Below are 72089 nucleotides of genomic sequence, written 5' to 3'. Positions count from 1 at the left end.
CTTCTCTGCTCCGTCTCATTACTCAGTAGGTCTCCAGATGCAACCCCCCCCCCCACACACACACACACACACACACACAAACACACACAGGTGGAATGTCACGCTAAATAAGATGTCACCAGAATAAGCAACAGGTCTTACCTTTTAAAAAAACGTCACCTTTGGTTTCATATCAGACTTTCGTGGATAAAATCAAAGGCTTGATGTGACGTCTGACTGCACTCGACAATGAACTTTGTCTTTTAAAGAGTATGGCCCACATCAAAACCACATTAAACCCTCGTCATCACCATATGCACCCACAGAAACATATACACATCTCTCTATATGTCAAATACCACTCCAGTTGTGCGTCATTGTTGTGTGAGAGGCCTGAACAATGTACAGTGAATTCAGCATAACTTGACATTACGTCTTACTGACTTAGTCAATGACTTACATCAGATTAGGCTACTACTAAGACCACTGGTGTTTGTTTGTGCTTGAGAGTGTGTGAGATTAAATCAGGAGGTGTTGCAGCCTGGTAAAAACAAAATCATCCCTGTGACGGTATAAGACTTATATAAGTGTGCCCGTGTGTGCCCATTGTGTATTTCTGTGTGCAATGGCTTATTCTGTTTTAAAGGGGTCATGTGATGCTTTTGGTGATTTACTGTTATTTTTATGCTGTTATGATATCAGATGTCTTGTTTAACACATGGTCAAAGTACTAAAACTTGAGGTGGATGGTGCCCTAAACGCTTTGTTTACTTCCTCATGATGACAACAGATTCATTCATGCATGCCCACAAATGGCCATTTATTGGTAGCCTTTGTTGCTAAGGTTGTTAGCGTTGTCCATTATTTTTGGTTTTTTATGTACAGATGTAGATAAGAAGTTTACTTTTTGAAAAAAGAACGAGAAAACGGGCGGGGGGGGGCTTAAAGAGACAGGAGCTCAAATGGCTGAACAGACATAGTCATGAACCATGGATTGTACACAATGGACAACATGAAATATCGCAATCACCCCCTGGTGGCTGGTTGCAGTACAGTATAAGTCATACCCCCTCCATATTAGCAGATGAGATATGAGCCAAACTAAGAAAATCAAAGTGCACATCAAACATGGTTTCTGTCATTTTAGGTAGTTATTATCACACTGATGTTTGTTCAGGTGCTCATTTTTCTGATGAGTTTTGAATTATTTATTAGACGATATAAAAAGAAGTAGTGATGTCATGACTGCCAGTTGTGACAAACACTTTCAAACCTCTGTCAGATGGCAGTTCGGCTGAGGGAGCGTGTCATGGGGGCTATCAACCCACTGCCCGACTCTACTGCAATGGCTCTGGTTCCAAATGACATCATACAAGCAAGATGGATGCTCCCAGAAACAAGCTATTTTGGCTTCATGTTTTCATAGATGTGCTATCAATCTTTATACAATCTAAGGACTGAACTGAGAGGCTGCATTAAGAGCCAGTATATGACAAATAAGGACTTTTTAAAAACCATAAAGTATGCAAAGATATAGCAGTAAAGCTCCAGAATATGATTATACTTGGAAATGTGCATGATACATCCTCTTTAACACAAACAAAAGCTATATGTCTTGACAACTTTGTACACTAAATTGTCATTAATCAGTAACACAACATCTAGATTGTCCCTTAATCAATCTTGCTACTGCACACTCCAAAATACAAATGGTTCCAGGCACCCATTATTCAAAAGATCAGGTGGATCATCACAAAAAGAACTGCTGTGTAAATGTGTAAAGAAGTGGAATTTTAGCATGGTAGGAGATAAAAAGGGACAAATGGATTGTACTCACAGTATCTGCACAGCACGTTCCTAAAGTACTTTCACATATAGACATGTCCCCAGTGTATTTGCATGTCCTAAAACAACCACGTATGTCCCCCCACCCCTGGATGTACAACTATTTGTGTGTGTGTGTGTGTTTGTGTGTTTGTAGGCAGCAGTGAGAGTGCCCCAGGATGCTAGCTGCCTCTCCAGGGACGAGAAGTGTCGTCAAAAATAGAGAGCTTTCATGGTCTAGTTCATTGCTTGTGTCTGCATCCACAACAGATTAAATTGTCTTTCTTAATTGCTTGCTCCAGTTCTTATTAATAAGAATAATTTTGAAATATTACATGATGCTGTCATCGTTATTGGGACGCTGCAGTGGTGATAATGTTGTATGACACTTCATGAGCATGCTGTTTATCTATCTATCTATCTATCTACCTACCTCCCTACCTACCCACCCACCCATCCATCCATCCATCCATCCATCCATCCATCGGTCTCTCCATCTATCCGTCTGTCTGTCTATCCATCCGTCAGAATGAGCGCAGAATGAGGGTGTGTGTGTGTGTGTGTTTGTGTGTGTGTGTGAACATGCGCCAAAGTGACACGTGGTCATAGTCCCAATGGAGTATACACTCTACAGATGCTGCTGCCAAGCAAGGTGTTTGCTATAGTTTGCTTTATCTCCCTCATTCTTTCTCATTTCCTCAAGATACCCAATATGTTATGTAATAATCATTGTCCTGAATAAGCTTTAATGGTCACTTCACCTAGGTTACAAAAACATATTTAGTTGTTTCTTGCATGCAGATATCTTCAGCTTTGTCTGGGTTCAAATATATAGTAATGTCGTGAGATTAAAACATCATAAAATAGTGTTAAAATATCGTCTTGTCTCGTTCTCGTGAACCCAATATAATGTATCGTCTTATCTTGTGAGCTAAGCGTATCGCCACACCCCTACTAATAACCTTTGAAACATAATGTCCCACGCATTTACTCATAATTAACAGACCTCACTGAGAACAGTTTTCATAGGGATTATTATTTTGTCAAACGAAATTGTAAGCCATAGATGCTAGTGTAGAAATGCAAAAGCCCACCACTAGTCCAAAGAATGAGACAGTTTTTTACAGACAGATTGGATGAAGTTCATTTAAAATCCACCCGTTATGCATACATTTTGTTGCCATGATTGCTTGGTCTGTGCTTATGGTATGTCATGTATTCAACATACATGCCTGATTTACAACAGTGATTCTACCAAAATGCCTCTCTGGATTCAGGTGCATCAGAGCTTTTAACCCTGAAGAAATCCCAGGGTTGAGATGTCAGTGTCAATTAGTGTCATGCAACTCACAGAACAGCATGTGGATTTTGATGGGTTTTTTTCCCCTACATGTCAGCCCTCATACCTTCCACATGCAGACCCATCGACATGTTCGTCTCCATCTGGCCCACCCATCCATGAACACTTAATATGCAGCTCAACTCTGCTGAGCAACAAGAATGCATCACTGAGACTTTCTCCTTTCTTCTTTCCCTCCATCTCATCCTAGCAGAACAGGTCTGACTTAATAGAATTCATAAAACAACGAAGGGATTGATTGGTAAATGAGGCATGTGAGGGGGGCCAGCGTAGAAATTAATTAGTAGAGCGGCACAGTCCCAGCTTGTGATCAACAAGCGTGGACCTGTGGAGCCTTCTGTCTGTGTGTGTGTGTGTGTGTGTGTGTGTGTGTGTGTGTGTGTGTGTGTGTGTGTGTGTGTGTGTGTGTGTGTGTGTTTCCAATTAAATGCAGTGAAATTGAGAGACTTGGCCTGTAGTAATATAATTACCAGAATCCTTGGGGGAAAGAGGACAGAGTGCCTCCAATGTGTCAGCACATCTTGCATGGAGGGAGTTTATATGCGTGTGTATGTGCATATATGAAGATGTATATTTTGCAGATGTGAGTGTGTATAAATTCTTGAAAACATTTCTGCATCAATGATTGTGTATTTATAAGTGTAGTTGCATTTTTAAAACCTCTGTAACTCACATCTGTGTATGTCTGTCTCTATGTTCTGTGTTTCCTTTTATGTCTGTGTGTATCTTTGTGATTCTATGTTTATACTGATGTGTGTTTGTGATTGGTAGCTTTATGAGTGGCCAGGGATAATGATTTGGGACAGCAGGCAGGTGCTCAAAGGAACCGCGGCGTCATCATCATCAACAACCACAATAGCTCCATATGTCTGTCAGCTCTCGTTCCGGTCCTTAAAATACACGGCTGGCATTAGAAAGCGAGATCAGACAGGTGGAGAAGGAGGAGAGTGAAAAATGGAGAGAGGAAAATCAAAACAAAGCACGCACACACAGACACACACAGACACAGACACACACACACACACACACACACACGTGATGTCATATAACACCACCACCATACAATGGGGAAATATATCTATTTACTGGAGAAATAATAAGATAATGACCTCACCAAAAGTTCTTGCTCAGCTACTACTGGCTTTAAAACATTTTCTTGCTTACAATCTCCTAATTAAAACATATTTAAGAAACTCACTTTTGTAAATTTCCATCAGAGACTGACCCAGCAGCACTAGTATTAAAAGACCTTATACTTTACTAAATAAAATATCAATAAATGAATGAGGACTGCACATAGTTATTGGCATTTACTTAATATTTTAATGAGGCTAAGAGTCTACAGCCATACTAGCAGCTCAGTGAGGCTGTAGGTGGTGGTGCTAGAGATAAATGCTGACACCAACAACATATGCGTATTGACAATCCTAACATGCTTATGTTTTGCAGGTATAACACTAATAAACAAATATTCTAGTGAGTGTTGGCTTGCAGACAACCAATTAAAATATATAATTATAATATAAATATATGTATAGGCCTATGTAAGTATAATGTTATAATGTCCACTATCTTAATATAGCATATTAGCATGCAAACATTAGCTAGTCAGCACTAAACACAAAATATTTATTTTGAAAAATGTGTCTGTATGCTAAATTTCAAAGCATTCCTCCAATGATTGTTGAAACTTTTCATTAAAAACCTAAAAAATGACATAAATAATTCCACTAAGTAATCTCAGGCTTAAAGAGACACACAGCCAATCCAACAGGAGAAAACAAAAATTTCTGGGGACATTTTATTACTTAACTTTTTATAGTAATTCTCTATGTCCTGAGTCTGTGCTGTCACTTATCTAATTCAACATCTTTTTTTTTTTTTTCCTTTGGCCTAAACATGTCATCACACAAACTTATATAACTCAGCCTTCCAGGTTTCTCCTTTCCAAAATCCATCAATACCCTCTTCAGCTGATGTATCATGTCATGTTGTATGACCGCAGCAATTACTCATACTCCATAACTCCTACTTCACATCATTATGAACCTTGACTAATGTATTGTAACATGTCAGCGACACATGGGAAGAAGCAGCGGAATTCAAATGTCTCAAGAGGGATGAAATCATTTCTGGTGTAACTAGCTACATGTGTGATTTGACAAGCTGTTAATCACCAAAATGATTGCACTATGATTGGTGACTGAGTCCATTGGTCTTGATACACACAGAGTGTGAAGTAATACACAAGCAGCCCAGCCAATATACAAAATACACCGAACCTGATGGATATTTCTGTTAGACTGAAAGACTTCTAAAGTCAGTCACTACAATTTAATGGTTCTATGTCTGTGTGTCTGGATTTCTTTGACAATTTCTGGCAGCTATAACACACCATCACCATGATCAATCAAATCTATCAACAAATAGACAGAGCGAGGGCTGACATTTACAGCCCTGCAGCTCCCAGTTTTGTGTGTTTGTGTTTTAGCGCGCGCGCGTGTGTGTGTGTGTGTGTGTGTGTGTGTGTGTGTGTGTGTGTGTGTGTGTGTGTGTGTGTGTGTGTGTGTGTGTGTGTGTGTGTGTGTGTGTGTGTGTGTGTGTTGTCTGCAGATATTGAGAAATTGGCCACAAAGTAAAGATTTTGCAGTGAGGAGGCGAGAAAGGTATATGTCAGAATGAGATATAAAACATAAATGATGGTTCATTACACTGTTTCTTAACACACCTCTCCTGTCAGTAAAATCACATTAAAGCGCCAACACGACTGGATTGTGTTGAAATGAAACAGCGAAAATTCCCATAAGTAATTTTGGATTTTGCTACTGGCTTGTATTCAAAGAGTAGGAGAGCGGATGAGCAAATGAGATGAGATGGTTTTGATCAGATTGATTTCATAATGACGGTAATGACAATTACAACGATGATCATCGCAGTAATGCTGGCAGCGACTGAGATGATGACAGCAATGACAAAAGTATTTGTGGTGATGATGTGGATGCTGATGATGGATATGTCTTCTCTGATCATGTCACTGTTTTAAATGGCAAAGAGTGATGACCTTGAAGGTGAAACAAATGATAATGTAAAAGAAGAAAGCACTGTGTGGTTTGAGAGTTGAGTGAGCCAACCAGTTACTGAAGAGTGAGAGTGAAGAGGACAGGAGCACTGTGGAGTGAAAGAGTAAAACAGGCTTCCAGCCAAAACCAAGTTTGCTTTGTACTACATTCCTCTTATATTGTATGTCTTTCTCATCTGCAAACACACACGCCACAAAGCCTTTGGCAACAGTCAATGTTAAGCCCCTTAATTTAAAAGCCACTGACAGAGAATGCTGGAGAAACAGTGAACATGGAGGGAGTGCGCGTATGTGTGTGTGAGTTGGTTAGTATGATCATATCTGACTCTAAAGCAGCCATATGCTCATTTCACTGCAAACTGTAGCATTCAGCACTTCAGTCTCTGCTGTTGATATGAATCTAATTCATCACTGATTAGAAATCATGTATGCTCATTTTAATGAACTACTTGTGCTGTGAATGGAAAACGTGTGGAATAGAATCTGTTCTACAGATTTATTAACATGAAACTATTTCTTTCAATCTGAGAATCATTGCGACCTGGTTAGGATGGGGAAAAGTATTTTTCTTTTTCTTTTCGCAGATCTACCTATTTTCTGTTTTAGATACAAACCTTGTCAAAATATATTTACTCTGCTATATTACTGCCGACACACACAGATGACTGGCAGACTTTCTAGGGGAGACCTGGTCTGATGAAGAGAGACGGTACACATCCTACTTTGGATGGAGCAGCTCTTAAAATATGGCTGATTTTTTTTAGTTAACCAAAACCATCACAGCCCACAATTGAAACCAGAAGGCAGAGCTGCAGTCCTACATGTTTCTCTGCATTTGCTTCCATTAGAGTAGTTACTCACCCAAAAAACCACATAGAAACTGTGTTTGTCCCCTGACCACATAAATCAATTAAATCTAAAGTAAACAGAAGAGAATTTACTCATTAAAATCTAATAAAAATCAACACCACTACTGCAATAGTACAACAAAATTAAATGCGGACACTTAAACATTAGATCTCTGCGTTTTAAAGCCAATCTCAAACTATCATAATGATTATTTTTTTCTTACTGAAAACTGGCTGTGTCATGAAGAATATGTTGCCCAAATGAATCCACTCCCTCTAGTCCTAATGATACTCACATTCACTGAGATATAGGCCTGAGGAGCTGGAGTTGCAGGCATTTCCATCTCAAGCCTAATAATCAACCCTATAGGGTTAGGGTTAGGGTTAGGGTTATATTTATTTAATTCTATAGAATTAAATAAATATAACTAATTCAAAAACCTTGTTCTTAGTCTTTCCAACCCCAAGTGGAAACTTTACAGCCAGTTATATTTGTTCTCCTCCTCCTGGCCCATACTATGAATTTTTAACAAACTTAGTCCTTAGTACTGATAAAGTAATTACAGTAGGTGACTTTAATATTCATGTGGATGTTGATAATGATAGCTTTAGCACTGTGTTTATCTCATTATTAGACTCAGTTGGCTTCTCTCAAAGTGTAAATAAACCCACTAACTGTCTTCTCCACACACTTGACCTTGTTCTCACGTTTAAAATTGAGCGTTTAATAGTTTTTCCACAAAATCCTATCATATCAGATCATTACATAATATCTTTTGAATTCCTGTTACTAGACTACACACCACTAGACAAAGAAAGAAGAAGATAGTAAATCAAAAAAGTTTAGCTACATGGTATAAATCCCAAACTTGCAAATTAAAGCAAACATTGTGAACATTTGAAATGACAGGCGTTCCACCAAACTGGAAGAATCTCGCTTAGTCTGACACGATATTCTTAAAACATACAGGGAAGCCCTCTGTAATGCCGTAGTCACAATTACTCATCATCAATAGAAGAGAATAAAAACAGCCCTAGATTCCTTTTCAGCACTTTGGCCAGGCTGACAAAGAGTCATAACTCTATTGATCCATGAACTTCCATTGTAATGACTTCATGAGCTTCTTTAATGATAAAATTCTAACTATTAGGGACTAAAGCCATCACTTCCTGCCTATCCCCTGACACAGGAACCATGGAAACAGCTGTAAAACCTGATATATGGTTTAGACTGTTTTTCTCCAATTGACCTTCCTAAACTAACTTCAATGATACCTTCAACTAGGCTGTTAAAGGACGTTTTTCCCTCAGTTAGCATTTCTTTACTAGATATGATCATTCTGTCTTTAGTAACAGGCCTTTAAAGTAGCTGTAATTAAACCTTTTCAGAAGAAACCTATTTTTGATTCAGGTGTTTTAGCCAAAACCAGTTCTATATCTCACCTTCCCTTTCTTTGTAAGATCCCAGAGATACATAACAATAGCTTATTCAGTAAGTTTCAACCAGGATTTAGAGTGCATCATAGCACAGAGAGAGTGCTAGTGAAAGTTAAAAACGACTTATTCTAATTACATCAGACAAATGACTTCTCTCCGTATTTGTCTTGTTAGAACTTAGTGCTGCATTTGAAACCACTGACCATCACATCCTATTACAGAGACTGGAAGATTTAATCGGCATTAAAGGAACTGCATTAAGCTGGTTAAGTCCTATATCACATCGATTTCAGTTTGCACATGTCAGTGATAAACCCCCCTATGCACACAAAGGACCAATACTATTCACCTTATACAGTATTTACTTCTTTTAGGTAATATTATTAATAAAACACTCCATAAATGTTCATTGTTATGGAAATTATACCCAATTATAATTAGCAATGAGGCCAGATGAAACGAATATGTTACCTAAACTACAAGCATGCCTTAAGGACATAAAGACTCATCTCACAGGTTTCTATGGATCATGGTCATGGACCCCCTGGTTATGATTTGAGGGCTTCTGTCAGTTGTGGTTGCAGACCCCTTGCTGGTGTGGTCTTGCTTGACACCCATACCTGCTATTATTATTGCCATTAGTCATATTTCTATTATTATTGTTATTGTTGGATTGATATTATTGTTGTTATTGTGCTTCTCTGTGTCTCTCTCTTTCCCTCCCTCTTCCTCTCTCAACCCAAATGGTCAAGGCAGCTGGTCACCCACCTACAGCCCAGTTCTACTCAAGGTTTCTTCCTGTTCCTGTTTTTCCTTGATACTGTTACCAAGTGCCTACTCACGTGGGAATGTTGGGTCTCTTTATAATAAGGAATACGGTCTAGACCTGCTCTATGTGAAAAGTGTCCTGAAATGACTTCCATTGTGATTTGACACTTTATAAATAAAATTGAATTGAATTGAGTTAAATGTTAATGAGTTGAGTTGGATTTAATTAAATTGAATTACTTACAGGTAATTCATTAAAGGCATATAAAATACTGCCAACTCTTCGCTTTCTGCTTCTTGGATCTGTGCAGTATTTGATTTTTGCTTGTAGGGAGAGAGAACAAGAGAAAGAGCAGTGATCTGTTTTCCACAGATAACTAGTATCATCCAGTCGAATGTCTCCCAGACTCCAGTCAAATGTGTCCCTGGGTCTCCAAACTGCTTACTCAAACCTTCTGCTGTTTTAACGGACTCTGTAAAAGTGTTTGGTGTGTGCCCTGGTGGCTGAGTGGGCTGAGGTGCATAAAATCATGCTGGGCTTTGTCAATGTTTCCCCTTTAGCACTTTCTAAGGTTCATTTCACTGGAATTGGGTTGAAAATTCTGAATTATTTATTGTTTAACATTTCACCAATGGAAATTTCAGAATGTTAAGTTCTAACTTTGTAACACTATCAAGATGTGTGCATTAAAAAAAAACCTCCTTACCTGCAGCCCATCATTTTGTATCTCATAACATACAAATGATCCAATTTTTAAGTGTAACTGTTTAGTCGACCAAGAACTTGAGTCATTTACTGTCCTGTAAAAATGACTGTAATTTGAGACTATTTCTGCTGTCAATCATGTGTGAGATTAAATCTTCTTTTTTTCAAATAACAAGTGAGTCATTTTTTGTCTGTAATGACTTAATAACAGTAATTTTTCCAGAAAAATTTCCCAAGCAAAAATTACTGTATTACTGTATAATGTATTTCTGCGTATCCTTCACAAGTGCTAAATGATCCATTAATCATATAGTCAACCATGCAGAACATCATACAACCACAATGCTAAGGAAGTGCCACTCTGACTCCGAAAGGTCACAAATCTTCATGGAGAGGAGGGGGGCGCCGTTTGTTCACATCACTGAACAGTGAACAGATTGGGGTTGAACGACGGGATGTGGTGTCCGTCAAAATGACTTAGTGATGGTGCAGCAGGCATGAGATGGCCTTCCTGACTGGTGTCAGCACTGACAGGTGACAAAACAGCTGTGGAATAGGCATGCCAAGGGACCGCATATGTGTCTGTGTGTGTCAGAGAGAGCAAGCAAGGAAGAATAGGTATGTATGAGGGTGTTTGTGTGTGTGAGAGACAGAAAGGAGTTGGAAGAGATAGTCTTGGATTCAGTATAGAAATGTCAGCTTAAGTATTGCCTAACAACCCTTTTTTTGAGTTGACACTTATAGTGCAACTATACGTTTGCACGTACTCCACCATAATGCCAGATTGTACAAACAGATTTAAGGGACAGCTGTTGAGATTAAAGGTCATTAGAAAACAAATAAAATAGTAAAGTGGAGTAAGAGTAAGGTTTCAGGGTAGTGTAGCTGATCATTAATGTTGAGAGCAGGTATGACTTTGGATGTTTCTGGGACAACAGAACATACTGAAGTGCCTTGTGCCTTGCCAAACACCTGGGAGCTCTCTCTAATACACACTCCTTTCATCTGTGTTTTTTTGAAGAGGCACCCACTATAAACACCTCAACAGTAGTGTACAGCTACATTAGCTCCTGTGATGTTTGCTCCTGTGTTATCTGCCTACATAAGAAGACACCTACAATAAAGTATATAATTCATAATTCTATAATTGCTGATGGCGGGAGTCTAAAAGAAAACACATTACAATTAAACAATCTGGATCTTTGTTACAGCTGATCTTAAGGTCAAAAAAATAAATAATTATTTGCAGGTGAGACAAGCAGGTTTGTGAGTGAAAGATTGCTCATACAAATGCCTCTGCCTTAGAAAAAAACTCCTCAATGTATTATGGTTACATCTTCACAATAGTGTACTGAACAATAACATCATGGATCAATTCAAACATTCTATTTGCTGCTCCAACAATGATGTAAGGTGTTAAAAAAAAACTTTAACCCTTGTTTCCTATTCCAACAGCACATTTTATTTACAGAACAAACCACCTTAACTGGCAACTATCACCTGTCATGAGCATTCAAAAGGCTGCACCATAATCCATGACATGACAGACACCTCATTTTGAATAGATACACACCCAGTCATCATAAATCCACACCCTCACACGCTGTGCAGCATACAATCATCTATAATTGGGATGTTGTGCGATGGGGCGACTGCTGCTTGTCAACAGAGATTAGCTGCAGACATGTGTATGTGTGGGTTTGTATCCATTGTTGCACCTGAGCACACTGAGTGAGAGCCCCTGGATTAAATGTGATACTGTAAGGACACACCACACACAAATGGAAGCCTGTCTATATGTAAACAACTGCAATAAACTGATACAAAACACACATGCCCACACATGCACACTATTTTTTTTTCCTCTGGCTTCAAGTTTTGTTGTTAGCATAATTTAGCCTGCTGATTGTTCTTCATGCAAGGGCAATTTAGAAAGCAGATGTCACATAAATACTGTATATTTCTGCTGATGCTACATTTAGGTTGAAGAGGAGGATACATTTTCACCTACATAAAACATAAGAGATGAATGCCAATGTGTCATTCTCATAACTTCAAAGAGTTATTTCTGTCAGAAAAGATAGCACCTTTTCTCATCTATGACAATAATAACTCTCCGCCTAAATCTTTAAGCCAGGGGGAGACAATCATCAAATCAGGTACTGTATGGTAAATATTTATTGTTTGTTTCAGGCTTATTGGACAAAGCCTAGCAAGCTGAAAACAATGTTGGCACAGCTAACAAAAGCAACCAAGCTGTGCCTGGAAGAACAGAACTTCTGATGAGACCAACCTTATGTTGTCATCTGCTGCTGTCGAAGTAAGGAGGATAAGGAAAAGGGCAGCTTCTGCTCTATAATAAGGCCAGGCCCATTAGAGTTGAGTGGGAACATCCTGCTTGGTTGAACACATACGTGTAACTTTTCATCAGGCAAATATGCAAAGATAAAGTAGTATGCCTTTAGATTCCCTTGAGAGGAATAATATGTTGTTTTATTCCTTTGTCACTGAACAGTGGGGGAAGTTCACAAGTGCATTTAACACAAACATGACAGGTGTTTGGAACCATGCTTGCACCACAGGGTACAGCTTTTCTTTTGACTGCAACCATTGCTGAGTTATCATCAGACCTAATTTCTCTCACAAAGAGAGTGATTTTACATGCCTTTACAGATCCAGTAAACAGTTTGCAAAAAAGACCCTTTGGATGTGGCAGAAGTATGACAGATCACAAATTATATCTCTGCAGTCACTCATTACTCATTGTTTTCATTCAACATGTCCGTTTTTATGAAGTGTTTTCTCAAATACAATGAGGCATTGGTTCAGTTTTGTAGTAATATTTGAGTTATACAATATACAACTGCAGCCCCTCTTTCCAAACATCTGGATTTTTGGACTGTCTGTCAAAAGAAGTTAATAGTTTTACTCCTTTCATAGCTGTTAGCTGCCATTCAAGTTATGAGCAGCTGTGTTTGTAATTGTGATTTAAGCTTACGTTACAAGAGAAATCTTTTTTTTCCCCAAGGTCTTTATACTTTTTTGTCAACCCCTGTATCTTTATCTGTGATCTCCCATATTTACTTGTCCCTCGCGTGCAATATGTCACACTCACTCCCACACATATACACAAACATCCCTTCGGTCACACACCTTCACGTTCTCTATGACACAATGGCAGAGCCAGTGGGTGAGTGTACATGAGTCAACAACCTGCCAGTGGCATTCATAGTGACTCACATTTCCAGGACGATAGAAAGCGAAAGAAAGGTTTGAAGCCAGGATCACCTTCAAAGTATTAATTGGGGTTAATTTTTGCAGGCCAGATGCAGTTAAATCCTGAGAATATGTGGAAATGAAATCTTTAACACTCAACAAAATTTTCATGATTTAGAAGCCATACACAGATCTTTATGCTTCTTTTTTGTATGTCTTGTCTGTGTCTTTTTCTCTCTGTCGGTGTCCGTCCCTCCCTCCTCCCATCATATTTCAACTTTCTTTGTTCTTCACCATATAATATTGACAGTCACAGCTACTGAACCTCTTGTCTGCTCTCTCTCTCCCTCCCTCAATCTGTCTCTCTCTCTCGCTTCCTCTGGCCTTCACAGGAGGCTCTCAAGGCGCAGTATGTGGCTGCCCTCACCACACAGTTGTCAAGCGTAAACCGATCGTTTCACCTAACTGAATAATACCAGCATTCGCTGCAGCCCAAACCTCACATCCACCTCACTGGCCCTCTCTCTGTGCTCCCTCCAGCCCTTTGTCATGTCCATCTCTACTCCTCTTTTCCTCCATCTCCCCTGACATCTGTCTTGATCTTTACACTTCTATACCTTCATTTCTTCATCTCTCTCTTTAGCCTTGTGTGTTCACTCCTCCTCCTCCACCTTTTTTATCTTGCTTGTCTACCTTCCCCCTTCCTCATCTTCTTTTCTTCCTCTATACTTCCTCCAATCTATGACTCTGCATCTCATTTTCTATACACACCGTTTCTATTTGTGCCACCCCCTGTTACTTTCAGTTCATTGTGAGCTGCTGCTACAAAAGAATTATGAATGCCCTCTCTCTCCCCCTACAGTGAACCACAATACATGATCTCACACAGGCCAGACCTGACGTACGTTTATGTGTGTGTGTGTTGTGTGTCTACACTCTTGTGTGGATGTGTGTGTTTGCACATGAGAAAGAAAGTATGCATGTGAAACATTTCTATCCTCCTCAGTGTCTAAGGAATGGAACAAACTGCAGTGTTTGCTTTTTTAACAGCGGCATAGAATTACTAACTACCCATCTGTGATTGCCAAAGATCCTGACCCAACAAAAGCAAGCAAGAAAAACTCATGGATGCATCAAACATTTGTCTGTCACTGTGGTCGCTTCTACCAGAAATGCTACATTTCTGAGATTTGATCCAACATCGAAGATTCAAACTGTACCATATTGAAATGGTGAGTCATTTTCAGAGTTAATAGAGAGTAGTGTCACTGGATCCTTTTTTGTATTTTGCAAGCCTGTATTTTGGGCTGAAATACTCAATGTAACCCTAACAGTGCTTTAAATAAAAGCATCAATCAACACGCTAGAGTCAGGCTCTTCTGAACAACAGCCTGAGGTTAGACACCACTGCAAAAGCTAACGTCAATAGCAAGGAAGGGGAGAAGGCAGATATGAATGATTGGGCTTTTTGATGCTTTGTTTCAGGGGTCAGAGTTCACTTAAAACAATCGGCAGTTGCCTTTCAGTGAGCAGCTCCAGGGCATTTTATTATTGTAAGGCCTTATGAGCAGCCTTGCCATTGGCAGCAGTTCTGCTATTACTAGCAAGAACAATAAGATTCATTTTGGAATGAGAGATTGTAGGTTAGTCCCTGTTCAACTGGGAGCAATATGGGATACAATGTGTGTGCCTGTGTGTACAGTCCAATTATATTACTTGGTGACTTTAAGATGGCAGTCTTATGCGGAGTCACTTACAATGGGTGCAGCCAGCAGAAGAGTGAACTTACATTTCAAGAAAAATTACAAGTAACCACTCTTAGAGTGCAGTATGTCAAAGGCTGTCAGCCCAGATAATAAATATACTATAATAAATGTCCCTTTACCCTTAAATGATCAACTAACTAAGTGAGGACAATGCTACGTGTGAATAAAAATATGCTGTTACAGCATTTTTCAGTATATGGATTGACAACATCTAGTTTTAATCATCTAAGTTTGGTGCAATAGACAACACTGAGGTTTATATAGCAGAACATTTCTCTATTAGCAGGCAAGAGAGGAGAAGAGAGGAGAGGAGAGGGTGCCCACTACAGTGAGATCATGGTCTGTCTGATCAGATGTTTGCAGTACTGTTTTAACTGGGCACATTTTCTTTTAAAATGGGAAAATAGAAAAGATAAAAGGCCAAAATGCACAGCAGTGGGGTCTCTGACGTTACATTTTGTCAATGCCAATTCTTGGCAGCATGTGGTAGTGTAATTCTTCTTAATCCGTCTGCAAGACATAACTCAGGAGGCCCTCAACAACTTTGTGTGCACCAGTGCATGTGAGCAGCAGAATGCAGTTCAGCACCATGGACAGTGTCCAAGATCTGCAGGCAAACCACATTTTAATTTCTGATTGTTTGCAAACTGAATCAGAGAGACAATAGTTTCATAATATTCTTGATGTAATAAAGAAAGAATTATTGCATGAATCCTAGTTTTGGATATTACACAGTCCATTGCATAGTGTGTGTCCAATATATTGCAGACCATCCCTGAAATAAGCAGCAAAAAACAAACAAAAAACTATAGTCTCAAAAAATTGCTGAAATGATTGTTCTAACTCAGTGTTGAGATATTTGTCTAAATAGTCAATGTTGTCAATTTTATTCTTTGAGCTATTGAATTTTAACAGATTTCTGTGAAAAAGGTAAAAAACGCCAAAAGAGAAAGATTACTTGTCAGATTAGTGGGGGCCACAGGTCTAATGAACAAGAAACACCACTGCTTCATCAGTGCGCTTTCTTTCATCTTTTTCCCAAAACCCATGTAACATCAAACACCTGAAACAGTCCAATAAATACAGCAAAATGCGAAGTGGAAATAGGCCAAACTTACCTTGACTGACATTAAAAAAGGTGTGTCCAGGATTTACTAAACAAACCAGCCGTGATTTTGCTTTCTCTCAGACACCTGGCCGGTGAACACCATAGAGAATCAGTATCCACTGCCCATTTATGGAATCGGCACACATGCAGGCATTTTGGCGAGAAAAAAGCGAGAACGTCGTTGTGATGCTGCGGCGCAAAGCCTGGATCCCCGGTGGAAAATTGGGTTGTGCGTTGCAGCCTTGGCGGCTCTGTGTGGTGCGCACTGGTCTCCACTGGACTTACATTTCCACAGAAAGCCAAGTAGAAGATCAAACGGCAATTCTCACAGTGTTTTCTCGCCAGCCAAGTTTCACTGAAGGGCTCCTAAAGGGTTATTTCGAGACAGTAAATGTCAAAGAAAATCAATATTTTCAGTTCCACTTTAAGCTGTAAGCGCTGAGGAATTTGGGAACACTTTTTTTTTTAACCACGGTCACGTTGACTGAGCACACTGCAAAAAAAAAAAAAAAAAAAAAATTCTACGAAGCAAGAGAGAAATATTTGTCCGACCTCGCATGTTTTAACAACATACCCATCTTCTCCTTTTTCTCCAGTTCCCACAGAAATTCGCACGGAGAACATTTCACATTTTCTCAGACCATCCAGACACACAATTCAGAGCCCAACTTCTTATTTCCAGACCTTGTATCCAAAAGGCGTGCCTTCAAAACCAATGGCAACAGTTAATCACCTGCAGGCTAAAATACAAAAAAACCCCCAAAAGATCTATGGGAGTATAGGCTTCACTTCATCATGCGCCCAGTCCTCCTCTCGATGGAATACGCGATGGAGGTCTCTTCATTCAGCCAGAAATATCCAACGAAGGTTCACCCAAGAATCGCTTCGGACAAATGTATAGGCCATAGAAACAACTGTCTTCCACTTAAAACGATCGGATAGATGTTAGTGAAAGTGGATCTAATTGTTCCCATCCATGGGTTTATTAATTTGTCTCCGGCGGCGCGGCAAAACCTCGTCTTGTGGTTGAATTCTCAGCCAAGAGTTCTGAGTGTAACAGAGAGAGAGAGAGAGAGAGAGAGAGAGAGAGAGAGAGAGAGAGAGAGAGAGAGAGAGAGAGATTTAGGGAAATGGGCAACCATAAGCTATTGAATGAAGACTAACAATGCTGATTGGGGGGCATGCTCCTGCCAGGGGACGCAATGATTTATATAGTCCCCATTTGGAAAGTGCTTGTGTTATGGCTCACTCCCTAAATTGACTTAAATTGAATTTAGTGTCACACCATATAGAAAGGGAGATGAGAAGAAGGCTTCACTCCGCACGCGTCTCTGTGCATGCGCGCGCGTGTGTGGCGTGCATAGCAGTCTATGGGAAAATGTTGTATAGCGGATTTAATATATGATGAGGCATGTTAAGAATCGTATAGCCAGTTCACGGCTGCATTCAGGTTTGAAACACGGCAGTAACGTGGCATTAAGTACAAACACACACGCGCGCGCACACACACAGACAGAGACAGACACACACATACGCAGAGCCCACACGCACCCAGCAGTGGTTAATCAGGTTGAGCGTTTTGTGTCTTCATGAGATCGGACAAGCGAGCGCACCACCACAGCGTGAACGCGAACGACTTACGCATGAACAACTTGGATTCAAACACCACGGGGCGGCGAGGGTGCATTGGGCCAAGTGCTTCGCAGATCATGTTGATGTATAGCGGGTGGCAACACCTCTACATATGATAACATATTGTGTATTGTTTTAGATGTATATGACAGGGCGTGTGCAAACAGAAGAAAGTGGAGTTAACTCTGAGAGAGAGAGAGAGAGAGAGAGAGAGAGAGAGAGAGAGAGAGAGAGAGTCAGTCTGTGTGTATATGTGGTCCTGGTATTCCTAACGTTGTTGGGAGGTAAATTTATTTATGCAGTCACACTGTATTGTGGGGACTCGCCTCCCTTATGGGGACAAAAACAAGTACCTTTAACATAAATCATTCATTTGAGAGTAAAGACTTGTTTGCAGACATGCTGTGTTATGGTTAACGTTAGGATAAGTCTAAAGGAAATTAATGTAAGTCAATGTAATGTCCTCTGAAGTCATGGAAACAGGACTTTATATGGGTGTCTTTGGAGTGTGTGTGTGTGTGTGTGTGTGTGTGTGTGTGTGTGTGTGTGTGTGTGTGTGCGTGCGTGCGTGTGCGTTCGCGCGTGTGTGTGTGGGGTGAGAAGTGGGAGTTGACATGGAGTTGAAAGATGAAAAAGGAAGCTCGGAAGGAAAATTTCATTTGGAGGTGGCACACAACTGTATAGGACCTCATATTCCTTCATGCTGTAATTTTCATTCTTTCAGCACCATGGGCAGCTACTAGGTGTGCAACCCTTTTGGAGCTGTCCAGTGTGCTGAAAGAGTCTTTTCATTTGGAAAGACTGACATGAATGTGTAGAACCTTTAACCTCCTCTACAGAGGGATCTGAGAACTTGGTCATCTTTCTCAAGGTTTCTCAAGACTCTTGATGTACTTTCCATGGGTTTTAATTAATTATGGGATTTAATAATTGGAGATGACAAGTGTCGATTTCTTTCAGAACTTTTTCCATTATATGAATGATTCTCTTTGGAAGGCATTGGAAGATCATGTTTCCCTCACCATGACTTCATGGGAAGGACAAATCTAATACTGCATAAAATAATGTGTACAACAATAACAATAGAAACAACAACAGCAGCTGCAGCTTACTTGGTAATTTTTTTTTTTTTTACAAATAATAATCAGATCATACATTGGCTGGTTGAGGACAGTGATTCAAAACCTTATCAGTGTTTCAAAGATATGTACTGTCTGCACCAATGACTTATGTAAGTGTTCCATAAGCCAAAAATGTATTTATATTGTTTGTAAGCCATTAGAAATAATGCTGATCCATACAGTATAAAGAGTGAGCTTGCAGAGATTTCAGATCAATTAAACATGACCACATTACTTCAAATCAGTCACACTGAAAGCAGAATGAGCTATTCACTTTGAAGCTTATGCACATGGTATAGTTTTAGACACTCCCAAGGTGTATTGACAGCAAAATACTTATTATGGCACTTTCATACAATGCACAAGAGAAAGGCTGGAGGCATGAAAATTGTATGTTTTGCCATTGTGAGGTTATGACTAATTCAAGGCGCCATGTGCAAAAATACCCCCACTTGCCAGCTTGGGGTAAAGTGCGTTATTCATAAGTTGTGAATAATTGAGGTTTAGGGAGCACGGTAGGAACAAAGGGGAAGGGGGGGGGGGGGGGTGGTGGGTGTTAGGTATTTGCTGACTGTATGCTTTGTCTGGGTTGGCACTTATGAGAAAATGCAATGCTTGGGTCAGGCAATTAACAGGCAGAACAAAGAAGTGAAAGTAGGTACTCTGTGTGTCTCAATGATGAAGAACAAGCTACCAAAGCAGTCTTGTTCTATCTAGTTTGGATATTCTTAACAATGGATGTATCACTGACTTAGCCACTTTGGGGAGACACTGTAACAACAAACAACAATGAAACAGATAGAATAGAAACAATGTGCAAATGTGACATTTGCACATTGCATTGCGTCACGTCATGTTACCTAGTGTCACATCAAATCCCATCACATCTGGTCACATTCCATCCAGTCACTTCATGTCACAATGCAGTGTATTACAACAGAGCAATGCAATAACACAGTAACCTGAAACAGGAAAGCAACATAGAAGTTTAACATAATAATTCATGTGATGATCTTTTTTAAAATTCAGGACAGTAAAACAGGTGCATGTTTACCACAATCTGCAAAAGCTGTAATCCATTTTATAGTAGTGGGGAAACTGAGGACCATCATTTTTCCACAATCTGCATATTTATACAACAAATAAAGCACCCAGTTGTGCAGAAGACTAATACAAAAATAAAAACACTTACTCTCCCAAGACAGAACACTGCAAGTACTTACACTTATAGAGACTTACTGTCGACCTTTCTGGCATTGTTTCTGGCATCTAAATGCACCTGACAATGTGCATTGTCAGGTGCTGCTTAGCTTTTATGAAAACAGTTTTAAACACCTCCTTGGCTTGTGGCCCCCTAGCTCAACATTAATACAGTGTAACAGTTGATTACAAGCAGGAAACAGCACAACAGTAGTTATTGTTATTATATACTATTTTTAGAACAGGACAAACCCTACATGCCTGAATAAATCGTATGGTCAATCAGGTATGTCAGTTTGGATGACCATGCAAATAGAAGTTGGTTTCCACAGAGATGCCAGTTGTACACAGCCTCCGGTACTGCTGGGAAAAAGATAGGCTACATCCAAAGGTCTGTGAGTGTATGTGGTTGTGTGTGAGAATGAGTTCTCACCTTACCTGGGTAGAGATAAGGGGGAGTCCTGAGATACCTGGAGCATGGAAGGATCTGGAGGAAAGTGATTACTGTCACTATATCAAATCACACACTCACAACTGTAACTATACAAGTAGTCACACTAACCTTAAAATGTGTTTTACACACATGCACATTTTATGTACACACAAGCAAATAGCTTGTAGGTGTTTAAACTGACATATGTGTAAGTACAGGCAATCATGCACATACACAGAGAGTGAGAAAGAGATGTACACATGCCTCTAGGAGTTGAGGTTAGTAGGTAGCGTGTAAACAACATACACCTCTACAATCTCATGTGACGTTTAACATTCGTTTCAACTGTGAGGCTCCTCCTCTGTCATGTTTGTCACGTTTTACGTAAAGCACTTTGAATTGTTTTTCAGTTACAGTCCATTTCTCTCTACACATACACATACACACACACACACACACACACACAAAGTTTCTCTCTCTTTACACACACACACACACACACACACACACACACACACACACACACACACACACACACACACACACATACACCTCAACTGAAAGCTGATCTGTGGCCCCCCGTGCTCCTATCAAACATTCAGAGTCCCAGCTGACTGGACATATGTTCACCTTTGAATGGATAAACCTCTGAATGTGTGCGTGGGTGTGTAACACATCAGTCATGTCTCAGGCTGTGCTGAGGCGTCCTTGCAATAGGGTCATGTTACTGTTTCAATGCCAAGAGAGGAAGTGACTGTCGGAGAGGAAAGAGAGAGAAGAGGAGAGAGAGGGAAATGGGGATATAAAAAGTAAAGAAAGTGGGTGTGATGGAAGGGAAGGTACAGAGGACGATAGAAGAGAGGAACAAGTCATTTCATTATTTCTAAATGTTAACATTTAAGAGGACTGAGTTGTCAAAAAACAAAAAATACAATTCACACAACAATAAGCCTGACTTCCATTAAACCCCAGCTGTGATGTTTTGCCCAGTGTACTGATGGATTGTTTGTCTAGCTGTGTGCTGTTAGCTTTGTTGCTTTGGCAGCGAGTGTTTTTGTTTCAAACAAAAAAAAATCATACTAAACAATATTTCTAATTGCATAGTTTTAATTCTTCCACATCAGGTTTCAGCTACTGTGAATATAACCATATAATCTCTGGGAGTGCTGTTTAAACATTAACTGCAGCTGAATATTGGTTGTGAAATTGTGTTTTGCGTGCATTGGAGTGGAGATGCTGTAATATTTAATCACAATATTGCACCAACATTGTTTATTTTCATATTTAGTACTATTAATAAGCGTACACTGGCCTTTATTGAACAAATTGCTGCCTATTTATGGGTTAGGGTTAGGGTTAAAACAATAAATGACTGCACAATAACCTTTTAGATTGGACTAATTGCAAGCCTAAAACAGTCAATGTGCACATTAGAGATGTTTGCACTCATAAAAACCTGTATTTAATAACATACATACAGACAACTCCTTCATTCCTGCTGTCTCCAGCCACACATCACTTGTGGAAAAATTCCACCACCTGATGTTCAGACAGGCCAATAATTTAATCCCATTTTACATGTTTTCAAGTCTGTATGCACACACACACACGCACACACACACACACACACACACATAAACACACAACCATACGTGAGAAAATTGTGCACATATATCTTCGACTACAGTCTCATTTCACAGTCTGCTCTTTACCTACCCAGAACCCCCCTGGAGGGATTTAGTAAATAGAAAGCTAGTTTGTACTTTCCATTAGAGCCTAATTCTATTACGCAGCCGGCTCTTATCGATCCAAACATTCAGGGAAACATGCAAGAAAAGTAGCAAGTGGAGCCCAGCGGATGCCACAGTGGTTTGAGGGTGGAGGCGGGAAAAGGTGGGAGAGCGGGAGTGGTGGGGTTGGGGAGGTTGGGGGGGGGGGTGCTTTTGGTAGAGGAATTAAAATTTAAAAAAAAAAGGAATAATAAAGGATGAAAATGGGGTAGATAGAAGGAAGGGGCTCCAACTGCATCCAATTGTAAACCACAAGTCAATTATCACTCCTTCGAATTGATCACCAAATTATCAGTACATCAATACAGGAAATTTGCCTTGGTGTGTTCATATATATATGTATATATATGCAAAGGTGACAAATATATTTATATAAATTGCACATCAGTGTACTCAAAGTGCATCTGTCTCCAAGTTATGCACATGAGAGACTTATTTGTGCTGGTTTGTTCTGATGCACTGACACTTTACAAACACACTGACTGTGTGGGCAAACCGAGGTCCACAATACACTGATTCAAATGGACAGAATGCCTATCATTTAAAGAGTGCACAGACCTGGATGTACCTCATGTTGCAGGCACACACTGGACAATCATAGGAAGGTGACCGTAGCAAGTGCCAGACAGATATGAAAACCCATAAACAGAGGAGACTTCTGTGGAATGTGTATCTATACCGTGTAGAGACTGGACTTTATCTGCATATGTGTCTGTCTGTGTGTGTGTGTGTGTGTGTGTGTGTGTGATGTTTAACCCAGGCAGTTCTTTTGATCAGAGATGTGGTCACACTTGACTCACCCTGCCTGAGGGGGCGAGTGTGTGAGTAAATCCGAAGAAAAAGAGAGAGATTATGAGGGACATTTTTTTCTGAGACATTGGTAGAAAGAGGGTGAGAGAGAAAAAGGTGGTGGAGAGAGGCAACAGAGTGGATAAAGGAAGAGATGAATCAGAGATGGGTGTGAAGGACTCATAGTGATAGGGAGGGATTGGCTGAGGCACTGAGGAGGGAGAAGAGAGGTGAACAGAAATGAACAAATAATGGATCATGCAAACATACATCACTGGTACCTAGCTGTAAAATAGATGTGAGTTAGATGTGTGTCTCCATTCTGTCAAAAAACACAAAGACAGATTCTGATCCAGTGACAGACTACAATATGTTAAAATCACATGACTACCCAGATAAGATTTAGCAGGACAAGTACTCCTTATTTAGATGATCACTCTTTAATGAATTGAGAAGATCTTCGCAGGAACACGGAGGACTGTGGTCACACTCACAGTGCAGTGTAGCTCCCTCACTGAGCATGCATGAAGCATACCATAAGTTCAGGCACAGTGGTGAAGTTGTGCTTGTACTGGCTCTTTCGCATCAGCTGTTTTCAAAAACCTTCACACTCATCGGCTCAACCACAGCTGTGTCCTTCATTATGTCCAGTCATACTGTATGCATGCAGGTGAAAGGCTCAGGCATCATAAACTCACACTTATCACTGTTACTATTCTGATTAAACTCGTGCCAAAAACAATTTACTGTGTTTACTGTCAGGTGCCTTTGACTTGCCAGCAAGTTAAGTATCTGCTGCTTATGCTTCCATTCATTCCTAGTATCATTTCATATTTTGGCTCAGTACAGGCTGTGTTTGCTTTGTAATGTAAACAATGAGGCTGCAATGTTTTTGGCTATGTTCTCAGTTAAGTTTCATTGCTGCACTGTTGCTGTTCAGATTTAATTTGTGATTAGCATTAATTATAAGTATTTATGACTTCCAAATGCTGGCTGCTAAGTCCACTGCTATGCTGTTGAAACTCAATGTACTCTTTTTCAATCTCTGTATTTGCATTGGTATTAATGAAAAAGCAGTTGAGCTAATGGCTTGTGGTGCTGTCTGGCAAAACTAAAACAAAATGATGTAAGAAGTAATAAAAACAACAATAATTTTACTCCCCCTCCTGTCGAATGTTAGTTTTCCAAAGCACCACCTCCGCAGTTGGGGTTAGGTTTAGGTGTAGCTGGTTGGGGTTAAGGTAAGGTTCCGGTCAGGTTAAGCACCCCATAAGATGACTAGCTGGGCTTAAGGATAAGGTTGCAGTTTATGGTAAGGGAAAACACATATTGACAAGGGAATGGACATAACAGAAGGATTTGACAGGGACACCCAGCAGCAAAATGAGGAGGACACTTCCCATGGTATTCATGTCTTACTGCGCCGAGTGACTGAATTGGTCCAGTTGTGCACGTGAGAAACTGAGGTGGACGTGTATTTTTAACCTGCTGGTTACACATCCAATTATTGCAGTTCCCTCCACCAACCTAATCTTTCTTTCATGTTGCTGATTTAACTAAGATTTATCTTCATGCTTGATTTTAGGGGGATTAGCTTTCTATGCAGAAACCTCATTGCTGCTCAGATTCTTTCAGAGTTCCCTCAAAATGCAGTCTTTTCACACTAGATTTATAACCATTTGCTAACCATTTGATTATGTCTCTGTCTGTACTGTAAGTGTGTAGCATATCCAGGTAGAACAATGGCCAACTCGCATGTTTATGAATGTTTATGAACATACAGTGCCATATTCATAACCACACTATAAGAGCTGAATAAAAACTATAAAGCTGTTATAATACATTTACATACTCACACAGAAAAAAACAACCATAAATATTTACGATAAACTGAAACAAAATTAGTCCATGAGTAAAAAATGTACATCCTATAGTCTATTTTACGGTGGCCGAGACCCGCCATAGCTGCAAATAAAAGTAACGCTGCAAACAAAAACAAACGCTGCTGCAAATAAAAGAAACGCTGCAAATAAAAAGACACACCGCAGCAAACAAAAAAAAACGCTGCAAATAAAAACAAACGCCGCTGCAAATAAAAGAAACACCGCAGCAAAAAAAAAAAAAAAAACACCGCAGCATATAATAAAAAAAACGATGCAAATAAAAAAAGACAACGGAAGTGGATTACCGGGGACTGTTTTTGCCGAAACACCGGAAGAAGAATCAACAACAACAGGACTACGAATTGGAAAACGAACTAGAAAGTAAGTGAAAATGGTAGTGTTTGAGGGTGACTTGTCTGTTTCAGCCAACATGGGAATGAGGATCGGAACTGCAGACACTTAAAACACGCTGTTCCGCCTACGGGACGGGTCGTAGGTTGGGAGGTAGCCACAAGTCCTTCTGAATGTTTTAAACACCAACCAACCCTTAAACATATTTATTATTGATTCATTCAAGACCACTCACTAATTATATTGGTTGCTCACAGCCGTAATAGTATTCAGCCACTCAGCTAAAGTAAAAACAGCTATAATCTCTACATACCTTCAAAGTCTTCCCTTTATCCACAACGATCATCTTATGACTCAGGACTTTCTGTACAGCTCGCCAAGTATCCATTCTTGTGAAATATGAAATCCGTTTCCATAACATCGAAATACTTTCCTCAATATGTCCATGTATTTAGTCCAACACGTAACGTAATAACACAAATAACAAACCATATACGGTCCCTTACGTCTTTTCCTGACCTACACGTACAAGCAACAACCTCTTCCGGTGTTTCGGCAAAAACAGTCCCCGGTAATCCACTTCAGTTGTGTCTTTTTTTATTTGCATCGTTTTTTTTATTATATGCTGCGGTGTAGCTAAACTAAGTTAGTAACCTAAGTTTAGCTAGCTCATGCATAACTTTCCCATTACTCACTCAAACAAGTGATAAATACACAAATGTTTTCACATGTGCAAAAAATTACATTTCTTAAAGCACAAAAAACTCATACCTTGTTCACTTTCCAGCTACTGTAGGTGGTAGAGTTTTGACTCAAATTAAGATAATTTTCACAACCAAAGCAGTGTTGGGAAAAGTTGCCCTTCAAAATAAAAGCCAAAAAGAATAAACTTAAGATAAAATCAATACTTGATCAAAAGTAAACATTGCAACTTGACATTTTAACATTTTTGTCATATAAAATGATTGAAGTGACATAAATAAAAATAAGTGATTTACAATAAGGACAACTCAAAAAGGAAGTTGGTGTCAACGTCTTGTGTTTGCAGTTGACACCAAGCAAACTAACAAGGGTGCTCCAGTATCTGGTTTTACACCACAGCAGAGCTTATGGTTCCTAAATGCTTATTTTATCACTGATGTACAGTACACCCACATTTTCAATGTGTTTCTTGTCAGGTCCATCAGTGTAGTTTTGTTATTTAGAACAATTGCTTCATTTGACAGCTCTGCTCTCACAAAGTCTGAAGACAAAACTTGAATCATGTTACTCCCACAATTGAGCCCACAGTGTACTCGATGTTGAGGGGACATAAACATCTCCAGAATATTGGAACTGTGAGATAGCCATGAAAAAAAAAAACAGACAGTAAAGTTAAGTTTCTGTTGAATGTTTTTGCTTGATGGACTGTGTAATAGATCAGTTTCTTTCACTTGTGTTGTCATATCTAAAAGTGGTCAGATTCAAAATACTGTAGAATCACTACCATTTATAGCCTGAATATGACTCATTACATACTTTTTAGAGGCTACACATTTGCCCATTGGATTGTAAATAAATATAGATCAATGCAGTGTAAGGAGGGCTTAAGTTATAAAACCATTATTTGTATTCTGCAATTTGCGACCCAAATTAAATTCAAAACTTTCCTACGGCATTTAGCAAATATGTTTATCTAAAATGAATTTTAAAATGTTCCTCAGGCATCAACAGGGCACACTGGCAGATAATTCTGAGTGCTAAGGACACTGGTACATTAACTAAGAAAAGTTAATTATCAGTGGTGTAAGAACACATGCATATTCAGTAAAGCATACTGGTCTGTACTGTATTTACACATAAGCCTACACTGATATGGCTGAGCAGAGTGTAATCCTTTAGTCCTGCAAATATGTATTGTGGAATTACAACGGAGTGTAAGCCCTATGCTAAACTGAGATATGTATATGAGATTTTCATCATGTATTCCATATGTTTGTCATTCAATAATATTGTAAAGACATCTACCAATAAGAGTGCTGTCTCTATCCCACCTAATGTATTAAGCTGCTTCTACAGGCTGCAAGGTGTGTTAACATTAGCTCTCATACATTACATATGTGTGCAATACATCTAAGGACTGATACTTGATATTTGAAAGGGTTTAGTCCATGTAAAAAGATCACCTGTGCTGCTGTGCATACACGTCTGCCCATAGTAGACACACACACACACACACACACACACACACACACACACACACTGTCACTGTAGGGCAGGTCAATGACAATGTACTCTCCCAAGCTGTCAGGGTTATTCTGCGGTTTGCCCAGGACAAAACGAAAAGTTCCCTTGGGCTGACTTGTACATGGTAGTTCTCACAAATACAGAAACACACAGTTATTCAGACAGATAATGACTGAGCTAAGTAAACAAAAACAAGCAGTTTTTGTATGCTCACACTGGCACAAGACTTAAGGCACACAACTTAATTAACATAAATTACAGCAGCAATCCACTGTTCCAACCCAGTAAAGCCTTTTCATGTCACTAAATGGAGATGAGTGCACAATGAATTTCTCTCAGCCAGATAGATATTTATAAATGGACATTTTATATGGTTCTCCTCTGAGAAACAAGCTGTGTTTCAGGGTCGCAGCTCAGCTCTGGTTTTATCAGCCACAGTGTGCAACCAAAATAATATCAAATTTAGTCATATCATTTTGAGTATTTGATTGCAGGTGAGGAACTTCTCCATGAAACGCAAAGTATTTTGATGCAGAAAATCGAGGTGCTTTGATAAATACAACATATTCATATCCACAGAAAAGTGGGGCAGTGAAAAATAAATCTGAAAGGGATACAAAGAAGTATGTGTATTTGAAAAAGCATGACATGAATTTCTCTCACTCTACCTGCATGTAGGGAAGCCTATCCAATTGTGCAGTTAGCTAATACATTTCATTTTCATTTCAGGACATGGTGTTCCACAAGGCTCCATTCTTGAACATCTGTTCTTTATCATTGTGACCTGAATATACAGCATTTTCCTTCTGAAGATGATTACATTATAATTCTGTATCTAAGAAACTTAGATTTATTAGTCAGGCTAATGACAGCATTCTTAAATTCCCAAATGGAGTCTATTTTATAAATCATCACTGACGAAGTTGAATCAAAAAATAATAAAAACTGTAACCATCAAATCATTTCTAAACCAATAAGTGATGATTTACTCAAAGGCAGTCACTCGATACCTTGGTGTAATAGCTAATGAAAGGTAACTTGGAATGATTGTATAAGCATTCAACAAGTTTAAAATGACATATTTGTTTGAGATCATCCACAGAGTCTAAATGGCAAACATTCATATTTAGACTTTGGCATTTATTGGTAGGGTTATACTGTTGTTATTGTCTGCTTTCATTTCTATTTGATTTCTAGTGCTCTAAAGGGACAGCTATAATAACCCCACTTGGTTTCTGTCTGCACAGCTGTTATGTTTTCTATGTATTCTATTATTTTGTTTCTGTGTAAATAAATGAACTATAATCTTTATCTAAACTCCCCAAGGAAATACAATCATGATGCTACAACCCAACAGGTTTTCTTCTGTTTATGTGTTATTATGCTACTGAGATAAAAAAAAAAAAAAACAAGCCTGAGGTGAAGCAGGCATGCAACACATGAATCCAGGACCGCAGTCAGCTCAGGGCGGGCCCACGCACATCTCAATGTGTGGCTGATAGCTTCAGTGCAGAAATCTGGAGTCATGCTGGCGCTAAATATAGACAAAGGTTTTATGTAAGCTGAGGTGAATCATTCTATTCCACACATTTCAACACATTTACTCACATTAAATAAGTGACATGACACAGGTGAAAGAAACACGGGAATGTGTTAAAAATTGGCAATACTCATTACATGAAACAGTACATGCAATTTAGAGAACTGACAATGAAGCATAAGCCTGCTGTCTGCTTGTAGAAATCACAATTTACATAAATGAGTGTGTGTATGTGTGTGTGTGTGTGTGTGTGTGTGTGTGTGTGTGTGTGTGTGTGTGTGTGTGTATGTGTGTGTGTATGTGTGTGTGTTTTTCCGGGGGTCTACTATGAGGTGATTTGAATATGTTCATCAAAGCCTTAACATCATTGATTGGATGTGTGTTGAAGCGCTGGAGGGTTGTCTTTCCCAGAAGCGTCACATTCTTTGCTAGAAAGAGTATGGATCAGTGTATTTGAACAACACTCACTCCAGTACACAGGTTTGTGTCTCTAAACTCACACCTCTTTTGAAATATACGTGTTAGTCAAATCGACATGCATTGGTTTTGTCATCAGAATAGGAAATATGAACATTTATTTATCTGCCTGACCTCCTCCACATTGTCCACCCCTTCCTGTTCCCTCAGATCTGCCTCCTCCATCCACCTCTCGGTCCCCCCCCGCCCGCCTCGTCACCTTGGGGAGCAGGGTTTTCAGCTGCTCTGCCCCCCGACTCTGGAACTCACTTCCTCCGGACATCAGGAATCTGGACTCTCTCCCTCTCTTCAAATCGAGGCATACCCCACTTAACTTGAACCACTACCTCACTTTACTCAGTTTTGTTCTACGCTGTCTTTAATCTGTTTTGTGTATTATTGTTTTATTTATTATTTACTGTTTTGTTTATTAATTGTACGATGTCCTCAAGTGCCCAGAGAGGTGCCTTCAAATAAAATGAATGATTATTATTATTATTATTATTATTATTATTATTATTATTATTATTATTATTATTATCATTAATAATAATAATAATAATAAATAGAGTAAGGGATAGAGATGAGTCTCAAGTCATGTTAAAATGATCTAAGTGGATGCTGTTGTACACTCACAACACAGCCCTATATATTGATCTTGGCACAAAATAGTGAAGAATTATGAGTTACAGCCATGTATGAGAGATGGGGAGAATAAGATAGACAACTCAACACACACACACACACACACACAAATACTGATTACATATATAAACACAGTACACATGCTGCACTGTCATTTACGAGTCCTAACAAACTAAAGAAAGGTCATTTGACATGATCCTGTCAGCATTTGCCTTGAAGGATCAGAGCATGGGAACCTATTCACACAGAAACTCTCCTGTGCACCTCCGTTTCTTTTCCTCATCTCTCACTGAATTAGCCACACACGCATGCACGCACACACACACACACACACACACACAAACACACACATTGCCTTCTGTTACATCATATTAGATTATGATAATACTCATAAGTCTCTCAAACACGGCTGCACATTCAAAATAGTGTCTGGTTGGAGATACTGCAGAGATCCACGTATGTCTCACTTCTAATTTTCATTTCAGTATCTGCACTATGGAGTTCATGCAGCAGACAATTATGCTGGTCACCACGAGATCAATCTTTTCCAGACTACACAATATTAGTTTATGTAACATATCACTATCTTCTTCACAGTTTTGAGTTGAACCCTTTTTTTGTTTTGATTATAGTAACTCATACACATGTAAATTTTATTGTCCATTTAGAGACAATAAAAAGTGAAAAAAGGGTCAGATATTAGCTACATAAACAAGTGGACATTTCTTAAAGGGGAAAAATAATTCAGTGACATAAAACAAAAGTAACATTTTGTAGCCAATGCGTGACATCAAACATGTTTCTCACCAGCTGCTTGCTGCTTGCATTAATACAGCAATGGTGACATCTATTGGCTAGAGAGAGCAAGTGTGCACACATCCAGGGAAATGATTCAGGTGCAAGACCCATTTTTTTCATGCAGATTAGTGCAGTGAGGTCTGAATGCTGTTGGGCTGCCAATAAACATTTCATTCTCATTTTGAGGCAACATTTTGATCTGTAAAATCTTCCTCAGACTTCCCCACCTGTTTTTGTATTTGTACACAAAAATATTACATTTCTCAGCCTGAGGAAGATTTTGCAGATCAAAACATTGCCTCTAAAAACAGAAAAATAATTTATTGGGTGCTTAGTAGTGTGCAGACCTCACTCCTTTGTACCTAACATCTACTAAATCAATTATGAGTTTTTTTGTTTTTTTGTTTTTTTCAACAATGTGGTTTGTAGATGATGTTTTATTGAAGCATTTAGCTTCCCAAGCATCTTTGTTGAAGTTGGGTTCATTGCTCAAGAAATCCTGTTTACTTAGTAGTAGTAAGAATTCCCATATGAAACTATGAGCTCAGCCTTCATATAGAAAAATAACTAAATACACTGCACAAGAACCTGCATTGTGAGGAAACTGCAAACTCCAAACCATCAACGTTGATACAAGATTAATTAGTAATCTGCAACATTATAGTTCACATATGGATGAGAAATAATTGTCACACATGTCAGTTGTTGGTGTGTATGTTTTGTGACTTTTATTACAGAGTAGGCCAATATTTGAGAATTTGTATGTGTAACTGAGCAGAGGGCACAGAATTTGCTTTATGATAAACTTGTAGGCTAGTGGAAGTGTAAGTCAGAAGAGGGCCGTGAGTGTATCAGTGTGACGGAAATAAAAAAAGAATATGCACCTTTCAGAGATGTCAAATCAAAATAATTCCACACTGGAGTAAAAATGTGCTCTTGGCTATTTAAGGAATGACAAGAGTCCATGTTTTATCCTGCTTTAATGCATGTTATTAGAGGCAAGCACTGTAGTCAGTAACAAATCTGGAATGTGTGGGAGAAAGGCTAAAAGCATGATGCATTTTCAAGGCACCTTCAATGACAATCACATTTTATGTTCTTTTCAGCTTTACATTGGAAACTGCACAACAAATAACACTCAGATAACATGAGCTTTTGGCTACTTTGGTTTGCTTTTCTATCAGGTGTGCAAGAAGGACAATGCAGTTATGTATTTCTCTGTGTCCAACTGAGCATTACAACTATGTATGTCTCTATCTCATCTGTATTCTTCTCTGTAGTTTGAATCTGTACAATATGTTGTGTGATAAGCATTTGTAAGGCACTACTGATACCAGAAATTTAAAGTTGCGACAATATATGACCTGACGCCAGGCAAATTAAAAAAAGAAAAGGAATTCCAATCCAGTGATTCCTGGGAGGATAGAGGTTTACTTGATTTCAAAGCTCACGACACGTACTTCCCCATCAAAGCTGATGAATGAGTACTTCTCTGCACCCATACGGTTGGGGAAATTGATTGTAGAGCCATCTGATAAATTCACCTGGAACCCTGAAGGGGTGAATGCGATGGTGATCTAGGGAGAGAGAAAGAGAGGAAGAATATATAGGCAAAGACAAGAAAGGTGTTACATATTGAACTTCTGCTACGTTATTGGACCTTAACACCTCTTCCCATACATATGCTGGTTTAATTAAAGCTCAAGCTTACCACAACATAATATAATTACATGGAAATGGTTAATCTGGTAAAACAAAATGGCTTTAGCTTTCACAGATTTCTGCAAATTAATATATTGATGCTCAATTGATTGTCAAATTATCAAAGATACAGTGACACACACTTTCCAACAGAGGTCACTAATAGACAAAAAGATGTATGTGACAGATTGCATATCAGCAGCCATACATTCAGGGCCAGAATATGCGCTAGTCCTCTCACCTTGAACTCCTCTCCCAGTTGGAAAGGAAAGCCTCCTTCACGGTACTCCTCACACCAGTTGCCTCCTTGGAAAGAGTTACAGACAACTGTGTTCTCATCTCCATGGGCGTTAAAACGAGGGTTGATATGAAATGTAATGTCCTTCTCATCGGGGCCGATATTTATAGCAAAGCTGCACAGAAAAAAAAGATATTAGATTTTGATATGGATCCTTACATGTGAGATATAGAGACATCCTCAGCAGTTGCATGGTTGCTCTATTCATCTGTTTGTCTTCCATCTCCCCCTTATTTCTGAGGTCAAGTAGTAAGTGGGAGAAAATGTCCCTTGTTTTGAGTTGTTGGACTTCATTACATAGGAAAAATTAAATAAGCACAGAGGAAGAAAAATATACTTCAAAATATCAAGACAGTGTTTTAAATTTGCACTTACTTTGTAGCATCAGGCTTAGGGATTCCAACAAGGGTCAGAGTCTGTCCGACCTTGAAGGACATGTTCTTTATAACCATTCCCTGTGTAGAAAAAGAAAGGGGGGGGGGGGTGTTACTACATTACTGTGTGGTGAAACTACTGGACTTTTACAAGATCCAATCATTATTTTAGCTTTAGGCAGGAAAAAAAAGTTATACTAGCCTCAATGAACTCTCAAATCCTCCCAAAATTACAAAACATGTGTTTCACATTAAATTCCCATTGGTGGACATGTAAAATAAATTACAGCTCTTTAATGTCCTTGGTACCACTCCCGTTTTCCTCTACACTGATTTTGGCAGAGGCTAAAAAATGTCAACAAAAAAAAAAAAAATGATGGGGGACTACTTTTGTTAAACTGAGTCATATTTTCCTAAGTTCAATGCTGAATGGTGAGTGCACAGTGGAAAAAAGGCTGAGTAGAGCAGAAATCCTCTGCACATGTGGCAGGGGAATACTGAGTTATGTCATGATTAGGAAATTACAATTGAGCAAATTGGTATTTGGTTGTGAAACATAGATCGCTGTGTAACATTTTGTCACATTTGTCACATGACATATCTGGGGAACCATTAACAGTAACTAAGGCAACAAGTACAAAATATAGCAGCCCTTTGAGGATCTTTCCACAATATAGAATAATGTATGCTCTAATGTCAAGCATTGGAAAAAAACAGTAATTCTGAACAGATGGAGTAGGAACCATAGACTGTATATAAGAAAGGAGCAGTCTGAAACATGAGCTCTTAGAGCTTTGCAATAATGTATCTTTTGATCTGAAACACCACTGACAATTAAACTGGAGAAGGTTTGACACAAATATACTGTTCATCCATGTATATTTGAGGAGCATATTCCTCATAGCTAAAAAGCTTAAATTGTTAAAATACAGTTAATCAGTGCCTTTCACAGGCCTTTCAGGGGACAGGAGCAAGAGTGGGTGGGTTTTACATGCTGCAGCTGCTGGAACTAATCCCAGTGAACATTAACAATGTTTAAATACAGTCAACAAGAGACCAAACTTTCCCACCTAAAATAGATTGAAAGTCAGTTTATTTAGTTGATAAAGCTCAGGGTCAGAACGACTAACATGGCAGACAAACTTGCACAGGGATTAGAGTGATAGTATATTTTGCTCGATGAGTTTTAGTGATATTGCTCAGTCCTTAAACTCAAAGAAGATTAAAGCTGTGTAGTTAGTGGTTTGCAGAGCCTGAAAGGATAGATCTGGAGAAAAATCCAAACATTTTGTCAGAAAGATAAACCAAACCATGAAATAAAAGGAAGTATAGGGGATAGAATGACATGGGTACATTCTTTCCATGTTAGAGTCCAGCTGTAAAGAATAACACATAGCACTAAGGCTTGAAGTGTCTGGGGCTGGGCTGAGGTCAGTCCTGGCAGCCACCCTGTATCTCCTAGATACTGCTGCATGTCTAAAGCAGTGGTTCCCAACCTTCTTTTGCTTGTGACCCTTTTATACGTAGAAACCTCACATGATAGACAACAATCTGTGTTGTAAGCAGTTCATTCAAAGTTAGATCTTTCCTTCTCAGGTTGTTTCATAAGAATTATTTTAATTTTAATTTTAATTTTAATGTCTAAAGAGGTCAAACTATACAGTCTTCCATAAGAAAGAAACAAAGATTAGAGAAAAGTTGAAATAGTAATACATTTATCTTTCTTGTTATTTCATAACAAGGCAATGATTTCATAACTCACTGAGTTTATCCCCCATCATGATCTGACTTTTTACAGTGCAAAGAGCCATGCTATGTTACAAAAAAAGGCTTCACAATATTTCACTGATGTAATGGATTTATTCACCCCAAGTGGTGAAACTCACTGTGTCGCAGCATTTACTCTTCCATCCACATGATGACTTTATTTCATTTCATCCTTTAATGTGATTTAAGCCAGCCTCCCCCTCCTCACTGTGCCCTCCAACAAACACATGTTCACCCCAGAAGCCAAAAAGCCAACATGATACAAGGCTTTTATTGTAATCTACTCAGTTTATGAGTTCAAAGTGACCAGAATGCTTTGCTGCTTTTGTTCAGCTCTCAGTACTCAGAAACCTCAGAAACTGAGGAAGCATGAATAGAATAAGACAGAAAATCAAATCATATCAAGAAGTCCTGTCACAGTGAAACTAAATTATCTCATGACAACTATAGGAACTTAAACAGCTGACTCATGTATACATTTGCAATTGTACAGAATTCACAGAATCTAGTCATTGGGTGACTAATGTGCACGTGTGTCCACTGGTGAATAATTTGACCATAAAAGGTAATCAATGAAACCTATGTGTCCAGACCTCTCAATAGCAAAAAATGAATGTTAGAAGCAATAAGTTAAATAGTTGTTAAAGCACAGGCTAGCTGGTTCACTTACATTGACATGGCATAGAGTGAGCTGACACATGCCAAACAGCTGTCAGTCCCCCTTTTAACAAATGGCTTGACACTGCCTGTCTATCTGAGTCATACAATATACAGAAAGCCATGCAGGAGCACAATAGTGTTATTAAAATCATACTTACTGGCATTGTGCTGGCAGATGTGGTCAAGAAGTACAGCAGAGAAGAAAGAAGAAGAGAGTACTGCAGGGCCTCGCCTCACTGCACCCCAACAGGAGAGTTTATACAGTGTGGGAGGATCTTTAAATCTGAGTGACATTTCAAGCAGCCAATACAATCAAGCCTTTACAGAACGTCGACGAATGACTTCACAGTGTAGTTATATACCATAAATAACTAATTTATTGTTTCACAAGTGATCGTAGTCCTTAGTGAAGCAAGGATAATTAGTGACAGATGATTTGTTTACACCTGAATGTTATATTGTTGCTTGGTGGTGTGGAGCCTGACTGCAAGAGGGAACACTAGTCAGAGTGAAGGACAAAAATAGACATAAATTTGTTGCCAGGGAGACGACCAAATATTTGGCACAGTCGATAGCCATAATGCCCACTTGGACTGTACTGCAGGCAGCCTATAACAGGATCAAATGGCAGTGAGTTCAGTCCATCTCTGAGAAAACTTTAGTAAGGAGAGAAATCAGCTAAAGTGAAAGGTTGAAACTAAGTTCAATCCTCAAAATGATTCAGATTTGAGTCACAGCCAGCAATATGCTAACTTTCTAACTAACTGACACAGCTGCAGTGACTCAATAAGGCAATAAGACAGACACATTGCAATGCAGCCCAATGTAATTTAGATTAAGATCACGAGGAGGAACTGTCAACCTTTGTGTATTTTTTCATATTTTTCATATTTATTTCTTTTTCTGTTTCCCTGTTTCTGTGGTGACCAAAATTGTGGTGTTAGATCACAGGGATTTGTTGACTAAAATCTGTATCAACAATAGCCTTAATTTTACTCCATTTGCTTCTAAATCATATGATTCACTTGTGCTGAAATGCACTCTGTCAATTGTGGTATTAAAGACATGGGGCTAGTCCACATTGAGACAAATATTTATGCATAAAACTTTGATTTTATCTCAATATATGCCTCACACAAAACAACATTTAAAATGATCACATGTTCATGATTGTTCTTTGGTTATTGATGCAAACAACTGGCTCAGCTGCTTTTGCTAATGTAATGGAAATGTGTACTCTTATGTTATACTGTTTTACGATTAATGTGTTTATACTTAGAGCTGCAAGTGAGTGAAACCATTTGACTTATAAAGTGAGGAAGTGCAGACATGTTAAAAGCAAAACTGTTTGACTTGATCTTGAACTTCCAGTTCATAGCAGATGGATGTGGAGACAGAACATCTCCTGGATGAAACACTAATAAGTGATGAACAAAGGACCAACTGTTGGGCAATTTAGGTGCCAAGGTTGTGGTCTGATAGTGGGTTATAACATTCTGTGGCTCACTCTTTGTCTCTTTGTCTAACTTAAGCTGGAGTCCCATGCACAAGAGTTTTGCTCTTTGTGAATCCATCTTTATTAGCTAAAATTGATTCTCAGAAAAAGCCAAGTTTAATTGAGATGATTTTGTCACATTTTTATAATGTGTATAGTATTTATAATCATGTCTGTGGGTTAACACTGATTATCTGTATATCTGCTGACTATGAACAACACATCTGTTTTATAATGTTCACTCAAACTTACACACCAGCCTCCAAGTGCATATCAGTAGAACTTCGTTCAGCTGTTGTTTCTGACTGTATGCCGACAAACAGTGTCCTGTTCTTAACAGCTGGCATGTATCAGTGATCCAATGAACAGTGTCTGATCCACAGCTCTCTTGACCTCCTCCTTAACAAACTCAATTTATAGGTTGATCTCTTTTGGTACAATCAGTTTCTTGGAATATATATATAAATATGGTCTATCACCGTGTAGGAAGAGCAGATCTTGCATCAGATGTTTAGTGGGGCACAAGGATCTGATATGTTTCCTCTTGCCACAAGACCTAGTCTTAAGACAGTCAGGAGATCTAATGACACAGAGATCTTTGAAAACAGAGGAAGAACACTCACACACGTACACAATTATAAATTACAACATTACATCAGTGTCAGCTTCTCTTTTAGTGGGAATAATATACCTGATATTAATGCTTGACAGATTTGTTGTTATTATAGCTAATTATATATCAATATTATAGATAATAAAAGTATGCTATTCTGTCATTATGTGCTAATCATATTCTGTATGAATAATGTATACATTGTTTTAAACAATATAAACAAATGCAACAAAAACTATCTTTGTGAATATTTAAATGTCCGTACTGGGCAGTGGACCGAATAATAAAAGTACAGTAGTTACTTTTGACTTTATTGAATTAGTATTGTATTGAATGTGTCTGATTGAATTGAAGCTGGGCGGAATTGACAGTTGGCCAGAGTGTATTTAAATTGCTGAGTGTTCACTTCCCTCCAGTGGTCAATGTTGGGTACTGCAACACTGCATTCAATTGATGAGTGACTTAATGCTGTGTAGCTGTAATTGCGGGCAATATATAGAATGAATTAATAGTGAAATTAAAAAACAACAACAATAACATTAGAAATGTCAATTAAGATATGCTTTAATCATGCTTTCTCATCTAGATTCTTACTTAATTTGTATTGTGAGACTTCATTCATAATTTGTAACTAGGCTACAGCTCAAGTTTGAGGTCAGGAACATTTTCACTTATGAACATGTTGCTGTCTATTTAGATAAACAGTTCTAGGCTCGTATTAACATTCAGCAGAAGAGCTGTACTTATTACCAAGAGACAGATCAAGGAGTGGACTTTTCAGGGATCCTCCTTTCATAATTACCATTGGAGATATGACAAATCAGCAACTTAATATAACATTAATCAGTGTTCGGCTTGTGTAACTTGTCTATATCCCAACCATGACAGGGTGAACATGACATTTCTTTCTCTATGTTCTATGTGTTGGTTATAAAAAAAAAAGTCTATAATTAGAGAATCAGTAGCCTAATTTCTTTTCAGTAATTTTGGGTTAGGGTTAGGGTTAGGTTTAATTTTAAAAAAAATACTTCTTTTAATTATCAACTTTGGTCAAACTATAGGCTAATTAACTCCTATTTCCTTTCAAGTTTGTTTTGTCACAACAAACCTCTACAGACCAGAGTAATTATGATTGCACATGAAGAGTTGTTAGTCTACATGAAGAGGAATAAACTTGTTAAATTATGATAGGAAACTAGTTAATCAATCACCTTCACAAAGTATTTCAACGTTTCTTTGATCATTGCATCAACAGCTGTAATTTACACAGACATGAGCTGCCCTGCTGCCCTGTGAGGGACTGTTGTTCCAGCTGATAATCATATGAACAACCCCCTCACTGGTATTGGTCCACTGCCCACATATTCGTACTGACTCAAACACCATTGGTGAATTAAGCAAAAAAGGCGTGTTCGTACACTCATCCACACCTTCCTCATTACTATTGACGAGGTGGAGGCACTTTTATTTTTAAATGGCTCGACTAAAACCTGCAGCACACTAATAAGCAGCAGGTTATTGTAAAATTAGCAAAAGAGACAACTGGGTGTAGCTAATGCTTGCTAACTGTTAGCGTGTAGAGGTTGCGGGGTATCAGTGTGTGTTTCTGTGTGTATGTTTGGTTGCCTGCCGTCATCACAACAATCGAGACAGCTTGAGATTTATTGCTGCACTACTCACATAGAAATGGCATCGATAGCTGCGGCGCTTGAGCCAGGTATAAGCCCAGGCTCCATACCATTGGCTGATGCTCTAGTCCCGGCGAGTATATTTGCTCCAGACCGGGGAGGATGCGGTGGGGACGACACCGGGGACGAGTGCTACGATGACGGGGACATGATCAATGGCGAGCCCGAGGACCGCAGGATTGACTTTACTAGCAAGGTAAAAGCTAGGCCTTGGATGTCACTGCGCTACCAAATGAATGAATGAAACATATGGTGTGTTTCTTACATAAATGTAACTACCATACATGATGTGCTGTTCCACACTGTAGGAACAGGGTAGTTACATTAGTAGCTACCAAATATTTTTCATGGCAGGCTGTCTGTATTTCAGGAATTGCTTTTGAAGGCGTTGAAATAAAATAGCTAGTTGTGGCTAACGCTAGCTCCCGCTATTGCTTGAGCGCTTCACGTTATCTGATCTAACATAAGTTGCCTTTCAGTCTTTAGCACATTGCACCATATCTTAACACAGCAGGCTCATTGACTAATACACCAATGTTGCTGTTACTGTAACGTTACTGTCTAAACTAAAGCAAGGCATTGCATTGTGAATGACTGTGTTGTCAAACAAACCATAACACTGACGGACGTGGTGACTAATACTACTACAAAAACATAACATAACGGCTGATGCAAGCATAGGGCAACGAAGTAAAGTGGTTGTAATTATCCAGCTGAACCAACAATTTTGCCCATAAACAACAATGTAGGGTTGTAGAAACATAAACAGACCTCTTTTGAGTCATTGACCGTATTTATTACATATTCAGACTTGTCAAATGGGGTTTCAGTGATGTAACCTATGACAGCGATACCAAGAGAGCTGCAATGTTTAGTCTGATTAATGGAATGGTCAACTGATATAACATTAATTGGTAACTATTTTGATTGTTTTTGTACATTATCAAGCAAAAATAATCCCTAGTCCCAGTTTTTCAACTGATTTTGCAGGTTTTCTGTGTCTGATACGACAGTAAAATGAGTATCTTTGTATTTTCGACTGTTACTCACACAAAACAAGACCTTTTGGATACACTCTTTGAGCTGTTGGGATGTTTTTCACTATTTTCTGACTATTCATAGACATAATTTGTCTGTGACGAAAAATAATAGTTTATTTCCACCCTGGACAATCAGATTTATACCTCCACACATTATAATAGTTTTAGAAGTCCCATAATCAGATTGCACATTGTTGCATCAGGCACACCTTCACTTATTCACCTTTGGCTCCTGGCTCCGATTTAACTGGTTTGTGTCAGTCGCTGCTATGCTGTGTGGTAACTTTTATCAATGAATCTATACCTAAAGTTGCCAAATGTTGCTCAATGCAGTGCAATGATAGGCTACTCAAGCGTGATATGCTTCACTCTAATTCCAACTGTGTGTGATATTTGTAGTATCTCATAAAAATATTTCCAGGGACTATCTATTGTAATAGTTAAGCAAAAAAAGGCACAGCATGCGTCGTCCACACCTCCCAAGTATTTTGTTTTTGTAATTGAAGCCAAACTGCTTGACTGGTTAAAAAACATAAAGCATACCTACTCAATAGAAAGTTCCATTGTTCCATTTGTCATATTAACTTTTTGGTTAATTTCTGACACATTGAAACACCATAAAATATTACTTCATTAATCTTTGTCAACAGCCTTAAGCCGTTTTACTGTGCTGATGTGTACAGTGGAGCTTATATCAGCAGGGCTGATAGTATGGTATTTACATGTAACCTTGAGGTGTTTCATGGGAAGAGAGACAGCTGTGTTTGTGTCTGGAGAGCAGTTTTTGAATTTGCCATTCCCCTTTAGGTTTACTTTCTCTTCTGACTTACATTTTGAATGTGAGAGTTACTCTAAGATCCAGTCATTGTGTTTCTTGAAAGCAGCCGCACCCAATGCAATTTCCACCAGCTTTTGAACAGTTACTGTCACTCAAGGCAACTCGCTAAATGAAGGATCTGCTTTTTTATATAACATCAATAGTAGTCATTAGGGTCATAACGTCAACATTAGCCAATATTCCCTCTCTTTCTTTCTCCTCCACATCCACAAACCCAATAGCTGGCACTTGTTAGCCCAAATGGAGAGCAGTATGACTCGTTACTCCGCCAGCTACGGGACAGGATGGAAGAGGGGTGCGGAGAGACCATCTATGTGGTTGGGATGGGTTCAGGTGAGAGACACGCAAACAGTTCACACACTGAACTCATTTAAAATTGCTATTTTTTCCCTTTCCCCTATTTTTTTAATCAATGTATGTCAGCGCAGTTAATAAAGGCTGGACAAGTTGTAGGGCCCTCTTGTTAAATTGTTACTTAACTCTTATTCTCCCTCCTCCTTCATGTCTTTGATGTAGATGGTGGTGACTGGGGTCTGGATGAGAAGGACATGGAGGCCTCAGTGGCCACTGTGCACTCTATGTGTGAGCAACTTAATGCCGACCTTATCCCACTCCGGGAACGCAATGAGGCTGCCGGTTTGGTACGTGACTATCTGATCCGCCGGCGCGTGGGTGAGCTGGACTTCCTGGAGGTCAGGTGAGTGCTCACAGATCAGATTCCACCCAAGATACTCTACAACAAAAGATCACACATTACAAGCTGAGCAAATAGTATCGAATGGTATACACTTCCTGTTTCCTAAAGGGGTGGGGCAGTGGTCAAACTCACTTGACACATTCACAGGAAATTACTCTGATTCTACTCACAATACCCACGACTACAATGATGGTTCCTGTTGGTTTATTTACCAGTTCATCTAAGATTGACTTTTTTAGTGATATTCTGGTACTCTGCTATCCCTCAGGGTTGCAGTGGTGGGGAATGTAGATGCTGGTAAAAGTACTCTTCTGGGAGTATTAACACATGGAGAACTTGATAATGGCAGAGGCTTTGCTCGCCAGAAGCTCTTCAGACACAAGCATGAGATGGAGAGTGGCAGGACCAGCAGTGTGGGCAACGATATCCTTGGGTTTGACCAGGAGGGACAGGTAAGGTTCCCATACCTCTGATGGAACATTACAACCTTAGAATAACAGCTTATATGATGGACTTTTGTGCCGTACAATGAGGTGCTCAAATGTGTGATATGTGAGAAAATTGACAATAGTCAAGTCAGTTTCATTAAATAGCAGCAAATCAGAAGTTATGGGGCGCCGTTTGAAAAGTTGCTCACACTGATATAACACAAATATATTAAATAGTTCAATCTAAATATTAAATGTTACACCTAAATGTTAATTCTAAATGTTAAATCTAAATGTTAAATCTAAATGCTAAATATAAATATTAAATGTTAAATCTAAATGTTAAATCTAAATGTTCAGGATGAAACTAAATATTTAGCTAAAATGCAAATTCACACTGCTGGTAACAGGAAGTACCGAAATAAAAGCTTGAGATGGTCAGACTGTGTTTATAGAATAAAAAACAAATGCACATCAACTTATTGGGGGAAATGAACACTTGAACATACATTAGCGTGATAATAACTACGTAAAATAACAAAAAACTTTTACATTTATATTTATATTTAGCATTTAGATTTAGCATTTAACATTTAGGTGTAATATTTAGATTTAACTATTTAATATATTTTCTAAGGTCACAAATATTGCTGTAAATGTGGTGAAAGGTGATGTTAAGAAATTCACACCATTTTTTAAAACACTGTTTGAAACTAAATGTGGCAAAGTGTTGATGATATTTTTAGTGTGATCAACTTTCCAAATGGCACCCCAGAAGAAGAAGTTAAGTTATCTCAAGGCACATAAGCTAAAAAGACTAGAGCAGGTTTACCTCTGCAAGAAATGAATTAGCACAGAATGGTATCCAGAAAAAATGGATATAAATGAAATAACATTCAACACATAGCGGTGTTACACATGACTTTAGTGTGAAGTAATACATGTAGGGGGAAACAGTATGAATGCTGAGTATATAAATTAGCTCCTTTCTATGTGTCCGTAGGTGGTGAACAAACCAGACAGTCATGGAGGAAGTCTGGACTGGACCAAAATCTGCGAGAAGTCCTCTAAAGTCATTACCTTCATAGACCTGGCTGGCCATGAGAAATACCTCAAGACCACTGTGTTTGGGATGACTGGACACCTGCCCGACTTCTGCATGCTCATGGTATGTGCAATAGGACACTGAGTGCAATATATTAAAAAATAAATAAAAATGTCAGTCTGTATGTATTTGAATGTATGTCTATAAAGCATTTTAATCATATGCAGTTAAATATCTTAAACCTTTACCAGTTTTATTACACACCAAGATGTGAAGTGAGCCTCATGTTCAGTGTGCTCTCTCTCCCCCTCTACTGCCAGGTGGGCAGTAATGCAGGCATCGTAGGGATGACCAAAGAGCACCTGGGTCTGGCCTTAGCTCTGAATGTGCCTGTGTTTGTAGTGGTAACCAAGATAGACATGTGTCCAGCCAACATCCTGCAAGGTTAGTATTGAGTCTACTTGTTTACCATAGTTCTCCTTTTATTAAGGAGCATGTGTTGTAATTGTTATGGTCTTGCTTTGATCCTAACAGAGACATTGAAGCTGCTCCAGAGGTTACTGAAGTCCCCTGGCTGTAGGAAGATCCCTGTCCTGGTACAGAACAAGGATGACGTCATAGTCACCGCTTCAAACTTCAGTTCGGAGAGGTACTGTCTGCCCCTGCCAGATTCACAATAAGAGTAAAAAAGCTCATTCATAACTTCTGTATGTTGTGTGTGTGTATGTCCAGGATGTGTCCCATCTTTCAGATCTCTAATGTGACCGGAGAAAACATGGACCTGCTTAAGATGTTCCTCAACCTGCTTTCCTCCAGAACATCCTACAGAGACGACCAGCCGGCTGAGTTTCAGATAGACGACACCTACTCTGTACCGGTACATACACTGACAAACTCTTATTATGAAATCCATTATACTGTGTATGTTACATAGTTAAGGAAGCTAAAACCAATTGTATTCTGCTTATGTCTCAGGGAGTGGGAACAGTAGTATCAGGAACTACTTTACGTGGACTCATACGTCTTAATGATACAATGCTGCTAGGGCCAGACCCTCTGGGCAGCTTCATCCCCATTGCTGTCAAATCAATCCACCGCAAGAGAATGCCTGTGAAGGAAGTTAGAGGTGGTCAGACTGCATCGTTTGCTCTCAAAAAGGTAGGAACTAGTGGGAAAGTTTCATCTTCTTCTCTCTTTCTTATCATGCTCAAATATAATTAACAGTTCTGTGTTCCTCTGTCTGTGTCTCCTGTCGTCTTTACCCCTCCTACCACATGACTATTCGTAAAGATCAAGCGGTCTTCTATAAGGAAAGGCATGGTGATGGTGTCTCCGAGGCTGAGCCCACAGGCCACTTGGGAGTTTGAGGCTGAGATCCTGGTACTGCATCATCCCACTACGATATCCCCCAGATACCAGGCAATGGGTGGGTAACAGTGGCACAGAGAGGCACATGTGTTGCTCAGAAAGCATCTGCTTCTGACTCACTGTGGTAATCACAATATGCAGAAACTCATTTCCCCCCTATTGTCCCCCCCTTTTTCTTTCTCTCCACTCAGTTCACTGTGGCAGCATAAGGCAGACAGCCACCATTTTGTCCATGAACAGAGACTGTTTACGGACAGGTGACAAGGCCTCTGTCCATTTCCGCTTCATCAAAACCCCCGAATACCTGCACTGTGACCAGAGGCTGGTGTTTAGGGAGGGACGCACCAAGGCTGTGGGAACAATCACTAAGGTAGTAAGGCCTTCTAGAATATCAAGGAGCTATGCTAACCTGGCTAAAATGATGAGTGTGATGGCATAATACAGATGGACAGTGCTCAATGTTATGCAAGTACCTAAAACTTTAATTGGATGAAATACTTGTTGTGGACAATACCTGTATTTTTTTAATCAAAGGAAATCTGTAATGTGGATGAGCATTTCCTACGGGATAAGAAGAGAGAATTCTGTGGAGGACTATTTCACAAGAAGATAAATACATTTATCAAGAATTTTAATTCACACAAACTGCTTTTTAACATTTAAAAAAAAGGTTAAAGACCAGAAGAAAAAACAATATTTACAAACTAATTTCTGTAGAACATGCTGTTGTAATGAGCTTTTCTTATCACAAGTGCTGACAAAAGCTGATTTCTGTATCTTGAGACTCAAATATTGACTTGCATTTTTTTCAGCTGCTGCAATCCACCAACAATTTGCCATCAAATTCCAAACCCCCGCAAATTAAAATGCAATCTACAAAAAAGGCACAACTCCGAAAAGAGGATGGCACCATAGCGGCTGGTGATGATGCAACGACGATAGCACCGACGGCAGGCCCAATCACAACACAACCGGTGAGATATGAGTTAAAAACAAAATATTAAAAAAATACTGTGAGGTTGTATTTGGTGGGTTTTTTAAAGTTTGAGTACTACAGAGTTGCCTTCCAGCATTTGTATGTGGTTTCCTTCCTGCTTATTGTCTACTTGCCTTTAACAATTCTGCTCTTTTCTAATTTGCTAACTGTGTTCTCCTTCTTCCACTTCTTATCCACCATCCATTACATCCTTCTTTGATTTAATCATAAATACAAACTGTCCTACACCATCACACTCTCTTCCTCTCCTTTGCTTGCATTGCTGGATTCCTAAGGGAGAGGGAGAGGAAGACCCTCAGGTAAAGGAGGGCAACAAAGAGAACAAGGTAAAATGGGCTGATACAAAATTGGAACAATGGAGAACTTGAAATAGGGAGATCATGTTTTACTTAGCACGTTCATTGCCCTGCAATCTTGTTTCCTAAATAAATGTATTTGACATGTTGCCAAATCTTAGCGCTTGGTGCCGATTTTTATTTGGACCAGCATTGGTTACATTTTCAAATTAACATGAACAGTTTGAAGCTCCCTTGTCAAGTGTTTTTGTTTGTTCCTTTTGTAGCCAAAGTCTGGAGGAGGTGGAAGGAGAAGGGGTGGACAGAGGCACAAAGGAAAAGGCCAGAACAGCAGCACCAACTCACCGGCAGCTCCCTCCTCATCAGGGTTAGGAGGCTGCTGAACTGCCCTCTTGCCCCTCGCATACCTCCCTCTCTGCTATCACTCCACCAAGTGTCTTCATTCCACATAACCATGAAGGATATCGATGTTTTAGAGCAGGACACTCTCCTTGCCTTTTTATACCAGGCCCTATGTTTTTTATTTTAAAAAGGGAACACAAAGGGATATGCCCTTAATGCATTTTAATGTCAGCTGCCTTCACCTTTTTAAGTGGTTTGTGTGATGGAAAGCAGGCAGTGTGGTTTTTGAGGTTAGCCTCACTCAGGATGATGATTAATTTAATTTTATCCATATTTTATGTGGACCTGTATGAAATCTACAATTCAGTCCTCTGACTCAATGTCAGTGGCAGGGAGGGAGGCTAAACCCAAACAAGGTCCAGTCAATATGAGCAGCTATAAATGAAACTCCTCCCATGCATTCCCTGTGTATTTGCAATGAAAAACAGTTCATGTACTATTTATACTGCGTATGTAAATTAGTTGTTAGCAGTGCCCCGATTGGAAAGATGCCATTGTACAAAATGTATGCAAATCACAAATGAATGTAGCAGAGGGCACATAGTGATTTCAAATTCTACATATATAGATGATATAAGCTGTTACATTTTATAATTGTCAGTTATTTATTTGGAATACATGCAGAACGTCGACTCTTGGATGGTTTTAACTCTTTCAACCTTCTCTCACTTGCGCTCTTAGATTCAGTAGTATCCGTCATGCTTCCACTGTTAGTCATCCGTTTTACAAACCTTATATCAATAGTGTTAGTACAAACAAATACAGCACATACTCTTTGTCACTCCAACAGTTGCTCATGATTGTAAGACATACAGTACTTGCAGTGCTACTTGTAACTCTAGTACCCCATGCGTTATGGCCTGTTGCTGTTAACATGTTGTGACATTTTAAAACACACTTTGCCGCTAAAAAACTGACCATTAATAAAATGGCTTTACTGAAATTTCAATAGTGGTTCTTTTTCTATATTTGCATTTTCCTCACACTTGTCATTACAAATTAAGAATCTTAACTGTATGCTATTCATATCATAGTGTGTCAAATATTTAAATTAAGAATAACTCAACAATGAAGGGTTTTCCATCTGTTTATAGTGTTCTCCAATATACTTTATCATATTTTATATACAGAAAGCCTAGGACTAGGAGTGTACTATGTGGTCTCAGTCTTTTCATAAGATTGTAAGAGGCACCACCACACAGTTGTAACTGTCTAATAATGTAATTTTTACAGGCTACAATAACATCATGTAACATCAGAAACTAAGCTGATTGTGTTTTCTGCACATGGGAAAATTACAGGTAACAATGTTGCCTCAAAAGTCTTGACTGAAATTATATGAAAATGTCAAACTTCCAAGATCTGATTGGCAGGAATAACATTTACTGCAACATCATCTTTGCATGAAATTAAAAGTTATGAAGAGCAAGTGTCCAAAAATAGTATAATTAATTATGAACAAATATGTTGTAACAAACACACAAAGTTTTACAATTTTGTTCACGTATCAGTCCTCTTAAATCTCACTTATCATATATCATTAGTCCACAGTTTGAATAAATATCAATGGGCAATTATCTGTATTTTGGTGTGGGTTACAGTCAGCACTGGAGGTGAATTTGGAAATCAGTATGTCAAGCAAGATCAGAACGATAGTCTTCAATGAACATGTAGTCATAGGCGACAGATGTTTACTTTCTATACAGTAAAACATGTATGTAACATTTTTTTCAATTTCTTTTACATTATGTCATACAAGTGCATACTGTTGACTACCACTAAGGCAGTGCACACACCCATAGTCTCATCTCACAGTTTCAAAAGGCTTTACTTGGTATGTGCAACATTAGTATTTAAAGGCACACTATGCAGGATTTGGCGGTTGCAGTTTGAAAACACAATATTTAAAGTTGGCTCATCATCTCTCACTGCTCTCTAGTTGTATGCACAAGGTGGAGCTGAGCTACACACCCATACACACAAATACACACAGTGGACAGCAGACTGTTGCAGAGTATAGAGGCCACTGCAGACAGAATGAAACAGAATTAGGTTTTACTTCACTAAAACATCAGAGCTGTGTCCACTATTTTCATATCTTCCTCTTGCCTACGTTGCTGTTTTTATGGAGTCCAACACTCACACCCTGTGTTCTGTTGTTGGCTAGGGGCTACACACCTACTGCCCAAAGGTTGAAGGCTAGAAATATTGCCAACACAGCAAAATAATAGGAAAAAAAAGATGGCAGAGTGTCTGTATTTAAATGCACCATCCCACACACAAAGTGATGATTGAGAGGGATTCTTCTTTTATGAGTCTAGATGTTTATTTGTTTTAGGATAATCCTGCATAGTATGCCTTTAATGCAATATTTTGTAGAATTCATGATATTTAGATAAGTAACATTCCTCTCAAAAATAATTTGTAACTTAACACCTACATGTTTAGGAATGTTCTGTTTTGGTCTTAATATTTGGGAATTTGCAGGATCATGTGGAATTTAGGATGATGCCCAAAGGTCCAGTATTTGCTGTGGGGTAACCTGACACTGACTTTTATATAGAGACAAACCAGTGCAAGAGTATGTACTGTGCATCTCACTCCTGCACAAAACGCATACCCAGATAGCTAAAAAAGCTGAACAGCCAGTGTAGTGAGTACTTAAGAAATACTTGATGCTCCAGTCCAATGGGTACAGACTGTTCTGTACTGCAGGAGTGTTTTACTTATGTAACTTTATATAGTTTCAACCATGTTGCAAAACCTCCTACACCAAAGTCTGAATAAAAACTGCCTTGTAATTATGCAACTTAATGCACACATAATTCAGTTCATACCTCCTAGTGGACCTTATGATGACGTGAGAGTTTCAGAGTCATCATTATTCTGGGGTCATCATCATCCAGGGATAAAAGCAGACAATGGTGTTTCAGTTGCCAGTGTGTAAGAAACAGATGAAGAGACAGATCAAATATACACACAGACACAGGACAGGAGAGAATTCAGCAGTATTTTTGTTGTGTGTCTAGCCGTCAATGTCCCAGCTGAAGAGGTGATGTTTCACCAACATGTCCTGCACTCCCTCTTTCAGTGGTCTCTGCTCGTTCTCCTGGAAAAGAAAATACATGTGGACAACTTTTACCTTAAGACAGAGTTAACACTTCAGCAGCACAATCGTTAGTTGTTAAGAGGGCTGATGCAAAATCAGCTTTGATGCATGCATGATGATTATTTGCCCTCTGGCTACTAATATCACCAATACATCTATCACATTGTTCAATGTCAGGGGGCTTCACAAAGATACAAATTACTAATAACTAAAATGAGAAGATCTAATTCAGAAGATAAATGGTGATAACAGAAACTGGAGAGACTTCAAGGTGAAGTCGAACTCAAAAGTGTCAAAATAAACAGCTCTTATAAACAGCCCTCTATCACTACAGGTACAAGTTTAGAGTTAAGTTATTTTACAACTTCACACAATGAACTGATTTGTGTGATGGAGTAAGCAGATAAGTAAACTAGTGTAACTAATCACTTTACTACAGCATCTACAGTTGTTAGAGATCTAAGCTACAGAGGTGATGCTGAATCAGCACATCCAGAACTTCTGATTTCAGAATAGGGAGTTCCTGAAACAGCACAAAGTCAAAGTGTTCTCCCCTGAATACTAATTTCATAAACAAGACATGTTTACTACTGCTCTGTGTAGAAATGCTGAGGTAATCTCTTTGGCTCACCACTTTCTTGTCGGGTAGCTCACAATCTTGAGAGAGACTGAAGGCAAACTTTGATAGGACCCTGAGGAAACAACAACAGTACACTGGTCATTACATGTTTTATTACATACCGTGCTTTCTTTTTCATTTAATTCTGTTCTTTAACCCCAATTTGAGATCACTGGGAGCTAATTTAAGGAATTCAGTACTGAGTTTGCAACCATGTTGGATGCTCTAAAATAAAGACAGTAGTTTTAATAATAATATGTTTCTTACCTGAGCTCACACTTTATCTGAACCCATCCAGGACTGCGAAGGAAGGACCACGGATGATACCATTTCTCTACAGCAGCCATGCTGGAACACAACACCTCCAGCCATAGGTGCAGCACCTGCTCACTGTTGGGTTATTTAAATGTTAGGAACCAAACAGCCTGAGTGTGTTTGTACATTTGCTCATTATGTGTGGACACATTTCAAAGCTTTTACTGTCTGATACCAGAGAGAACACAGAAGGACTGTGATGATTTTAATGCTGTGAGTGTGTGTCAGTCTGGAAAACTCACTTGAGGCCGACGCAAATAAGAGACCTAAACTTGACATCCATCTGCGCGTGTGCTGTGTCGTGGCTCATGTTGACAGACTGCACTGCCTGAGAAGAGCAGACAGAGGGTGCTCATGTACTTTCTATTAACCTTCATTTCTTCAGGCTGTATTTATAGACATTGCTACATCTCAACAGACAAATATTACTTTCAATAAACATATTTATTGTTGGAAGCTAAGACAAGCTTTTCAGGTTCATAAAATACATTGTGCCTACTAAAACTAATTGCAGTTATACATAATAATTCAATGCTTACTCACTCTGTAAAGCAGCTCCTCTGGTGTTAGTACTTTCCCATCTTCATCTAACCTGGTTAATGAGAAAAATGAATGGTTACCAACCGTATGATGTAGGGACATTAAAATACATCTAAAATACAAGCTGACAGTAGATTTCTCATTCCTCTGCCACAACACATATCATTTTACCTCCAACATTTAGGTTCTTAACTGACAATTAACATCTTATATCCAATCCCTATAACCAGGTGAGTTACTCTCCAAGCCTCTTAATTCATGCATCCCTGACCACATATATGAAAGCGTTCTGATGATCAAATTCTCAAAACACTTGCAAGTGAATTTCTGACAGATTACAATCCCCTACAGTCATGTGAAATGTTTTTGTGAACGGAGAGTTTGACAGATCAAATAAAAAAAGAGTGATGGGTGTGTCTGTGTTTTACCTGTAAGTTTTACACAGCACCAGTCTGGAGTAGACAGAGTTGAAGTCCCTTTCTACCTCTCTACTGGCCGCCTGAGAGAAAACCAGAGGACAAAGATTGATTAAGTCCTATGTGTGGATTTGAAACAACTCTGTATAATATGGTGCCAAGTGGAATAAAAAAAAGTCTCATACTTCTTCTATGTATAACCAGGGGTGACAAGGCCCTCCCAGTATAGACGGTTTCTTGAGACCATGCTGAAAGATGGCCTTCAGGGCCGGGCACAGAGTCCCTCTGGCCAGATCTGTCACTGCCTCTGTTACAGAATCATCACCTGCTAACGAGTACTAGGGACAGAAACAGCAACACCAGTAAATCTTTATGACGCATTATGAATTAATATTCAGCATGCTGTAAGGGAAATGTAAGAAAACTAAGATAAAAACTGACACATGTGGATTCTAAGGAACATCTGCTGGACAAAACAACCAATTTAAAAGCACTGTGCCTTACTAAGCTTAAAATGATTTCCATACCTCTTTGCTTCTTTCGTCAAGAATCTCCACAAACTTTGCTGGGAACCAACCTGTTAAACAGCCAAACAAATGATGTTAAATGAGGTGTTAGAGGTGACAGAAGATCAGTTATCCAGATGGTAACAATAGGTGTTGATACATAAAGAAGCACAGACCTCTGAGGCCATTGAGCTCTCCAACCCAACAGTGTTCATCCTTCTGAGAGACGATCTGAGAGAAAGAAAAACACACAGGGCCATGAGTGCAATGTGTGTACATGGTTGCAAAAAACGAGAAGTAATATCAAGTTTGTTTGCGTGGGTATCATAACTCACAGTGATGATGTCATTCTTCCTGAAGCCCAGTTCATCATCATCGTGTCGCTCAAAGTCAAGCAATGCCTTTGCCCGTCTCCGCCGGTTGCGGGACACAACGAGGAAGTTTTCATGGTCTCGTTGGTGACTCTCCATTGAGTAGTCAGGAGTCAGGTCCTTCAGAGACAAGGTGAGAGAGGTATGATCAAAAGTGTTGATGAATGCTGTGATTTGATGGCACTGTGATTTTAAAATATTCAGTCAGACCTGCTATCAAATAAAGGGATGCCTAATTTGATTCCCCTCTCATCTAGCAGACTGACTTAAACATATCAGAACCAGACTCTCCATGTGCTGCAGTATATGAACTCACAGTGCTGGAATGATGTGGGTCCAGACAGTGGAAATGCTCTGCAGTGCGGGCTATGGCCTCTCGCAGGGCAGCCACCAGCTCTGTCTGCTTAATGTTTTTGGACTTCAGAGCCTCGGCCTCATCCTCCCCAAACAGCAGGGAGCTCAAGGTGGACTTTCTGCGCAGGGACTGTCTCCTCACCACCTGCACATATACAGGCACAGAATCAATTATTTGTTTTTTTTTTAATATTAAAAACAGGACCAACACACATTCTAATTTGTCAAAAATACATTATGGCAATATCCAAAGCTGGTAACCTGGGATTGTAGTTTGGACAGCTAGAACACATCTTCAAATTGCTTGTTCAACTTCTGACAAAAATTTCATCACAGTGACTTTGTAAAGTCTACAGTGACTGACCTTGTTGAGATTGGAGTTGAGTATTGTGTTATTTCCATTGTTGAGCTGGGCCTGTTCATTTAGGATGTAGGCTAGGTGCTTGTGTCGATGGGCTTCTAGTGTATCCTGGGACAGTGTCCCCGCTAGCCTCATAGCCTCCCCAAGAACTGCAGGCCCATCTCTTAGCTGGCTTGGTAAGTCTGACAGAGTATTAAAAATGGACGCAGAGTTTTCTGATGACACAAGCTCCTCCTCCTGGGGTAGAAAAGTGAAATTTAGAGATATTATTATTATTGAATTGCCAAAGGTAAGTGATTAGTAGGTGTGGGATGGTAATGTCTAGAAATAATCATGTTACGTAAAGAAATATCTGTTGACATGAAAAGCTACAATCTCAGAAAAAAATAAATTGTATTATAGAGTCAAGAATCAGAAGTATGGAGTGTAGTGCAAATACCTTGATCTTGAGCATGCCCAGTGTGACCTGGAAGAGAACCAATGAGCCCTGGTAGAAGAGTAGGTCCCAGATCCTAAGGAGCAGACGGATGTCCACCACACTGGCAAATGATGTCAGGAACCAGTGGAGTGTGATCAGTGACAACTCTTGATATGTAAGGGGAAAAAGGGATCATCTATGTAATTACCTCACAAATTTGGATGCATCTCACAATTTTTATTTTATTCAAGTTAAAAAACCTAAAAGGCAGTGGCTTCAATTAATGCCCATCCCCAGGCCTCTCTCACAGTAAAGTCTTTTCTTCATCACTGCCACACATGCCCTATCTCTCCCTTTCCTACACTTACCAATGTCATGCTCCTGCAGAAGGCGGTCAAGGGCTGGCAGGTACTGAACGATGAGCTGGCGGAGAACCCTCTGGTCTGTTTGGACACCCAGCAGGGTGGAGGAGAAGTATGATGGGGGTAGGAGGTCTTCAATCAGAGCACACATCATCCATAACACATCCTCCTCCTCTAGAAAGAGCAGTAGACAGGAAACCACCTAAGGGGAACAAGATACAGGGGGTTTTTGGGGGGTGGATGTAAGGATGGTGTACAATAGAGATGTTAATCTGAGTACATAACATCTATTTATGTGTTAACTCAGCTGACTGATGTAATTTAGTTGTTTATGGTCACATCAGCTTCTGTTCTGTGTGTCTGTAGGTGTCCTCACCATGCCAGTGCCCTGACAGTACCCAATATCTGGGTAAAGCCAGGCCAGGCCTCTCAGTACCCGTCTCAGCCTTGGCACTCCAACACTGGTCAGACTATTGAAACACGCGTTGGTTGGCATAGTTCGTAACAGGTCCTTCTCTATCTGAGAAACAGAAGTTAACAAGGGATGTCAGATCAATATTACAATGAATGGCAAAACAGGTTGAGGAGAAGTAGAGAAAAAAAAACAACTTAAACTCACATTTACCTCTGCTAATCTAAGCACCTCGTTATGTATGATCTATCTTCAGGGTATTTTCATTTTAATTAGTTGTGACTTACTTGTGTGCTAATGAGGAAGTAAATCATTATAAAGGGTATTGCATTGACCTCACCCTCCTCACCTCCACTGATTGGTAAAACAAGACTGTGCTGTTAATTGCACAAAAACTCTTAAGCACTTCATCAGAGTTTTTTTTATATGGATTCACTGTGGCAAATGTTGACTGCTATGTGACAGTGACATAACCTGCATACCCTGAGCATAGGCCTACAGTAGATTAAATTCTGCCTCATCCAATTATTTTTCAAGTTGTCTCACCACTATGGGGAGCAGAGCATTCAGCCGCTCTGCTCCCCGTCTCTGGAAGTCCTTACCACCCCAACCACCCCATTTCAAATCACAACTCAAAACACATCTGTTTAAAACTGCCCATTCCATCTGATGCCAATTGCTCTGTCACTTTTATATTGCTATTATTTCTATATTTTATTTGTATTGTTGCTTCTTTTTAATATGTTTTTAATTTCTGTAACTCTGTACGGTGTCCTTGAGTGCCAAGAAAGGCACCTTTAAATAAAATGTATTATTATTATTATTATTATTATGTATATAAATATGATATAATTCAAATAGTTGTTTCTAATCTTCATTTGGCATGTTTTAAAAAATTGATTATGTTTGTTTACACACAGACATGTACCTGTGGTTATGGATTTTACCTGTTTAGCTGTTGTGGTGTCGTCATTAGAGCTGTTCTTTATGATTTCTCTGTAAGAAATCTCTGTAGTCCTCTTCTTCTGCAGTGCTCCAGACAGACGCATCCATAGCTAATGGACAGAACATTTTTAAAGCTTACATTTAAAAGTAACTGACCACCTTGGCTAGTGTTTTAACCAAATGTAGCATGTGTTAGACTGCTTACCTGTGGTCTCATACTGTGAGGTATGCCACCAAGTACCAGGGAACGCAGGCGCTCGGAGCGTGGAAGGACTGGAGCGATGAGCTCCCAGGTCAAATCACCCACTGTGTGGTTATGGGTGAACTCCAAGTGGGCTTGCCAGCGCAATCTCTGCTGGGGGTCTTCACGCTGGGGTGAGCCTTCAGTGCCAAGCCAAGGCTTGGGCTCGACACCATCTAAGCAAAGAGAGAGTAATATATTAGGATATAGTCTCGTGTGTTCTTTGTAATCATTACTATCAACATCAGTAAGTACCCCAGCACCTCTTGAAATAAGGAAGTTAGAGTATTGGAAAATGATAGCAAGTAAAATTGTAATTAAATCATGCACAATAGAGCAACATATAGAAAGGGCATGAGAGAGTGTCATTAGGTGATTATGAAAAAACGCGTCCAGATACGACACAAGCGGTTGAATGAAATGAGAAAGCCAAGACCCCAACTCCCTGATGAGAGAGTCCTAGCAGTTTACCAGCTTTTATGTGTTTTTTTTATTATTGAGCCAAAGTTACAGCAAAACATTAAACCAGTCAATGATCAAATAATTACAAAATATACTGCTGCTTAACTCAAAACAGGCTAGTTTAGGCACAGAAAACAGTCATATCTATCACTTCACTCAAACAAGCTTTGAACAAAACAGTGTTCTGTAGTATAAACAAGAGGCAAAAGAGCAAAGAGCACAAACAGTGAAAAAGCAACTCAGTTAGTTGCAGTCATAACTCTGAGATCACATGCCCCCAATTGGTGGCCCAGATATGACAATTTCCATTTATGGTTTTTAAGTGGGTTTCAGGAGCTTTTCAGAAAATGGAAAAACATTTTAGAAAATGGGAATGTGCCCACATGTCCAGGTGAGTGAAAACATTACCTTCAGTGTCCACTCTGAAGCCAAATTCATCATACTGGAGTTCATATTGTTCTGGGAGGTCTTTCTGTAGAGCAAAACAAATAACATGCATTTAATTTAGTCTGCATGTCAGAGGAAAGATGACTTGATGATGAGAAAACGGTGCTTAACAGTACAATGCTGTATAATGCTGTATATGTTGACAGTAGCTTTTCTTACATCTTTAATGTCAGTTAACATAGCAATTCATGTGTCAGTGTCACATGCAATTTTACATATGAAGCCACATCCTTACTTGATGGTATTTGGCCAAAATGTCCTGGGGCCACATGCTTGGAGTGAGAGCAGAGAAGGGCCCACCAGGGGCTGGTGTGTAGGTACCTAAAGCAGAGAGACACATAATAGACAGAAACAGAAAATACTGTGTGATAAATGAAAAAGCCTTGCTGAAAACCAGACCTTTCTTAAAGTTTTTGGCGCTTAGTTGTAAACTAAATCCATACAGATCTATACCTGACATGACACTGGATAGTAGAGCGATGTCCTCGAAATGGAAAGACTTCAGTCACTCCGGAGAAAGATGGTCAGCAGATAGTACCCGCTCTGTGGAAAAGACAAAGAGGAAAAGAAAAGGTTGGTGATTCAATTCCTTACAGCATGTGGAGTCTATTTGAGGCAGGCACTACACCCTGAAGTACTCCATGTGACTGACAGTGAATGTGAAGCGTAGCCCACTTCTGAGGATAAAGGTGCTACAGAGTATACAGTAATTTCCATTAATGAACCAAATCTAGTTAGTCAGCATCACATAAATTGCTGACTTAGTTGTTGATATGCAATATCTTAATTCCTTCATGTTAAGTCTCTGCCTCAGCTTCCTCCTTTGTCACTGATTGCAAGTTATTACAGCATATTTTCTCTAAACCTACTTATTCTTGCCTAAACACAGATTCTGTTGTTTAAAAATTATGCAAGTACCTTAACAATGAAGAAAACTGAAATCCAAAAATGCTGTAATTGAGCAAAGTTCCTTCTTTGAGCAAGACTGAATGGAGATTCAGAGGTTACTGTATGTGTAATTGCAGTAAGGAGGAAGTCATGCTGAGAGAAAGAAAACATTCTGGTGTGTCTTGTCTCTGCCATATGACTGCTGTTTTTACCCGAAGCTAATTACCTCGATTAACTTGTGTGTGTTTGTTTGGTCCTGGGGCAAATCCTACAAACATAGCTATTAACTAGAGATTAATAAAAAAGACTCTTTATACAATGCAACTGTTGTACCCTTATTACAATTTCACCACAAGGTCTATCACAACAACGCCTTGTGTGTATGGCAACAGCAGCAACTTTCACAGCGCTCTCCTCCTATGACGGCTAGACGGGGGGTCAACAATTAATAGATGAATGTTGCTCTACTGGCTAGTCTATAATTAGATTATCATAATCATATTTACTGGATTTTTATTTGCAGGGTGAGTAATACAAACACTCACAAAAAACATGTACACAGACTAATCACCAATCCCCTGATTATTGGAGAGTCATAACCATTTCATAGATTCAGAGACAAAGCTCGTACATCAGTCAAGCCATAGCACAGAGGGAGGGATATTCACATGTAGCTATCAGATGTGACGCACATGGGAACAGTCTCTGCACATTCCTGCAAAAGTCTCCCAGTTTCTCCTCTTTCACCACAATATCACAATGAAAACATGAAAATATGCAGCACTGCACAAGAGGGGACACTGTTTGTGATGTAAGCCCCAACAAACACACAAAGATAGACACAGCATAACAACCATAACCTGGAAAAGAGGCTCAGCAGCATGCAAACACCCCGCCAAAATGATTCATTCCAGCAGCAGGCTTGCGGCATCTGAAGAGGGATTTAGGACTTAAGAGAGATGAGAAATCAATTTGAGGTTTGGAGGCTAGCCAAGTACTTTGAGGCTAGCTCTGTGAATAGCTCAGGGGAGTCCTGGGATTTTAGCTACTCTCTTACAGGAACAGTTTAATCACCTGCCAAGAAAGCCAACATGACAGAACACCCCCTGCAAACTGTTGCACACATATTGACAATCTAACAGCAATATTCAGCTGCAAAAAGTGAGTGTCGGCGCACACAAAGCAGTTTTTCATGTCTAATCCTTGATTTCCGAGTCAATGGAAAGTTTGGTTATGTTCACTGAGAAGAATGACTGCAAATCTGAAAATCTGCAGAGACAAAATCAACTGTCGAATGGCAGGTAGCTAGGTGTGGGCAACGAGGGTAATACGCTAGCATCACTCACGAATAGAGGCTAATCAATATTACCTTAAGATAATGATGCACCATGTTGGTTGAGTATATGGTGGCAGACACAGAAAAATGAAGTGCAGCAAGTAAGTGTTTAATAAGCTGCATGTTTATGTATATTTGATGCATTATTAAGTTTAATATGTTTCGTTGAATGTTACTATCAATAGATAATAATTATATATGTTTCAATGCTTCATATCAAAAATACTGGAGTGTCTCGATACATATATTATCATTATTTTTTTAAGTATTTTACGACCAAATTTGAAGGCTCCTTACCAAAAAGTATGTAAAAGAAAATATGAGATGGCATATATTATTAGCTTTTGTTTTTTAATTTTTAATTTGAAATATCAGTTTTTGTCTCTTTTAATGTCAATGGGAGGATCTTAACACATTTTTATTGCTCTTTTATTGAAAGTATTTTAAGTATTTTAACTTTTTCTTTTATTTGTTGGATTAATGATTTATCCATTGAAGACAAGAACAGCCTGTAGAGCATCACTAAAATCTGTTCCAAGATCATTGGCATCAAACAAAAGACTTATGTTCTCTTTGGCAGCATCAGGTGGTAAAGGTAGAGCTGGTTATGGCAAAAATCCAAATCACGATTAATGAACGATTACCTCCACCCTTGATAAACAATTATGTATTTTCACAGTTTCTTTTGTTTTGTATTTTACACCGCTGCCCTCACACGATATTTTGTGATATTTTCGCACATGAGTATCTTTAGGGAGTTAAAATAATGTCTGTGATGTGTTAAGGTGTGACGCTGTGGTTAATGTCTAGTTTAGGCACAAAACCCACTTGATTAAAAACTATGTAAAGATCATGGTTTGGGTTAAAATGATCACTGGAGACAAGTTTTCAAATTCCTTAAAGATATGCAACCTTTACTGTCATGGCAACAGTGAACACCACGATTAATTGACATGAGCAAGATTAAGTCGATTAGAGTTTCTAAATGTTGGTTTTGATTATTTTACGATTAATTGCCCAGCCCTAAAAGAAGGCAAAGAGTATTATCAGCCAATCTCTCCACACTCTGCTCTGACACACTGTGTTGTTTGGAAGTCGTATGGGTGATGTATGTGCGATGAGGTTAGCTGCAAATGAATTGCCCTTAGTGGGATCAATAAAGTTTTCTGATTCAAAAGTATCAGTTGAGCTTTAGTTAAGAAAAATGCATCCTAAACTCCTCAATAGGTATCAAAGTACTATCAATTAAATGTATTTTCATTGTCCATTATTTCTTTTAATAATCAATGTTGTTTATGAAATGTCAGAAAATGTTGTATAAATGTCGATCACCATTTCCTAAAGCCCAAGACACAGCTTATAGGTCTCATTTTGTACTGACCAACAGTCCGCAACTCAAAGATATTCAGTGTACGATCACAGATGATTAAGGAAACCTGAACATTTTCACATTTAAAAAGCTGTGACAAGAGTATTTGGCAATGACAATCCCTATCAAAATAGTTGCTTTCTGCAATATAGGTGTATTTATACCTTGTAAAACCTGTAAGGCACTAGCAGAGCAATACAATAGCATATTTTTTTTTTAGATCTAATAGTCTACTACTGTAGAAACAGAAAGAAGAAGAAACCAAATAGAACCAAAAGTTGGCTGGGACTATAACAGAAAGGCTTCCCTAACTCTCTCTATACAAAAGGAAATTGCTTCCACTCTTGAGGTGCGGCTGTGCTCAGCTGTGTTTGCACACACTGGTCAACACCCTGCTACAAGAAAAGCAAAGATTTACATCCTGCTGTACAGACGGGGACACATGTGTGGGCAGTGCAAACTATTCATTTTACAACAGTGGGATTTTATCTTAGTTTAACTTCATAGCTAAGTGTTTTCCTGTCTGTCTGCCCAGCTGACACCCCCTCCCCTTCCCAAATACCTCCTCCCCTGGTTGTTCCTCACAGTAACCCCAACAATGGTGACTCATGTTTTCCTTTCGTGTATACGCCCACCTACACGGCCGTGTATGTTAGCAAATTACTGCCTCCATCCCTGCCAAGATTGCTTTGGTTGAATAATGATAGACAGGACCTTGTTCGCTTTGGCAGACTGTTTCTTTCTGCCTCTCTCTCTCTCTCTCACACACACACACACACACTGCCACGTATCACGTCTAGACATGTGCCACTGTAGTTAACTAGATTGTCACTTCCTCAAGAGCAGGGAAATAAGAAGATATTGTAAAACCCTCCAAATCCACAACTTTCCAGAGAGCTTATTTTTAGACATCACATTCTGCAGGGGAGAGGGGATTTTATAACAACTTGCAGCTCTAGATCAGTCTAGTTTAAAGCTGTGAAGCCTAGTGTACCACGGCTTTATTCCAAACAAGCCATAAAACATTAGATTACATACAGCAACAAGTGACTGATAGATTTGGCATTAGTGGTTAGAGTACACACAGCATAGCAGCACATGTAGCATGATAGTAGTTTCTTCTACACACTGCATCATTCACTAGCTTTGAAAGAGTCTCTCATAAACCAATAATTTGAAGATGCTATTCTCACGTGATAAAGCAACATATCAACTGATGTATCAGGGAAGTATTCTGCGTTTGTGCCTAAGTATGTACATTGTATTATGTCACAGTCACGACCCTATAGACAGCATATGTTCATCAATAGCAAAACTACGTCAAACCCCCGGCTGACGTCAGGTGCGGCATTAAAGACTGTATAATGAACAATATTTAATTTTTCATTGGCAACACGTTTGGTCGACTGCATTTAAATGTGTTTACGCATTTTACAACATAAAACATGCAGCACGATGATAAGGTATGCATACGAATAGGTAAAACCCCCAACGTCCGTCTCAGGAGCCTATAATGTATTCACTCTTAAGTTGTCAGCTGTTAGCCATCATACATGCTAACATTAGCCTAAAGCTAACAGTCACATACCTGCTAGCTTCACTTACTGTGACATAATTCTAGTGAAAGCACACGGTTATGGTTTATGGCAGACGTGTCCTCTGTCGTTGGAAACGGGAAAACACCATATGCTATGCCATCTTTCGTCCTGTATTTGTGAATTCCCTCTGTTGTGCACCTGCTAGCGACGCGTAGCTCCGTAGTATCCTTGCGCCCATCACAGGTTTGGTTTTCCATAGGGAAAAGTAGTTCCACATCCCGGAACTACACTATTTACTGAAAATATCCTTCCGCGCAGCAGTGAATGACGTAGGTACATGACGTGCATATGTTCCGTTCATTCATTCATTATTTCTCTCAGCCCTTACCTCATTCATCCAGTACAGAACTCAACCAGTCACGATTCACAACAGTATTAATCATAATGTGAGATTAAAGCAGAAGCACCATCAAGACAGTGTAACGCCAACAAAACAGATGGTCATGGAAATCTGTTTATGCCCATGGCTATTACTTGTCTGTTTGTTTGTTTTGCTATTTTAAATGATACTTTGAGTCATGCGTTCCCAAAAACGCAAAAGAGAAAATAACAAGTGACACAACTGTTTTATTGTATGGTTTTTGACAATTTCAAGATAAGGTGCCAATTTAATAACGGTGCAAATTATCAATTGATAATATGCTACAGTTATGTCAATACTCATAAATGTATTAACCAATGACAGTGGTATCCCTGCTGAAAAAAAACAGCATGGACCAGCTTGAAAAAGCTGCTTTTACTTATCCCTAAGTTTGAGTACAGGTGAGCACAGTACAAAATGAAAAATAAAAAAAATAGGTTGCAACATTGAATCTTTTATCAAGGAACTGCATTTCCCCACAAACCTTGAATTTCTTGATGATTGATTTAATGCTTTTTCCTTATTGTTCCACAATATGTCTGTAGTGAGTGCACAAGCTTCTTCACAATGGCATTTCCATCAAAGTTCAGCTACTGACAGACCTTACAGCTTACTGTGTCTGTTCCTTTTAATACAGCCCCTACAAGCTGCCTCTGTGTTCCACCTCCACACACAGCACACACACCTACGAGAGGATATTATAAATGCAGTCTTGGTTGCTCATGTTACACAGACTCATATCATGTTAGTTAGGGTAGAGTCGATGTTAGCCTGTAAATCGGCATTAGAACCAAATGATAAACTATTCTCCTATCTCTCAGAAGATTAATGCATGACACCAACTGGTACTTTGATGCTTGAGCTGAATATTGTGGAGAGAGAGAGGGCGACTGCATTTTGATTTCTTGTTTTAAAAGATAAGATTGTGTGCGTGTGTGTGTGCGCGTGTGCATACGTGTGTGTGTGTGTGCGTACAAGTATATATGAAAAGATATATTGTATCCTGAGTTGCCTGAGTCAGGAGCCAAAATTCCTTTATGTTCATCACTTGTGTCTCTGTCTTTACTTTCTTATCAGTTCATCCCTCAATTCGTGCATTCTTCCTCCATTTTTATTCTTACATACAGTGAAAAGTTAACTTGTGATATCCCCCCTTAAATCTCCTTCACCTTACATAGTCTTTCCTTTCCTGCCTTTTGACACATCAGAATGACGTTGCTGTGGTCATTCCAACCCTCTTGCATTGCTTGCATGCTCAGTTTACTGCACCATGCCACAGTGAGTCACATCATTAAAATGCTGCAGCCTAAAGTCGACCTTGCCCACAGCTTGTCAGCCACATAGCCCTGCACTCATCTTACATGTCAAAGTATGTGGGTGTGGCAGTTTCTCCCTCTCTGCCTCCTCCTTCCACCTCCTCCAGTACTCCCCTGTCTGGATGTCTTCATAATTGTTTGATGGAATGATGTGCACTGTCAAGCAAGCCCTGGATCTTACACTGCGGTTGCCATGACGTCAGAGAGACGTGGAGATAGATGCCGGGGGGGAGGAGTGAGGAGACAGACGGAGATCGAGAAACACACAGGGTGGAAGGATATGTGGGAGAGGGTGGGGAGAGAAACACAGCTGCGATAAAGGGAGCTCGAATGAAAAAGATATAGGAGGATGAGCAAAAGATCTAAGCAAGAAGGGGTGTGTGTGTGTGTGTGTGTGTGTATTTGTGGGTATGTGTGTCTACAGCAATAGAAGAGGGAATGATTAAGGGCAAAGGTAAGGTGAGGATTGCAGTGAAAAACAGAGAAAGTAAAGACAGGAGAGAGAATGTGGGCTGAAAGAGGCTGAAATATTGCTTATGACGCAACAAAAACCTCAGGCTTACATCCTTGTACGTGTGTGGGTTATTCATGTACTCAAAATCAAGCACAGACATGCACACACACATACAAGAACACATGCTCAAGTGTTATTGTTCATTGGATCAGACAAATGAAGCACTGATTCATATGAGTCAGCAGGTTACCATTAGTTAGAGGAGAGAAGAAAAGAAACAGAGCAACACTTGTTCACACTGAGTCAATTTGCTGCAGTCATGCAGTTTTTCTTCAGGACAGAAGATAGCGCTGTTGCATTGCATCAGGCAGTGTACAATTAATCATGTAGTGTGCTACATTTGACTATATTGTAAATGTAATCGTATGTGTGTGTGTGTGTGTGTGTGTGTGTGTGTGTGTGTGTGTGCGTGTGTGTGTGTGTGTGTGCGTGTGTGTGTGTGTGAGTGAGTGCCCACATGTGTGCCAGTGTGCAACTATGCACTGATGTCACACTGCGTATGAAAAATGCTTGTGTGCCCAAATGTATCCATGCAGTATATATACCCTAGTCAAAAAGTCTTATAGGATTTTTATCTTTTCCAATAGGATCCAGTACGTATGTATAATATCTTTATGTGTCTTTACCATATCATATGTATGTGATATGTTTTTTCTAGCATGCATAATAAAATCACAGTGGGCTGTGAATCTTTCTTATGTCCACATTATAACATTTCCATTTGGATCCAGCCACAGTGTCATCCAACTTGAAGCCATTGAGCCAGAACATGATACAGTGTACATCACTCCACTGTCATATCATGAATGCATAAGGTACTCCATCAGTAGCACAGAGTGCACAGGTTAATGTAACCTTCCATGATGTAGCCTCTGCTATTGGAATAATTTGCATCATTTATGGATATAGGGCCAGGATAGTCTAGGCCAGGCTGGGTCTCTTGGGTTAGATCATGGGGGCTTACACGCAGCTGTTCCTCCAGTCTCAGAGGACTTTTCCTGTGATGAGGGGGATTGAAGGTTACAGGCAGGGGCTCCAAGGCTATGCATTGGAATGGCAAATTCTTTCTCTTGGGTGTTTTCATGGCAATGGCTCTTCTTCGTACTGGACTGTATGTTTTTAGCTTTACTGTATATGTTCCTTCTTTTCTTGTTTGTTATTTATGGGCCATGGAGGGCAAGGCAGGAAGGAGGAGTGAAAGAGAAAGAATGACAGGAGTCTCATGGGTATCATGGCATCTTTAATGCACTTCTATACAAATATTACATTTTCTCTTTTTATCTAAACTCATTTTATGATTTATGGAGGTCAAGTCATTTGGGAAATTGTGCAGTGAACTGCCAAAAGTACACACAGTACATACAAACATGCTTGCAGGATGTGATTTGATGTACAGGAGGGGAATAAGATGATTGACACAAAGGTCAAAGGAACTAACACTGAATGTGGGAATGAAGGAGAGGGGAGGAATACGATTTGCAAATTTGTGAGATGTAAAATACTGAGCTAAAATTGGAAATAGTAATCATTAAGCCACGGCAGAATTTGTAGATGTTATTTTCACTGCGGCATATAAAAGACCTGCATTAATGCACCACAGCAATAAAATAGTTCTATTTCTAACCCTTAATAAAGTGCTAAAAGAAACCTCACCTACCAGACTATCATCATAAAAGGAAACTGGAAATTCTGCAATATAACAGCAGAACTGCAATGTGGTAATTTCTGAATGTATTGTAAAAGTCACATTATAGATTCATATTTGCTTGAAATTTCCCTACATTATAATGTATTTTCTTGTCAGGAGTGATGGTAATAATGCTCTATTTGCATTCATTCTATCCATCTACTGACATGGGTGGGTGAGAGGCCAGTCATTTTTTTTGTCTTGGTGATAGACACAGATGAGTGGATATTGTAGGTTCATAAATCCTTCTAACCTCTGCCCCCACCTCCTCTTTGTGTTTTTGACTGTCTATGTAATGCTTGTTAACCCTTGAACCCTTTGCTCTGCAGTGCATTGGACTGTCTGTCTGTTTATGTGATTGTGTGCCTGTTCAGATTAACTCACAGTTGATGGACATGTCTAAAAATAACGTTGGACATAATCCATTATAAACTAGCAGATTTGTATACACACACACACACACAAAAAAAATCTATGTCGTTTTACAGTATGTCAATGCTCCAGCCATCAGACAATCCTTTGTGCATGTAGATTTCAAAGTTAGACATAAATGCAGGAGTGCAGTTGTTTTAAATGTAATAGCAATAAAATTGGGCAAATCGTTGTGTATGGAACCCAACAGAGCCTTTAACTCCCACTGTGGGATTCACTGTTCCTCAATAATTTGATTACCTATTATTGTGGCTGAGATTCTTATTTTTCTGTTGTGGCTTTGCACTTAAAATACAATGCTTTAATGCTCGCGAGTATGTAGCAGTGAAATATGAATGTAATATGAACTCATATTTGCGTATTAAGAGTTAAGGGCTGAAAAAGGTTTTGTAGTATACTATACCTGCCATTGTTTTGGGGTTGGTGGGGAGGTTCCTTTCATCTCCTTGTCAACCAGGTTTCTAATAGAGGATAATATTGTACATTAGCTTTAGGGATTTGTCTTGTGCATAGCTCATTTACATAATCATTTACCTGTAATATCGGCATCACAGGAAAACTGATGGCTTTCGTCTTGTATGATGGGTTGTCATATTTCCATTTTCTCACTACACTTTATGTTCAGCTAACTGTTTGAGAAGTGGGTGTATGTGACAGCTTGCTTTACTGTTCTTCGTGTCATAAATTGCTGAGCTCCTGCTTTATGGTTTTAACATCTGCTGCACTCAGCCACAACTATTGCCAACTTACAGCCTTTATCCATGTACTGATAGTCAAGTTGTTGCTTGTCAATGCTACTTCTCTTATACTTAACTTGTATTCCTTATAGCGTCCTGCTTTATATCAGGTGGATTGCCAGGTTTAGTTGCATGCATCTTAGTTCATTGAATAATGCATCTACTAGGAGAAGAGCTGCACAGATTTTTATTATAATCACTTCCCACTCATCCTAATCTGCTGTGCTTAGTGTATACTTGTTGACAATGACAAGGTCAAATACAACAAAGACTGTCAAGTATGTTTTACATAATTCAGCAACAAATGCAAAAGAGCACATTGTTTAGGCATATTGTTGTTGAAAATTATTTATTGTTTGATATAACTGATACAAGAAGCCTCTGTCCTTCTGATTGTAGAAAAAAATGTGTATGCTAATTGTGTCATTTATTGAGATGGATTGAGATGATCCCCTCTGCAGCTTGTTTTTATCTCTCTCATTACTCTCTGTTAAACAAAGCAAAAAGGAAGAGGAACCTAAGGGGAAAATAAGGATGGTATAGCGATAATGACTTACAGTATGTCCACACATCTGTGTACTGTATGTGTGTGTGTATACATTTAAGCGTGTCTGTCACTAAGTGCTGGTTAAGAGGATAAAAGAGCAGTGTGCCCCTGCTCCATATGCTGACTTATAGATGAGTCCTCATAGAACCTTCTACATTGACAATAATGGTTGTAATCAGTTAGTAAAGAAACCTTAATGGGTAAAAAGCAGGAAGATTAGGGAAATGTAAGAGAAAGTCTATCAGGCAATAGAGTCGTTGAGTGAAATTACCAAATGCAACCCCCCTCCCCCCCCCCCCTTATGTGTGTGTGTGTGTGTGGGGTAACATAGCTACAAACAACAGATGGTCTTTTGTCATAGTGTTCTTGGCTGCCACTGGTGTCACAAAAAAGGCATGCAGGTTTTTTTGGTTAGTGTAAGTTATAAATATCATGTATAACACATTATGTTATATAGATCCTTCATCTACCATACTGAACTGGTTCCTCTTTTTTTAATCAAAATGTCACGTTTCCTATTTGTTGCTTTTCATCTCTGAAAGCAAAGACAATTCCATGTTATTCAGGACAGGCGCAAGGGTTCAATCACAAGATTATGAAGAGACTGGAAAGACAATTTTATTTGCAAGCATGAATATCCATCTATTTCTCTGAAAGTTATTAATCTATGGTCCCAGGCTCTTATAGGAAGACCTAGCTCCTTCCATTGGACCCAACAGTCTCCAATCCTGTGTAGAATGCGCTCAGGATAAACCATAATCCAAGTACACTGGGAAACAAAGCTAGCATTAACACATTTCTCAAGTAATGTACTGACATATTAAACTGTGAAATGGGAACATGTGCAAAAAGGTCCTGTAAATTTCCACATTTAATAAAAAAGATTTGCCTACTTCATCATCATCACCCAGCAGACGTACCTCATCCTCTTACTGCACCTATGAATCAATAGATGATGATCAATGATGGCATGCAGTGTGAATGTTCATACCTCAAGGAGTAGGTACTGTGTGTCTGATAGAGATCTTTTGGCTTGCAAGCACAGATAAAAATCAGGAGGAGGAAGAGCACTCTGTGGTGGTAATCACTGATAATAGGAATGAATGGGGTCCCCATTGCCCTGATACACATCAGCTGATAGAGGCAGTGCTGTTTACTTTCTGTCAACACTCTGGCTGCTGATAAATGCTGTTGGCTCTTTTTGTGTCTGTGTATGTGTTGTGTGTATGAACCAAAGAGTGAATGTGTGCTAGAGAACATGTGTGCATTGAGGTATTCTGGAGTGTGTGACAGAAGATAAAGAATATGCAACTGTGACAGAAACGAAAATAGTGTGTCCCTAATATACATTTATGTAGCTGTATAGAAGGTCATGGTCATGTGTCAGTGGGGGTATGAGTGTGAGCAAGGTTTGTAACCTTCAGCAAATCTCCCAGATGAACTCTTAGTCCTGGTTAACAGATCATACTAATAGCACTTAACAGTCTGCTCCACTACAAAGCACAAGCAGCAACTCATAGATCACAGTGATGTTTTATGGAAATTAAATATAATAAGCATATATCAGAATCAGAATACCACTAACATCAACAAAAAGAAAAAAAAATGAGTATGAGAGTATGTAAAATTGTGCCACACATGATTAAGTTAAAATGCTGAGTGCAATTTGGATGCATGAACTGTTACCACTGAGGCTTCATTAAAACCTGTTTTGAATAAACACATCCTAGTGGGTATTTGAACCAAATGAGAAGCACTGTCTCTAAGATTTCTCCTTCTCTAAATGAAAACATGCAGTGTTGTACACACAGATAAACAGACACCATTCAACACCTAGATTTTGGTGAAACATTCACTGAGCATTAAAACAAACATTCTATATACATGTGTGTTTCAAGACATATTAATGAATATATAATATATGCTCAAATATTCCTCTTGACACAGATAGAAACACACAGACACACACAAACACACTATCATACCATTCGTTTCTTCTTCTTCCCTTTTCAACAAACTATGAATAATTCATACATGTATGTAAATTTTATACCATGATAGTAACTGCACTGCTGATTAAGTGTTTACCAGCACTGCTGACAGGAAACTTTACCTATCCGAGAAACTTTGACAAGCAGAGAGATGTTTTTCATTTCAATAACTATTTAACTATATGCCAACTAGGCTTACTTGTATATCAGTTTTGGGATTCAGATAGGCCTAGTGTCAGTTTTTTATGTTCAATAGGTCAATGTGTGTGTTGGGAGCTGTGAACAACTTGTGTACCTTTAATTTATATACACTTTACAGGAAAAAAGAGAGAAGCAGGAGTTAAATAAAGGTAAATGCAGTGTTTATGTCAGTTAAGGTCAATACACAGGTCAGTGTGTATGTGCATATGTATATGTGATGGATTAAATCATGGATGTAAGGCTTTTATTTATGGCCTAAAATAGCATGCAGGTTTTTAAAAAAAATCATTTGTACAATGACATGCAGTTAGGTAACTGAAAGTGTCAGTAATACGACTGCAGTGTGATGGTCTGAAGTGTTTGAAATTCACATACACATAACCTAAGCTGTTTAGAAGCCAAGATTACTTACTTGTACACAATATCTGTAAAATATCTTCACACTTGGGGGTAGGTGTTCCCACTTTCTTCCTACTACTAATGGAAGGTTTATATCAGTGTTTCTATATGCAGCTGACAGGCTGCTCCTTATAAGGCAAAATGCCAAAAGTTGTTTTTTTCATAGGTTATGTGTTCTTAGCTATCCATTAGTTAGTGCATGCTCTACATACTAGCTAATGAATTCTAAAAGGGTTTTTATTTATTAATTAACAAGATGTGACCTGCTTCATATATATATATATATATATAAGTGCATATCGCGGTGCACATGTCCATGACCTATATTAATCGTGCCATTGAGAGGACTGTGAGATGTTATCAGTAAGTTCCCTGGCCATCATCTGGATGATACAAATGTATAAAAGATATATTTATGTTGAAACTGCACTCAGATATGATTTTCAAGCAGTTACATTAAGGCATAGGGACACCAATGAAACCAGTGCACCCAGAAAATCCAGGAATGTGTCAGCAATACAGATCGCTATACAGATCATTTGGTGGATGCAATTGTAGCACGTAATTTACTCTTAAGGCAATATTTATCATCTCTGCATTTGTCTGTGTATTCAATTTAAAGCCTGGTAAAGTGCTGTATTGCGTTCTTGCTGAAATTGAAGTCCCCTTTATTTGAATGCCAAAGCATGCAAAAAGCTAGCCTGAAAATAAGGCATCATTTACTTGCCTGTGGGATCTCCTTTTCAAGGCAAGGCAGCTTTATTTATATAGCACATTTCATACACAATGGCAACTCAACGTGCTTTACATAAAACAAGCATTAAACAGTAAAAATAGGAAACAAAAGACATAAAAACATGCAATTTCAGAAATTTCAAGAAGTCAGAGCATATTTTTTCATGGCAGGATGCACTACCTGGGTTTGATCAAATATTTAATATACTACTTTCGCCTCACTCATACTTGAAGCTTCAGCACAGAAATCAAATATTGAAAGTCTGTGTTTTAATAAATAAGTTTATCATGCTGCACACACATGCAGCTATACACAGAGATGCTATGCACAGCCATGCATGCATAACGACATATCTACATAAAATATGGCTGCTATACGCAAAGATGTGTCAAACACAGACAAAATACACACCCTCTGTCACACACACACACACACACACACACACACACTCACAAAATAAAGATTTTTTCCATACATAATATCCCATGGCCAATTCTTCGACTGCAGAGAATGTGTTCTAGAAGAGGTCAGTCTATAGCATTATGTGGTCCTGATTACATTTGTGACTCTGCACGCTGTCTTGTTATCCCCTTTCCTCCTAAGCACTGTATAAACAGGGATCTCACAGGGATTAGAACATCAGGGGGCACAAATACTCTTCCTTTTCCATTTGATATGTGCTGACATGTGTATATGTGTGTGTACGCTGTAAGTGTAAGTGTGTGTAAAAGACAGTGAAAACAACGTTTATGTATGGCAGCACTGGGATGACACATGCACTGTGTGCACTAATGTGAATTAGAAGCACAAGTGACATGACTGCAACTGAACACTGGACAGTAGGGATGGGACAAATGATAAATTTATACAGCGATACAATGAGGCTACTGCAGACATCTGAACCTTGAACTCTTCTGTTTTCAGCCCTGTTGCTAGTTCACAGCTGTTGGACATTTGAATAACTTGCCCTCTACATGAACCTCTATGAAAATCTCATGAATCTCATTATTTACAATGACTGTAAGCAGGACTTCTTCTGAGGCATTGCATTTTTACTCAATATTCAAGTGCATCTTTTTCTCAAACTTATTCTAACAAAGCTGTGCAACCCACAATATTCGTGCATGAACATATGTACATTTGTATCCATATTAAACGGAGGATTTTTATACTTTATATGTGGATGTGAAGCTGCCTGAGCAACCCAACATCTGTATTGCAGTTTTGTATATTTGTTAGTATGTGTATGTATGTACTGATTCATATTTCAGGAAGCTAATAGCATAGCTGTCACTGTTCTGTCTGACACTTAAGATCTCCTGTAACTCATCTAATGTTTTTCCCTTCCCTTCCCTCCCCCCTTTTCTCTCCATCTTTATCGATATCAATCCTCTCATGTCTGGTTTGCTCTCAGCAGAGATTAAAGTGTGTCTGCCT

General features: G+C 39.1%; 3 protein-coding genes across 6 annotated transcripts; 1 reads left to right on the top strand and 2 right to left on the bottom strand.

Annotated features, from left to right (window-relative positions):
- Positions 1 to 31916: 31916 nt before the first annotated feature.
- lgals2a (lectin, galactoside-binding, soluble, 2a) lies at positions 31917 to 36005 on the bottom strand. Its single transcript, XM_053338337.1, has 4 exons — positions 35914 to 36005; positions 33330 to 33409; positions 32898 to 33069; positions 31917 to 32532 (listed from the first exon to the last, which is right to left on the bottom strand). The coding sequence occupies exons 1-4, from the start codon at positions 35917 to 35919 to the stop codon at positions 32386 to 32388; spliced, it is 405 nt and encodes a 134-aa protein (XP_053194312.1). The 5' UTR covers positions 35920 to 36005; the 3' UTR covers positions 31917 to 32385.
- A 3332-nt stretch (positions 36006 to 39337) lies between these two features.
- Positions 39338 to 47611, top strand: gtpbp1 (GTP binding protein 1). Of its 3 annotated transcripts, XM_053338091.1 has the most exons (14): positions 39339 to 39747; positions 41651 to 41762; positions 41946 to 42126; positions 42395 to 42578; positions 43558 to 43722; positions 43920 to 44043; positions 44134 to 44248; positions 44332 to 44476; positions 44575 to 44757; positions 44890 to 45025; positions 45159 to 45337; positions 45780 to 45941; positions 46240 to 46290; positions 46527 to 47611. In XM_053338091.1, exons 1-14 carry the CDS (start codon positions 39478 to 39480, stop codon positions 46641 to 46643), a joined length of 2124 nt encoding a protein of 707 aa, XP_053194066.1. In that variant the 5' UTR covers positions 39339 to 39477; the 3' UTR covers positions 46644 to 47611. The 3 variants fall into 3 exon arrangements, with proteins under 3 accessions (XP_053194068.1, XP_053194066.1, XP_053194067.1); XM_053338092.1 differs by lacking the exon at positions 46240 to 46290; XM_053338093.1 differs by lacking the exons at positions 46240 to 46290; positions 46527 to 47611 and having other exon boundaries at positions 39338 to 39747; positions 45502 to 45921.
- A 256-nt stretch (positions 47612 to 47867) lies between these two features.
- Positions 47868 to 61898, bottom strand: sgsm3 (small G protein signaling modulator 3). Of its 2 annotated transcripts, XM_053338088.1 has the most exons (21): positions 61739 to 61898; positions 56994 to 57083; positions 56776 to 56861; positions 56502 to 56565; positions 55596 to 55807; positions 55393 to 55500; positions 54410 to 54553; positions 54040 to 54235; positions 53693 to 53838; positions 53257 to 53490; positions 52855 to 53037; positions 52503 to 52658; positions 52344 to 52398; positions 52189 to 52238; positions 51847 to 51999; positions 51674 to 51744; positions 51249 to 51297; positions 50948 to 51033; positions 50658 to 50780; positions 50403 to 50463; positions 47868 to 49771 (listed from the first exon to the last, which is right to left on the bottom strand). In XM_053338088.1, exons 2-21 carry the CDS (start codon positions 56998 to 57000, stop codon positions 49688 to 49690), a joined length of 2268 nt encoding a protein of 755 aa, XP_053194063.1. In that variant the 5' UTR covers positions 57001 to 57083; positions 61739 to 61898; the 3' UTR covers positions 47868 to 49687. The 2 variants fall into 2 exon arrangements, with proteins under 2 accessions (XP_053194063.1, XP_053194064.1); XM_053338089.1 differs by lacking the exons at positions 47868 to 49771; positions 50403 to 50463 and having other exon boundaries at positions 50659 to 50780; positions 51245 to 51297.
- Between the last annotated feature and the right edge of the window lie 10191 nt (positions 61899 to 72089).

Source organism: Scomber japonicus, chromosome 18 (genome assembly GCF_027409825.1).
Source record: "Scomber japonicus isolate fScoJap1 chromosome 18, fScoJap1.pri, whole genome shotgun sequence".
Taxonomy (NCBI): domain Eukaryota; kingdom Metazoa; phylum Chordata; class Actinopteri; order Scombriformes; family Scombridae; genus Scomber; species Scomber japonicus.
This window is presented reverse-complemented; position numbering and strand designations above follow the sequence as displayed.

What these genes read in the sequence shown, in the direction of transcription:
- gtpbp1 (XM_053338091.1), top strand. Translation starts at nt 39,478, where the DNA reads ATGTTTGGTTGCCTGCCGTCATCACAACAATCGAGACAGCTTGAGATT. An exon ending in TGTGGTTGGGATGGGTTCAG is followed by an intron (nt 41,763 to 41,945) that starts GTGAGAGACACG and finishes TCTTTGATGTAG; the next exon opens with ATGGTGGTGACTGGGGTCTG. An exon ending in AGGGCAACAAAGAGAACAAG is followed by an intron (nt 46,291 to 46,526) that starts GTAAAATGGGCT and finishes TTCCTTTTGTAG; the next exon opens with CCAAAGTCTGGAGGAGGTGG.
- lgals2a (XM_053338337.1), bottom strand. An exon ending in CCTAAGCCTGATGCTACAAA is followed by an intron (nt 33,070 to 33,329) that starts GTAAGTGCAAAT and finishes TTTTCTGTGCAG; the next exon opens with CTTTGCTATAAATATCGGCC. An exon ending in AACTGGGAGAGGAGTTCAAG is followed by an intron (nt 32,533 to 32,897) that starts GTGAGAGGACTA and finishes CTCTCTCCCTAG; the next exon opens with ATCACCATCGCATTCACCCC.
- sgsm3 (XM_053338088.1), bottom strand. An exon ending in AGAGCTCAATGGCCTCAGAG is followed by an intron (nt 52,239 to 52,343) that starts GTCTGTGCTTCT and finishes GCTGTTTAACAG; the next exon opens with GTTGGTTCCCAGCAAAGTTT. An exon ending in TTGACGAAAGAAGCAAAGAG is followed by an intron (nt 52,000 to 52,188) that starts GTATGGAAATCA and finishes TTCTGTCCCTAG; the next exon opens with TACTCGTTAGCAGGTGATGA.